General features: G+C 48.7%; 1 long non-coding RNA gene, 1 other non-coding gene and 1 pseudogene across 2 annotated transcripts; 1 reads left to right on the top strand and 2 right to left on the bottom strand.

Moving 5' to 3' along the window:
* The first annotated feature begins 49214 nt into the window (after window positions 1-49214).
* On the top strand, window positions 49215-49301 carry TRNAS-UGA (transfer RNA serine (anticodon UGA)). Its single transcript has one exon. It is a non-coding gene; the product is annotated as a tRNA-Ser (tRNA).
* Window positions 49302-51641: 2340 nt separating this feature from the next.
* Window positions 51642-53669, bottom strand: LOC109773773 (uncharacterized). Its single transcript, XR_002235410.4, has 3 exons — window positions 53047-53669; window positions 52802-52956; window positions 51642-51804 (listed from the first exon to the last, which is right to left on the bottom strand). It is a non-coding gene; the product is annotated as an uncharacterized lncRNA (long non-coding RNA).
* A 1972-nt stretch (window positions 53670-55641) lies between these two features.
* On the bottom strand, window positions 55642-57003 carry LOC141025934 (uncharacterized; annotated as a pseudogene).
* Between the last annotated feature and the right edge of the window lie 15086 nt (window positions 57004-72089).

Here is a 72089-nt window from a genome sequence, read left to right as displayed (position 1 = left end):
AGTTGCAGGTTCTTGCCGTGAACTTGGCTTCAACAAAGGATGAGAAGATTGCACGGCACAGCGATCCCTGGCAAGCCAAACAGATAAGTTTACCTCTTGTCCATTAGTGTTCTGTAAGGCTATAACTTTGCATTAGAAAACCTCGCCTCTCTTTTTGAAACTTAGGTGCTCCCATCCATGACTCGAACGTTGCTTGAGTCAGGATGGTCGCAGTAGCCTTTGATAAAAAGGAACTGGCGGGGGGCTGGCCCCTTTGTCTGTTCCCCGACAGATGTAGTTCTCCGACAGACAAAGAGGGTGCCGGCAGGATATCCTGCCGGGGAAAACTTGTTTATTTTTATTAAAGAGGCACTCCACCTCTCACTACAAAAAAAAGACACATCTGTGACATTTTGGGCCGAACGAATTTTTTCTGTCATACTTATGACACTTCTATGACAATAATTGTGACAAAACACGGTATCATCAAAGATGTGGTGGGGTCCTACTTCTATGACAAAAAATCATGATAGAAAATGGGCTTTTCATCCTGGGCGGGCCAGAGACGCAGCTGCATGACATTCTTTGGGCCGTCCATGACGGAAAAAACCGTGGTAGAAGTGAGGGCGAGGAAAATATCGAGGTGTTCCCGGTTACGGTGGGTGGCCGGGGCTGAGCGATGCGTGTTTCTCTCGTACACGCACGCGCGTGGGTGCGAGGCATTGGGCTCTAACTGAACCCGAGTGAGGCGTTGGGCTCTAATTGAACCCGAGCGATTGCACTGCAGGCTACGCGTTACTGAACCCGAGCGATCGATCGATGGCTGTTAACTGAACCCGATCGAGCGATTCCTTCGCTACTGCTGCTAACTGAAGCCAATCGATGCTGCCTCTGGGTGAACAGTGAGCGTTGCTGGGGGGGTTTGGATGAACAGTTCCCGGTGGGGGTGGATGAACAGGACCCCGTGGTGTTGCCTCTAGATGAACATGACCCCGATCGATCGAGCCGGTTGGGGCTGGATGAACAGGACCCCGTGGAGGGCTAGATGAACAGGACCACCCCGTGGAGGGCAGGATGAACAGTAGACAGTGGAGGGCTGGATGAACAGTAGCCCGTGGAGGGGTGGTTGAACAGGAGCCCGTGGAGAGGGCTGGTTGAACAGTAGCCGGTGGAGTAGTGCGCGGTGGAGGCTGGATGAACAGGAGCCCGTGGATGAACAGTCGCAGGTGGAGGCTGGAGGAGGTCGACGGTGGATGAACAGTAGCCCGTGGATGCTGGAGGGGGTCAACGGTGGAGATGAACAGTATCCCGTGGAGTCCCGTTTTGCGGTACGCCACACCCCTCCCGATGAATAGGACCCCCGTTTTGACCGTAGCGCTCCAACACAAGTCCGTTTCCTCCGTTTTGCGGTACGCCACACCCCTCCCGATCAACAGGACCCCCGTTTCGACCGTAGGAGGTCCGTTTCCTCCATTTTGCGGTACGCCAGACCCCTCCCGATGAACAGGATCCCGTTTCGAATGTGGCTGGTCGAACACAAGGCCGTTTCCTCCGTTCTGCGGTACGTCAGGCCTCGTTTCCATCGGTTGTTCCGTCCAAGCCCTCCCGATGAACACGACGATGCATTCCCTTCCGACCCAGCCGGTTGGCACCCCATGAACACGACGACGCCGCTGTTTCTCTGTTCCGACCCAGCCATGTACACGATCCCTGGCCATACATACGCGCGAGTAGGCATTCGAGACCCCGCCCGTATGTACGTATGTGGTCGTATTTACTTTCTTGCACCCTGGCCGCTGTACGTACGTGTACATGCTACGTGCGCGCCTCTACTACGACACGTGCGCGCCTCTACATCGACCAGTATGCACGTAGACGTTCGCGACCAGTACAAGAAGTTATATCTCAGGTGGGCGAGATGTTGCTTAGGCGGGCGGGCGGGATCTACCCACACGACGACAGCGAACAAGGGTGCGGAGGACCTTCGTCTGCGCCTGCGCCGGCTCCGAGAAGACGGTGCGCATCGGCTTCCTCCATCGCCGACGGCGACAACGTCAACGCTGCACCTCCTCACCTCCCGCAGCGGATGGGATTCGGCCGGATCAGTGACCACCGGTGAGGAGAGAGATAGTGTGGACACTGTCATCTTGTTTTGATATGGAGAGGGTGAGAGAGCGAGACGCGAGAAACTCTATCAACAAGAGGCTATAATGGAGTAAAACAATCTCTCCATAGCAGTGGTTTTAAATAGAATACGCGCGTTCCCAGAAAAAAGAAACGAAAACTGGCGGACAATTTTTTAACGTACCAAGAAAGAAAACTCGATCAAAAACACGCCCCCGCTTCCAGGTCGCGAGAGTCGTCGCGCACACACACATAGACATAGACATGCATATCCATGTTTACGTAAAATTCCATTTCCATCTCCATCTCCAATCATATTTGTCCAGCTGGCACATTATTACGTTGTTAATTATATATGCGGCAATATTAACGTATAGCATCTCTTGTTTGCGGGCGTCCGAACCGCTGCCACGGCCGCTCCTGACCAACCCGAACCCTCTTCATCACCCGCGCGTGCTTCCCGCCCAAAACGCTCAGTGCCGCATTCATGCTCGGCCAGAGCGGACGCGACCTCTCACTGGCGCCGGCATTGAAGCGGCGCACCGGCCAAGAGAGCGTCGCTCGCGCCGCTTCCTGGTGCACGCGACTGCTCTGCGTTCAAAGGTCGCAATAGCCGGCCACAACATGCATGTAAAAAGTTCTTGGGAGTCCGTGCTACAGCTAGCTGTCCTCCCCCAACTCGTCAATCTCTTCCAGTAGTACTAGTACTCCATGGCGCGATCCATCGACAAGCATGCGGGAAAGTTATCGTATACTCGGTTTGCGGTGAGTGGCATGCCGAGTGACCGTGTGGGGTCGAGCCATGGAGGAGGGTGAGACACGAACGCGACATACGTGATTTAAACGTTGGTTTGCTCGATGGCGCGATCCAACGAAACGAAATGTTGGTTTCTCTCCGTTTCCATTTTTTCTCCGGAAAAACGGAAACTTTCCACTCCATTTTCATTCCTACTCCAAGGTTGCCCCGTTACAACATTCCATCAAATACAAAGGAAAACTAACATGCATGCTGATGCATCTCAATGATTCACAGATCATAGCCAATATTTACTTCACAATTAAAGACAAAAGTTGTGAGAGCATGTACGAAAGAAAAACTACTGATGGGGTCACTACGACTTAAACCCTAACCCTAAACAGGATTTAATTTCCTGTCTAGGTAGAACCTGTCGAAGGAAAGACGGCTGGCACCCTCGGATCATACGATGCTTTTTTGCAGTTCCACTAAAATCGAGCTGAGCATCCCTAATGGCAAAGATATTGAAGAAGTCTGATTAGAATAATAGTACTGGCACTAGTTCATGAGACATAAACTCATCACAAGTAGAAGCCGGTAGAAGTAGAGAAAGATCGACATGGAGCTGGAGCTACGTGGGGAGCTGCGGCAGTGGAGCAAGCCGGCTCCAAAAGGAAAGATGGACTACCTGGGACGTCGGGCTGTAGCTAGAAGGGCGGTTGGGACGGGGCATCGGCCCATACCGCGGTGACCCCCGATTGGGACGCACCGACTGTGGATTATCTCCCTCGCCGATGTCGACCGCGTCTACGCAGAACAATGTTCCCTTCGCTCAGCTGCGGGATCAGGCCGGATATGTGACCAGCGGTGTGGCTACCGTCGTTCTATGCCTGTGAAGAGAGCAACCCAAGCAAGCAGGCTTGTAGCTTAGGCTGCTGCTAGTGTATATATAGTGGTTTTCTTTTTCTCTCCATATCAACCATTTTATATTGCGTACGAGTCATTGAAGAGTGAAATGATGGTTGCTTCTTCCGACTAACTTACTGTGTGATTTGCCTACTCCTTTAGTGGCCCCTACACGTACTCCCCCTACGTGTATGCAACAGTCACACGTACACATGGACGCAAAAACGCGTGCAATGCCCTAATGCATGCATGTCCGAGCACACGACGGAACACACACGGTCACGCTCAAGTGCTCACCTACACGTGCATGCACACACATACTAAGCCATGGTGAGCTAGTGACCGTATAAACACTGGAAAATGTATATATTGAGCGCAATGAGCGTATTATGAAGTCCACTGACTGTATTTTTACAAATATACAGTGACAGACAGTGTATTTATCTCATTTGAAATTAAGCCATATTAACCGAAGAGGAGGCAGTATGGACTAGCATTACTTTGCAGTGTCTCATCAACTTGCCGAACGAGGAGAAGCTTGCAGGACGGGAGAAGCTTGCGCGCGGTGGCTCGCAGGACAAGGAGAAACTTTTGACTAATGCAAGCTATCCTTCGCTCAGGCGGTGGACGTGCAATAATTAATTCGGTGTCAGATTGCTAGAAGCATACACTATACTATTAGTACTATTATTGTTGCACTTCCCGAAGAGGCAAACAGCCAAGCGCAAAGTTTACTTGTAACACCCCGCATGTAACTTGCCATATTTGTAACTCCGACTCTTGCCATTTCCGTCTATGTGTTATGATATTCCCTCCGTGGTCGGGTTTTGTCTTTCGTTTTGCATTTTGTCATGCCATGCATTTTCATATCATGTCATCATGTGCATTGCATTTGCATACGTGTTCGTCTCATGCATCCGAACATTTTCCCCGTTGTCCGTTTTGCAATCCGGCGCTCCTATCTCCTCCGGCGCATCCCTCTTGTTTTCTTTCGTGAGCGGGTGTCAAACTTTCTCGGAATGGACCGAGGCTTGTCAAGTGGCCTTATTATACCACCCGGAGACCACCGGTCAAGTTTCGTTTCATTTGGAAGTCGTTTAGTACTCCAACGGTTAACCGGGCATCCGTCATGTCCATTTGTGTGTCCAGCAAAAACCCCCTCTAAAACCAGCCCAAAACCCACCAAACTCTCTTCCATGCTCTAGGTCGTTCGATCACGATCGTGTGGGCGACAACCGCACCTCATTTGGAGCCTCCTAGCTCCCTCTACCTATTTATATGTGAGCATCCCGAAATAACATTCGCAGTCCCCGAAACCCTAAAAAAACTCCTCTCCGCGGGAGGACGCGTCCAGCGCCGCCAGACGAAATCGCCACCGCGCCTGCAGCCAATCCGGGGCCGCCACGTCGCCGCCGCCGTCCCCGCGCCGCCGCGGTCGCCGCCGCCGGCTGCCGTGCCCCGCTCGCCGCCGCCGTTCTCGTGCGCCGCCGCCGCCCGGGGCGCGCTGCCCGAGGAGCCGCCGCCGTCGACGTCCCCTTCCTCCTCCCTACGGCCGCCGCCCCGCCTCGCCTTCCTCTCCTTCGTCGCCGGTGGGCAGAGCCCGAGCTCTCTCCCAGATCCGATCGGCAAGTCACTGTAGCGTTGACTTTCTCGCCCCCCCCCCTAATTTCTCTCAAGTCCTTAATTTTCACAGCATATGCCTCTGTTCACAGCTCCATAACTCCTTGCATGTAGCTCCGATTTGCGCGTGTAATATGTCGAATTGTTTGCCTAGTGATGCTCTTCATTTTGTTCAATTGCACCATGTTCATTAGAGGTTATCTTGATGCCCAAATCTCTGTTGGAAGAGGGCTAGTTGCTGTTATTCGCTGGTTCTTATCAGAACTTGGATATTTGTCATTTTTGTATCATTTAATCTGTGCATCTTATGAGCATGAGCTCTACATGTGTTTTGAAGTATGCCATGCCATCTTTCCAGTGGTATAGTCCATGTAATTTTGTGATCTCTATGGTGACTAGCACAAGCATGCAAAGTAGGCTCCGTAATGTTTCTGATTTCAGGGACTTAGTGATTTCTCCAAGTCTTTGTCTGCTGTTATTTTGTTTCCATGTAAACTTGATGCTACAGAGAGATCCATACATATTTTGGAGATGTTCAGTAAGGATGTTTTGTAGCTATAGTTATAATTGATCCATTTCCTGCAATTGTTTGCAATTATGGAGTGACATAGAATGACTCAATATTGCTCTACTTTTGCTAGAAAATATTTCTGGCAGATTCTTAACATGATATGCAATTTTGCCAAGCTTGTTGTAGTTGATCCATGCTATGCTCTTGTTCTTGCCATGGATATTTTCATAAACATGCCATCTTGCTGTAGGTATGGTAGTTTTGTCATGCATTGCTCTGTAGTGAGTGCATCAAGCTCACAAAGAGGCCTACATATTATTATTTCTGCCATGCTCTGTTTTCTGCTAAGTCTGAAACCTGATAACGAAACTTGCTATGTTCACATGCTTGCCATCATATCTTCTGGTCCTTTTTGGCTTATGGTCAGTAAGAGACTTTTGTCTTGTGCATTTAGTAGAACACTACCATGCCTTGTTTTGCTATTTTAAGTTCCTGTAGCATGTTGATTTCGTGCTACCTGATGCTGTTTTCTGCCATGTCCAGTTTTTCACCAAGTCTGTGAACCTGTTATCTTTTGCACTTTTGCCATGCTTGTTTGGGCTTGATATGTTGTGATCTAAACGTAGCTCAGTGTTCATCTTTTGTCAAGCGTCTCCTGTAGATTACTGCCATATGCTTTTTTTGCTATGTTGGGGTGCTGTAGCATTGTTGTTTATTGCATTTTAAGTGCTATCATGCTGTTAATCGCAGATTCGTGTCATTCTTGTTTTGCTTGCCATTTGCAAACCGTGCATCCGTTTCCGGTGATCTTTATATCGATTTCGACCGAAATCATCCCATCTTTCCAGTGGCATGCTTGGTTTGCCAAGTTACTGCCATGTTCATCATTTTCCTTCCGGACCACGCATATGCATCGCATATCATATCTTGCATATCATACATGTTTTGCATCATGTTGCTTGCGCATTTCTCGTGGTTGATTGTGGTTCCGTTTGTTTGTGTTCTTGTCTTGGGTAGAGCCAGGAGACGAGTTCGTGAACGAGGAACCTGTTGAGTACGCTTACGAGGATCAAGCTTTCGGCAACTCTGGGAACCTTGCAAGCAAGATGACCACCCCTCGAAATCACTTCTATCTTTGCTTTGCTAGATGTTCGCTCTATTGCCATGCTCCGCTACCTATCACTTGCTATATCATGTCTCCCATTTTGCCATGCCAGCCTCTAACCATCCTATCCTAGCAAACCGTTGTTTGGCTATGTTACCGCTTTTGCTCAGCCCCTCTTATAGCGTTGCTAGTTGCAGGTGAAGTTGAAGTTTGTTCCATGTTGGAACATGGATATGTTGGGATATCACAATATCTCTTATTTAATTAATGCATCTATATATATTTGGTAAAGGGTGGAAGGCTCGGCCTTATGCCTGGTGTTTTGTTCCACTCTTGCCGCCCTAGTTACTGTTATACCGGGATTATGTTCCTTGAGTTTGCGTTCCTTACACGGTCGGGTGATTTATGGGACCCCCTTGACAGTTCGCCTTGAATAAAACTCCTCCAGCAAGGCCCAACCTTGGTTTTACCATTTGCGACCTATGCCTTTTTCCCCCGGTTTTCTAGAGCCCGAGAGTCATCTTTATTTTAAACCCCGGGCCAGTGCTCCTCTGAGTATTGGTCCAAACTGTCAGTCGCCGGTGGCCACCAGGGGCAACTCTGGGCTGGCCTATCAGAAGCTTGGACAATCCGGTGTGCCCTGAGAACGCGATATGTGCAGCTCCTATCGGGATTTGTCGGCACATTCGGGCGGCTTTGCTGGTCTTGTTTTACCATTGTCGAAATGTCTTATAAACCGGGATTCCGAGACTGATCGGGTCTTTCCGGGAGAAGGTTTATCCTTCGTTGACCGTGAGAGCTTATGATGGGCTAAGTTGGGACACCCCTGCAGGGTATTATCTTTCGAAAGCCATGCCCGCGGTTATGAGGCAGATGGGAATTTGTTAATGTCCGGTTGTAGATAACTTGTCACTTGACCCATTTAAAATACATCAACTGCGTGTGTAGCCGTGATGGTCTCTTCTCAGCGGAGTCCGGGAAGTGAACACGGTTTGAGTTATGTATGACGTAAGTAGGTGTTCAGGATCACTTCTTGGTCATTGCTAGATGACGACCGTTCCGTTGCTTCTCTTCTCGCTCTCTTTTGCGCAAGTTAGCCACCATATATGCTTATTGCCGCTGCAGCTCCACTTCATTACACCATCCTTTCCTATGAGCTTAAATAGTCTTGATCTCGCGGGTGTGAGATTGCTGAGTCCTCGTGACTCACAGATTCTACCAAAACAGTTGCAGGTGCCGACGATGCCAGTGCAGATGATGGCGTCAATCTCAAGTGGGAGGTCGACGAGGAACGTGGTCGTTACTATGTGTCTTTTCCTGATGATCAGTAGTGGAGCCCAGTTGGGACGATCGGGGATCTAGCATTTGGGGTTGTCTTATTTTCATCTGGATCTTGACCGTAGTCGGTCTATATGTTTGTATTTTGGATGATGTATGAATAATATTCATGTATTGTGTGAAGTGGCGATTGTAAGCCAACTCTTTATCCTATTCTTGTTCATTACATGGGATTGTGTGAAGATGACCCTTCTTGCGACAAAACCACTATGCGGTTATTCCTCTAAGTCATGCCTCGACACGGGGGAGATATAGCCGCATCGTGGTCGTTACAAGTTGGTAATCAGAGCCATCCCCGACTTAGGAGCCCCCTGCTTGATCGAATCACTGGCGTTGTTGAGTCTAGAACAAAAATGTTTTGAGTCTTAGGATTATATATATCGGAGAGTAGGATTCTTTTTACTCCTCAGTCCCTTCGTCGCTCTGGTGAGGTCTCCTGACGTAGAAGTTTTGACTATTCTCTCCTCAAATTTCACTAAAAAAAATTTACGATCACGCGGGTATCTTGGAATCGTTCCGATGGTTTTGTGACGAGAACATTGTTCTTGGTGCCTCCTGACATTTAGGGGTTGTGGCAGTGTCCCGGGGAGTTGAGCTCCGAGGTGTTGTCGTCACAATTTTATCGTTGCAGTTCTGGAATACCTGAGTTTTGCCGACATTGAAATCTCTTTTATGCAGTTGTTGGTGAGATCACCTCGACGCCACCCAGTACTGGGGCGGGAGTTCGGGAGTATTGCCATAACTTGTATAACGGATGTTTTTCGAAGGTTGAGGTAAACGATTTCCGAAGGTTTCTTGGTTATGTGTTGACGGATGGATACAGCTGGATCTAGGGATTGCTAGTTTGGGTGATATATTTTGTGTCCCCTGTATCCCCAACACCAGATTGCATAACCAGAAAGTTTCGGGAGTTTATAAGTGGGAATTCAAGTGGCCTTAGGATATCTTTCCGACAGACGCATGATATTAGATTGGGGTTCGACGTCTAGTGGTCCGCCTGTACACGGTTGATTTTACAGTGGTCTCGTAGTGTCTTAAAGAGTCCATGGCTATGCCCACTCGGGGACGCTTCGTATGTCATGTGCACAGCCTTGTACATGATGGTACTGTACGATTGAGCCCGTGTGGGCCCCACCACGAAAACTTCGGACGAAATATCTATCATATGTTTGTTCCGGCTTATTCTGCAAGCCAATACTTTGTTTTATTTTGTATTGTGGTATTCGAGTTGCTTCGAAGTCATATGTTGATTCCATATCTTTTTCAAGTGGCTTCTCAACTTATGGAACTGTGATGAATTACTATGGAATTCATTCGTTCATCTTCGTTCGAATGTTTATTGTGAATATATGTTGCAATTTCTATCCGTTGATTCTACTTATCTATTTGTCTATCAAGATGCTAACGGATGTCACCCTCTTCAGGATGGCTCCGCCAACGCGTCAGAATCCGGATCGCAATGAAGGGAGTCAAGCGAACCCTCCGCCACCACCTCCACCTCTGGAGGCATGGCAAGCTATCATGGCAGCCACCAACGCCAATGCTCAGATGATTCTGCAACTCTTGCAAGAATGTACTCAAGGGCAAGGCAATCAAGGCAATCAAGGTCAAGGCAACAATCAGTTTCACTTTGCTACTCTCAACCAGTTTCTCGCAAATCAGCCCAAGTCTTTCAGCTACTGTGCCGAGGCCACGGATGCCGATGATTGGCTCGTGGACATCAACAAGCATTTTGAATGTAGCAATGTCAGGCCTGAGGACTATGTCAAGTTCGCTTCTTTCCAGCTCAAGGACCAAGCTGCTGATTGGTATCAACAATACAAAGATTCCAGAGGAGGTCGTGTGATCACTTGGACTGACTTTTGTCGGGACTTCAAAGCGCACCACATTCCACAAAGTGTTGTTGAGAGCAAGCGTGAGGAGTTCCGCAATCTCAAGCAAGGCAACATGTCTGTGTATCAATACAACATCCAGTTTCAGAAACTTGCTCGCTTCGCTAAACAAGACGTTCCTGATGAGAGAAGCATGATCTATCACTTCAGAGGTGGCCTTAAAGAGGATCTGCAGTTAGCTCTCGTTTTTGTGGAGCCTACTCAGTTTGATCAATTCTACAATATGGCACTGAAGCAAGAGGCTGCTCAGCTCAAGTGTGAGGCTTCTAAGAAGAGAGTCAGAGACGTAGTTCAGTCTTCTTCTTCCTCACTTGTGACAGCTAAGCAACAGAAGTTCTGGTTGCCTCCTCCTCCTCCGTTTCGTCAGCCTTATCAGCAGAAGAACAAAGGTGGCCATGGTTCTTCCAACTCTTCCAACTCTGGCTATCAGAACAAGTCTCAAAATCAAGCTCCAAAGTCCAATGCTCCTTATCACCGTCCACTCTCAGAGGTGACTTGCAACAAGTGTCAGCAGAAAGGTCACTATGCTAACAAGTGCTTCAACCAAAGGTGTCGTGGAATTGTCACGGCAGATGTCCTCGAGCTAGGACTTAGTCGTGGAGCCATCGCAACCAGGAAGCTTGAAGGGGTTATGCGGGACAAGGAACACGAGGGTTTATACTGGTTCGGCCCCTTACGGTGAAGGTAAAAGCCTACGTCCAGTTTAAGGTGATATTGATTAGGGTTACGATCGCCAGGGAGCTAAGCAGCTATCCCGGCTCTCGATCAGGTTGTTCTCGCCCTCGAACCGCTGCCGGGTCGTCCCTTTATATAGGGAGGCTGACGCCCAGCAGCTCTTAGAGTCCCGGCCGGCTCATAAGAACGTCCGGCTCGGACTCTAAACTATACTTGCCTTATACTACAAGTCTACTATAATAATGATTGTAACTACAGGCCCTAAGCCATATCCGGGTCTCAGCCCATCTCTGGCCCATCGTCTTGAAACTTGGCTCCGGGCTTCTGGCAATGACCATCCGAAGAGTAACCCGGCCCCTCCTGGCGGGTGACTCTAAGGTCTATATCCTCAACATTAGGCCCAGATTGACTTGAGCCGGCTCGTGTCAATCTTCAACTCTGCCGACAGAGAAAATCTCCGGCTTACCATTCATGTGAAGGCCATAACCCGGACTGACGTCATCCTCTGGACTCCGGATAATCCGCCGTGACGTCATCTTCCATTAAGTCCGTTTTCTACTCCGCCAGATCCGCAACGGATCTTTGCTTTTACTGTCTTTCCGAAAATCGAGGCGTCGTGAGGGGGAGATAACCACGCCGTGGTCTCCTTGAATCTCGCGCCCACTTATGACTTCGCCTTATAAATAGTTCGGCCCAACGTGCTCTTCTTACGCTCCCTTTCTTCCTCCTCGCGCCGTCGCTCCTCTGCCCGAGCTCGTGCTCCACCGCCGTCGTCTCGCCTCCGACCTTCGTCAACCTTGGCCGCTGCATCACCCTGACCCGGACCAGACAAACGGCGGCGACTCCCGCACTTCTTCAGCTCCGGTAAGTTCTCACCACCCCGTAGAGTAGATCTACAGTAGGGTTCCTCCAGTTCTTCATAGTTCATTGCGGCCTGCGGTAGTTTTGTTTTTTACCACCCTTCTCTTGATCTTAACTCTGCATAGAACCACTGCGGTAGATGTTTGAGATCCATTTCACCTGCAAGAAGCCCTCCTTTTACTGCATAAGAACCATGTTCCACCTCAAGAACTTCTCCTGCCTCTGTTTTTTAGGTCTAGAAAATTTTCATTTCACCCGACTATTTTGATCCAAAAAAGTTACTGCAATATGTGAAACCTGTTTTACCACACTTAGCAAAAACTGCAGCCCTTGAATCTTGGCGGCTTATATTTCCGATTTAAAGAAAACACGCGCCGTAGAACTTTCCGGTTTAAAGAGAACCACGCTCTGTAGAATCCTCCGGCTTAACTGTGGTAAGCCGTAGATGACCAACTTATTCTGAATGCCCCTACGGCTTAGATAACCCACCGTATCTGAATATATATCATTAGTCCCCTTCATAAGCCGCCACCTTAGTTTGAACAATAGTTCTCCGGCTTATAATTAACCCGGATACTTTTCTCTTTATCATAGACCACCAACCTTCACCATGCCTCCCAAGGCTCCCATCACTTGCAACTGGATGAGATCCAACGTCACTGACGAGACCCTGGCCAACTTTGTTAAGTCCGGATATCTGCCCAAGAAGGAAGTGATGTCCTACCGTGCCCCTGATCCGTCAGAAGAAAGACCACAGCCGAGGGACGGGGAGGTAGTAATCTTTGCGGACCATATGAGCCGGGGCTTCGCACCGCCCGGCTCAAAATTCTTCCGGGACGTGCTCAACTTCTTTGACCTTCGGCCTCAGGATATAGGACCCAACTCCGTATCTAACATCTGCAACTTCCAAGTCTTTTGCGAAGTGTATCTTGGAGAAGAGCCGAGTCTGCTGCTCTTCAGAGAGCTGTTTTATTTAAACCGCCAAAATGAGTGTGCCAACGGGTCAAGTCTGGAATTAGGCGGCATCTCCATCCAGCGGCGTAGGGACTGTCTGTTCCCTTACGCAGAGCCACCGAGCCACCCTAAGGACTGGAATATGACTTGGTTCTACTGCCAAGATACGTCCCCGGCTGATGAGAATCCGCTGCCCGGCTTTCGCCCAACGCGCCTAGAGCCGACTCATCCGCTATCCGACAAACTGACTGCCGCGGAACGCCAGCCTCTGCTTCCAACGATCAATAAGATCAAGGCCCTGCTAGGCAACGGTCTGAACGGAATTGAACTGGTCCGGGTCTGGATCTCATGGCGGGTGATCCCATTAAGTCGCCGCCCCGGCTTAATGTGTGAGTACACCGGGCGAAAGGATGACCCGCAGAGGCACAGTCGCAATGATCTTCCCGAAGACATTGCCGAGGAAGAGACCAAGGCTCTTCTAAATGAGAGCTTGGCAGATTGCGGAAGAACCGGGCTAGCCCCCTTCTGCAAGATCAATCCAGCCCCAGCGGTAAGCCGCTGACTTTAACCTTTCAACTTCTTTTGCATGTCACCTCGATCTGAACCATTTTAAGAATTCCTTGCTGTATTTCTCAGGCTGATGATAAATTCTGGCGGGTCAAGTATGACCATGAGGCGGCCAAGAAGGCCAGGAAGGCGAAGAAAGCCGCCAAGAAAGCCGCCCCTCGCAAAAAGGGAAGCAGACCCACTCCTTCGGAGCTACTGCAATTAAGCGACAGCTCCGAGTCAGAGGTAACCCTTAAACCTTTAAACTCTTGCCATATTTGTTGTTTGTTGCTGTCCACCTTATCAACATTTGCTCACTGATAGGATGACACCGGCGCCAGTAACCCGGTGGTTGAAGAGGTAATGTCACTTTCCTCCGACTCGGAGCCTTTGCCACAGCTGAAAGTCCGAAGAGTAACCCGGAAAGTAAGCTTTTCACATCCATTAGCTCATCAAGACCCTCAATTTCTTTTGAAGCAGCAGGTTCACGAAAGTCGGCGTCACACCCGGGCCCGCAAAGACACCGACCTCTCCGCCGGGTTACCCGACGCAACCAGGAAGCGTCGTACTGAGGTTTTTTCCCACCTGTACCCTTTTCATCCGTTGGCGGGTGTCATCCGTCAGCCACTCAACTCTTCTGACTCCAATTATCAGGAGACCTCCCCCTCTTCGGGTGACTCCATGCAGTCAAGCCTGCCGGCCTTCAAGACTGCACCCGGGTAATAACAATCTCCTTACATTATCTGTCTGTACTTACTCTTTGTATGCCTATCTTCGGTAAGTCGCCTCACCGGCTTTCATCAAGTTTGTATATGTTTATAATTCATCCTTGTCACCGGCTTATCTGATCTTGTTAAACAGGTCCCAGGAGTGCCAACCTCAACCAGAGCGTGGTCACTAAGTTAAAGGCCGTGTACACCCTGGTGGAACAACTCTACACCGGGTCACAGCGCGCCTTAGCTGTGGTGGCCCTATCCAACGAGGTGCCAACCCATCTGGCCGAAGTCCTGCGCCGGCTCGCTGTTCTGTCGCAGCGGATCCAGGAGCTACGCCGAGCTTCCGCAAGAGCCGGAGCAATTGCCGCGCTGAGCCGGGCCAAAGCATTCCTGCCGGAGCTAGACCCGGCAGACATCGCCCTGGGTTACCCAAGCCTAAAAGAAGACGGCTCAGCCTTCGACCAGAAGGACTTCGCGGCATGTGTGAAGGCTGTACGCCCGGTGGCCACCATCATCGGGAATGACACCGACTTAACCAAGTATCAGCCGGGGTACAACGCGGAGAATCAGAGGATTCCAACCCCTCGCTATGAAGCTCTCAATCTGATTCCTCCGGCTCGTCAGCACACCTTCACCCCGGAGATTGACCCGGCCAGGTTAATTGATGAAGAAGCCCAGTTCGAAGCTCTCAGCGGCATCAACTGGAAGTCGTCAACCTTCGAGGTCCTGGGATCAGCCGGAGCAGAAGACAGGAACGAGCCGGGGACTTCAACTCAGCAGGCATCATAAAGCGGCTGGCGGCTCACCGAACTACGCTCCATCCTTAGGACTTGATGAATTTTGTAATGGAATAGGTGTAACAATTTATCTCTGCCGTGCCATCGTGCACGTAATGAATGCTAAAATCCCTTGAAGTTATCCTTTTGGTGTTCCTCCGGGTCATAATTATCCCTTTGTCCTTCTCAACCTTAAAAAGGTGCCTTTAAGTATCTGCATAAAAAGGCAAATCACAAGTCTCAAGGCGGCTGACCACCCTAAGAATCAGGTGTTTGAGATGGATAACCCGGAATATGAATCAAAAAAGACTGGTCCTTAGTTACACTCTGAACATAGCCGTGATAATACCCTTAACGGCCTGTAAGCATACTTCCGGATTAAATAACCCGGGTAGCACGGTTGGCATCTTAACTCTAATTTACTTGCCTTGATGACATCCATGATGTTCAACTAACAAGATAAACCCAAAATTAAGCCGGCAAGTGAGACCCGGCCATGCACACTGTCATAATCAGAGTAAACTTGTGATAAATCAGAACTTAGGGGCTTCCAGTTCGAATACGACCAGAGACCCGGCCCAAAAGGGGTTAAGCCAAGATTCGGATATGATCATATAGCCCCCAGTGGGTGTGGCGATGCCAATCAAGAGGGTACCGACAGCTATGTTCTCTTTGGTTCGAATACGACCCATGTTTGAATAGGAAGCCCCCAAATGATTTAAAATTGTTTAACGACGCCGATTCAAATACGATCCACGTCGGTTCTCAGAGGGGTTAAACTGTGATTCAAATATGATCAAAGTTAACTTCCCAATGAGCTCGGCACTTTGCCAATCAAGTGGGTATCGACAGCTATGTTCTCTTTGGTTCGGATACGACCCATGTTTGAATAGGAAGCCCCCAAGTGACCTTACTGCTTACGGCTAGACTCGAATACGATCATAAGCCGGATCCTCCTTTAAATCAGCATGTAAAAAATAACACCCGCATAATTGGAGGAGAAAAAAGGAGAGAGGTCCTGCTTTATTGCTTATCATAATATATACATGTCTGAGATAAATATGTACACCACGAGAGCCGGTAGCTCAAGTGTAGTAAGGCCGAAGCTGAGCTATATTCCACGGCCGACAGGTCTCCTCCTCAGATTTACGCGAATCTTTATGTTCCCGAATATCAATGAGATAATATGACCCGTTGTGCAAGTTCTTGCTGACCACAAAGGGCCCTTCCCAAGGTGGGGATAATTTGTGTGCATCTGTTTGATCCTGGATGAGCCGGAGCACAAGGTCGCCTTCCTGGAAGACCCGGGATTTGACCCGGCGGCTATGATAACGGCGCAGGTCTTGTTGGTAAATCGCCGAACGGGCTGCTGCCACATCACGCTGTTCGTCCAACAAGTCCAGAGCATCTTGGCGCGCCTGTTCATTATCCGTCTCAACATAAGCCGCCACACGAGATGAATCGTGACGGATGTCGCTGGGGAGGACTGCTTCTGCTCCATAAACCATGAAGAAAGGCGTGAAGCCTGTAGACCTGTTAGGAGTAGTGTTGATGCTCTATAAGACGGAGGGCAACTCCTCCACCCAACAACCCGGCGTCCGTTGCAAAGGGACCAAAAGCCGGGGCTTGATGCCCTTCAGAATCTCCTGGTTAGCTCTCTCAGCTTGACCATTGGATTGGGGATGAGCCACTGAGGAAACATCAAGTCGGATATGCTCTCGTTGACAAAACTCTTCCATAGCGCCCTTGGATAGATTGGTGCCATTGTCAGTTATGATGCTGTGCGGAAAGCCGAAGCGAAAAATCACCTTTTTCATGAATTGAACCGCCGTGGCTGCATCACACTTGCTAACTGGCTCAGCCTCCACCCACTTCGTGAATTTGTCAACGGCCACCAAGAGGTGGGTCTTCTTATCCTTGGACCGTTTAAAAGGCCCAACCATATCAAGCCCCCAGACCGCAAAGGGCCAAGTGATCGGGATCATCCTCAACTCCTGAGCCAGCATGTGAGCCCGTCGTGAGAACCTTTGGCAACCATCACACTTACTGACCAAGTCCTCTGCATCAGCGTGAGCCGTCAGCCAATAAAAACCATGATGGAAAGCCTTGGCCACAAGAGATTTTGAACCGGCATGATGGCCACAATCCCCTTCATGGATCTCGCGCAAGATCTCTTGACCTTCCTCGGGGGAGACACAACGCTGAAATGCCCCTGAAACACTGCGATGATGCAACTCGCCATCAATAACAATCATTGACTTAGCCCGCCGGGTTATTCGCCTGGCCAGAGTTTCATCCTCAGGCAACTCCCCCCGGGTTATATAAGCCAGATATGGCATTGTCCAGTCTGGTATGACATGAAGAGCCGCCACCAGTCGTGCCTCCGGGTCAGGGATAGCCAAGTCCTCTTCTCTAGGCAACTTAACCGAGGGGTTATACAGGACATCCAGGAAAGTGTTAGGCGGCACCGGCTTTCGCTGAGAGCCTAGCCGGCTTAAAGCATCAGCCGCCTCGTTCTTCCTGCGATCAATGTGCTCCACTTGGTATCCCTGGAAATGCCCAGCAATGGCATCAACCTCGCGGCGATAAGCCGCCATGAGAGGATCCTTAGAATCCCAAGTGCCTGATACTTGTTGAGCCACCAAGTCTGAGTCACCAAAGCACCTTACCCGGCTTAAGCTCATCTCCTTAGCCACCCGAAGACCGTGGAGCAAAGCCTCGTATTCCGCCGCATTGTTAGTGCAAGGAAACATCAACCGTAGCACATAATGGAACTTGTCACCTTTAGGGGAAGCCAATACAACACCAGCCCCCGAGCCCTCCAACTGTCTGGACCCATCGAAGTGGATAGTCCAATAAGTGTTATTCGGCTTTTGCTCAGGCACTTGAGACTCCGTCCAATCATTGATGAAATCCACCAAAGCCTGAGATTTAACAGCAGTGCGTGGCACATACTTGAGGCCATGAGGTCCAAGTTCTATAGCCCACTTAGCAATTCTCCCTGTAGCCTCTCTGTTCTGGATAATATCACCAAGAGGGGCAGAACTGACCACAGTGATGGGATGACCCTGAAAATAATGTTTGAGCTTCCGGCTCGCCATGAACACACCGTATACGAGCTTCTGCCAATGCGGGTACCGCTGCTTGGACTCAATGAGCACCTCGCTGACATAATAAACCGGCCGCAGAACCGGATGCTCCTTACCCGCCTCCTTGCGCTCCACTACAATAGCCACGCTGACGGCTCGTGCGTTTGCCGCCACATATAGTAGCAAGGGCTCCTTATCAACCGGAGCAGCAAGGACGGGGGGCTTTGCCAGTTGCTTTTTCAAATCCTCAAAATAGGTATTAGCTGCATCATTCCAGATAAAGTTATCAGTTTTCTTCATCAACTGATATAAGGGCATAGCTTTCTCACCCAAACGGCTTATAAACCGGCTTAAAGCAGCGATGCGACCCGCCAAACGCTGAACGTCATTTATACATGCCGGCTTAGCTAGGGAGGTGATAGCCTTGATCTTCTCCGGGTTAGCCTCAATGCCTCTGTCAGAAACCAAGAAGCCCAATAGTTTGCCTGCAGGAACACCAAAAACACACTTGGCCGGGTTAAGCATCATCTTGTAGACCCAGAGATTATCGAAGGTTTCCCTTAAGTCATCTATCAGGGTTTCCTCCTTGATGGATTTAACCACAATATCATCCACGTAAGCGTGAACATTGCGCCCGATCTTTTTATGAAGACAATTCTGTACACAACGCTGGTAAGTCGCCTGTGCACACTTGAGTCCAAAGGGCATAGACACATAGCAGAAGGCTCCAAAGGGAGTGATGAACGCCGTCTTCTCCTGGTCCTTAACTGCCATCTTAATCTGATGATACCCGGAATAGGCATCCAAGAAACTTAAGCGTGCACAACCTGCCGTAGCATCAATGATTTGATCAATACGGGGGAGAGCAAAAGGGTCAGCCGGACACGCCTTGTTCAAGTCCGTGTAGTCCACACACATCCGCCAGGTGCCGTTCTTCTTGAGTACGAGCACCGGGTTGGCCAACCACTCCGGGTGAAAAACCTCAACAATGAACCCGGCCGCCAAGAGCCGGGCCACTTCTTCACCAATAGCTTTCCGCCTCTCTTCGTTAAACCGTCGAAGGAACTGTCTGACCGGCTTAAATTTTGGATCAACATTGAGAGTGTGCTCAGCGAGTTCTCTAGGTACACCTGGCATGTCAGAAGGTTTCCACGCGAAGATGTCCCTATTCTCACGGATGAACTCGATGAGCGCGCTTTCCTATTTCGGGTCCAGATTTGCACTGATGCTAAACTGCTGAGACGAGTCACCTGGAACAAAATCAACAAGTTTAGTCTCATCAGCTGATTTAAATTTCATTGCTGGCTCATTCTCCGTGGTTGGCTTTTTCAGAGAGGTCATATCTGTTGGGTCATCATTGTCTTTGTAAAACTTCAACTCCTCTGTAGCACAAACAGACTCTGCATAAGCCGCGTCGCCTTCCTCGTACTCCAGAGCCACCTTTCGGCTGCCGTGAACCGTAATAGTCCCGTTGTGACCCGGCATTTTGAGCTGTAATTACACGTAGCACGGCCGTGCCATGAACTTGGCATAAGCCGGCCGTCCAAATATAGCATGGTATGGACTTCTTATCTTGACCACCTCAAAGGTCAGCTTCTCCACCCTGTAGTTGTTCTCATCACCAAAATCCACTTCCAATTCGATCTTGCCGACTGGATAAGCCGACTTACCGGGTGCTACACCATGGAAGATAGTGTTTGACTGGCTGAGGTTCTTATCGACTAGCCCCATACGACGGAAAGTCTCATAATAGAGGATATTGATGCTGCTGCCTCCATCCATGAGTACCTTTGTGAACTTATAGCCTCCCACCTGAGGAGCCACCACTAAGGCCAAGTGGCCCGGGTTATCCACCCGGGGAGGGTGATCCTCCCTACTCCACACTATAGGCTGCTCAGACCACCGCAAGTAACGTGGAACCGCCGGCTCAACAGCATTAACAGCCCTCTTGTGAAGCTTCTCGTCTCGTTTGCACAAACTAGTGGTGAACACATGATACTGTCCACCGCTAAGCTGCTTTGGGTTGGTCTGATAACCCCCCTGCTGCTGTTGATGGCCCTGACCAGACTGTTGATTAAAGCCCCCTTGACCGTTCTGAGGACCGGAATTTGAGCCGCCGCCCGGGCCATGAAAGCCGCCGGCGCCTGAGCCGCCGCCCGGGCCATTGTAACTCTTAAAGGCCTTCATGATCGCGCAATCCTTCCACAGGTGAGTCGCTGGCTTCTCTCTAGAGCCATGCCTTGGACAAGGTTCATTTAATAGCTGCTCCAGCGTTGGACCTGACCCGCCGCCTCGGGGTGCTTATTACCTTGGGAGTTGGCGTTGGCTACAAACTCTAGGCTGCCATCGGCCTTACGCTTGCCTCCTCCTTGGTTCCCCGGGTTAAACTGAGGACTCTTGCCGTTGCCATTCTTCTTTCCCTTCCCTGCCCTTTCATCGTCTGAAGGGGGATCCTTGGTACCATCGGAATCGGCGTACTTGACAAGAGCCGCCATTAGGGTACCCATATCGGTGCAGTCGCGCTTGAGCCGCCCAAGCTTCATCTTAAAGGGCACAAAGCGACAGTTCTGTTCCAACATTAAGACTGCAGAGCCGGCATCCATCTTATCTGATGAATGTATGATCTCCTTGACCCGGCGAACCCAATGGGTCGTGGACTCACCATCCTGCTGCTTACAGTTAGCCAAATCCACAATTGACATAGATTGCCTGCAGGTATCTTTGAAGTTTTGAATGAATCGGGCTTTCAGCTCAGCCCAAGACCCAATGGAGTTCGGAGGTAACCCTTTCAACCACGTGCAGGCAGTTCCATCTAACATCATGGTGAAATATTTGGCCATGGCCGCCTCACTGACCTCCAGCAATTCCATAGCCATCTCATAACTCTCAATCCAGGCTGCAGGTTGTAAGTCTGCTGTATAGTTAGGCACCTTCCTAGGGCCCTTGAAGTCCTTAGGTAGACGTTCATTACGGATGGCTGGTACCAAACAAGGGACACCCCCGGTCCTGGTAGAAATTCCCACATCAACGGACGTCGTTGGATAAGCCGGGGGGGTCTGATAAGCCGTCAATTGAGGCGCCTGCTCCGCCTCTTGCCGCGCTTGGTCTGTTGCGTAGAAGGCTCCATTATGAGCCGGGCCATGGCCAGGGGGCGGGTCATGGCGTCGTACATTACTTGAACCGGTTGCTGAGATCATGTGTCGGCTGTAACTCGGGCTCTGGCCTGGACGAGGGGTCGAGTGGATCCTGTCGCAGCTGTAGGAGTACGCCTCTTGCTGCGCTAGTGCCGTCTGCAGGAGTTCCCTGACCCGGCGGGTTTCGATGGCCGCCGGAGAATCGCCGTCAACGGGGAGAGCCGCCAGCCGTGCTGCCGCAGCTACCATGTTCTCCAGCGGGTTATCATAATGACCCGGGGGTATTGGCACATACTGAGGCGGGGCAGGGGGCACCTGGGGAGGCCCCATCACTCGTGGCTGAATAAGGGGTCCAGACCCGGGCGCAATGACCCCTGGCGGGTTACTAGACCCTGCACCCGGCGTGTTGAAGAGATTACGTGGATCGTAAACCGGCGGGAGTCGAGACTGGGCCTTCCGATGCCTCCTTCTCATGACCTCGTTGGCCGCGTTCTGATCCATCGTGAGTTGGAAGGACTGCGCCTGAATCAGCTGGGTCCGGGCGTCGAGAGCCGCCCGCTCCGCAGCCAGCCTGATTCCTTCTGCTGCCAGATCCTCTTTAGCTTTTACCAGATCCAATTTTAACTGTGCCACCTCCGCATCATGCTGAGCTTGATCCGCCGGGTCAACCGCGGCGGTTAACAGGGCCGTCATCTTGTCCGTGAGATCCATCAGCACCTGAGCCGGAGAAGGCACCGGGTTTCCCGATCCAGCAGCGGGGTTCTGAACAGGCTGTGCACCAGCCATAAAAACTCCGACCTGACTTGGCGGCTCAAAAAGGTCCGGAATGCTGTCGCCATCGGAACAACCCATGAGCCTGCCATCTTGAAGTTGGTACAACGAGTTTGACTCATCAGTGGCCGACTCGCCGTCAGAGCCGGCGGCCGCCTCATCACCCGACCCGGATGGATCAGAGGGCCCTCCATGGATGCATCCCACAAAAGCGCGCCTTAAGGCAGGCCGGGCCCGGGCGGGTTGTGCGCGCTGAGCCGTTTCGATGAGGTCGGCGCAGAGATCCGGCTCGGGGCCCGGCTCACCAATCTTGCCAATGAAGACATGAATTGCGCCAAAGGGGACCCGGTACCCGTACTCAATTGAGCCGGCGTCGGGGCCCCAGTCCGCATCGTCGATGTAGAGCTTGCCGCGACGACTCTTTGTCATCCGGCCCACAGCGTATCCCTTGAGCCCTTCGAAGCTGCCCTTCAAGAACTCAAATCCACCGTGCGCGAGCCCCGCGGTGGGTGCCAACTGTCGTGGAATTGTCACGGCAGATGTCCTCGAGCTAGGACTTAGTCGTGGAGCCATCGCAACCAGGAAGCTTGAAGGGGTTATGCGGGACAAGGAACACGAGGGTTTATACTGGTTCGGCCCCTTACGGTGAAGGTAAAAGCCTACGTCCAGTTTAAGGTGATATTGATTAGGGTTACGATCGCCAGGGAGCTAAGCAGCTATCCCGGCTCTCGATCAGGTTGTTCTCGCCCTCGAACCGCTGCCGGGTCGTCCCTTTATATAGGGAGGCTGACGCCCAGCAGCTCTTAGAGTCCCGGCCGGCTCATAAGAACGTCCGGCTCGGACTCTAAACTATACTTGCCTTATACTACAAGTCTACTATAATAATGATTGTAACTACAGGCCCTAAGCCATATCCGGGTCTCAGCTCATCTCTGACCCATCGTCTTGAAACTTGGCTCCGGGCTTCTGGAAATGACCATCCGAAGAGTAACCCTGCCCCTCCTGGCGGGTGACTCTAAGGTCTATATCCTCAACAAAAGGCGTCTTCCTCCTCCTCCTCCTGTCAGATCTTCCAGCAATGCAGTGGTCAAGCATAATCCAAAGTTTGCAAAGGTGAACATGATGAATGCAGCTCAAGCGGAGGAATCTACTGATGTGATAATGGGTAATCTTCCTGTTAATGATATTCCTGCAAAAGTTCTTTTTGATACTGGTGCATCGCTTTCTTTCATATCAAGACCTTTTGCATCCAAGCATGAATTGCATTTCCAAGGATTGCCTAGACCGTTAGCAGTTGTCTCTCCGGGCAAATGCATGAATGCAAGTTCCATGGTTCCGAATGTTACCATCAAGATGGGCGACTATAAATTTCAGTCTTCTCCAATTGTTCTTGGTGACTCGGATATTGATCTTATTCTCGGGATGGACTGGCTTTCTAAGCACAAAGCTCAACTTGATTGTGCTGCCAGGGAAATTCAGTTGACACACTCTTCTGAGGATGTGATTATTTATGCCGCTCGTGATGAAACCATTCGGTTCTTTTCTCTCAATGAGAAGGGCGAATTGAATGCCATCTCTCAAATTCCAGTCGTTTGTGAGTATCAAGATGTCTTTCCAGAAGAGCTTTCGGGGATGCCTCCTCATCGGCCAGTTGAGTTCGTTATCGAACTAGAGCCTGGTACTGAACCCGTTTGCAAGCGTCCATACAAGCTTGGACCCAACGAGTTGAAGGAATTGAAGAAACAGCTCGATGAACAAGAGCGTTTGGGTTTGATCAGACCGAGTTCTTCTCCATGGGGTTGTGGTGTTCTTTTTGTCAAGAAGAAGGATGGCACGGACCGACTTTGTGTCGACTACCGTCCATTGAACAAGAAGACAATCAAGAACAAGTATCCACTTCCCAACATCAATGAGCTATTTGAGCAACTCAAAGGTGCTAAAGTATTCTCGAAGCTTGACCTTCGTATGGGTTATCATCAGATTCGCATTCGTGAAGAAGATATTCCCAAGACAGCATTCAGAACAAGCTTTTGTTCTTATGAATATACTGTCGTGTCTTTCGGCCTTGTCAATGCTCCTCCAGTGTTCTCTCGGATGATGAATTTCATCTTCAACCCCTATACCAATGAATTCGTCCTGGTGTATCTCGATGATATCTTGGTCTTCTCCAAGAATAAGCAGGACCATGCCATACATTTGCGATTGGTGCTCAACAAGCTCAGAGAGTATCAATTCTATGCGAAGTTCTCCAAATGTGAGTTTTGGCTCGATGAAGTTCTTTTCCTTGGTCACATCATCTCTGCCAAGGGCATCGCTGTTAACCCCGAGAAGGTGTCCGCAATTGTGAATTGGGAACCTCCTCAGAATGTCAAGCAGCTCCGCAGTTTTCTTGGTCTTGCAAGCTATTGCCGAAGATTCGTTGAGAATTTCTCTAAGATTGCAAAGCATCTTTCCAACCTCCTCCAAAAGCATGTGAAGTATGTCTGGTCTCCTGAGTGTGACGTTGCTTTCAACACTCTCAAAGAGAAACTAGTCACAGCTCCTGTCTTGACTCCTCCTGATGAATCCAAGCCGTTTGAAGTTTTCTGTGATGCTTCTCTCCAAGGTCTCGGTGCTGTGTTAATGCAAGAGAAGAAAGTTGTGGCCTATACCTCTCATCAGTTGAAGCCCAACGAGAAGAACTACCCCACTCACGATCTTGAGTTGGCGGCAGTTGTCCATGCATTGATAACGTGGAGACATCTCTTGTTGGGAAGACAAGTGGACATTTTCACCGATCACAAGAGTCTAAAGTACATCTTCACTCAGCCCAACCTCAACCTCAGGCAGACTCGATGGGTCAAAATGATTCAAGAGTACAATCCGAGTATTGAATATACTCCAGGCAAGGCCAATGTCATTGCAGATGCTTTAAGCAGGAAGGCTTATTGCAACAGCTTAATCCTCAAGCCTTTCCAACCGGATCTTTGTGAAGCTTTCCGCAAGCTGAATCTCCAAGTTGTTCCTCAAGGCTTTCTCGCCAACCTCATAGTCTCTCCTACTTTGCAAGATCAAATTCGTGAGGCACAACTCCTTGATGCCATGGTGAAGAAGGTGAAACGTGGTATCGACAAGGGTCTTTCCAAATACAAGTGCTATCTCATTGATGACAGAGACACTTTGTTCTTTGAGGACCGGATTGTGGTTCCTAAAGGTGATCTAAGGAAAGTCATAATGAACGAGGCGCACAATTCTCTCCTGTCCATTCATCCTGGAAGTACGAAGATGTATCATGACCTCAAGCAGTCGTATTGGTGGACTCGAATGAAGCGAGAAATTGCTCAGTTCGTGAATGAATGTGATGTCTGCCGAAGAGTGAAAGCAGAACATCAACGACCAGCTGGTCTCCTTCAACCTCTCGCTATCCCAGAATGGAAGTTTGATCACATCGAAATGGACTTCGTGACTGGTTTTCCAAAGTCCAAGCGCAGAAATGATGCTATCTTCGTTGTCATCGACAAGCTTTCTAAAGTAGCTAATTTCCTTCCAATCAAACAATCCATCACAGCAGCTCAGCTGGCAGAGCTTTACACCTCCAGAATTGTCTCCTTGCACGACATTCCACAATTGATTTCTTCAGATCGAGGAAGCATATTCACCTCTATGTTCTGGGACTCCTTCCAGAAGGCCATGGGCACTAACATTCGTTTCAGCACAGCTTTTCATCCTCAAACTAGTGGCCAAGTCGAGCGAGTCAATCAAATTCTCGAAGATATGCTCAGGGCTTGTGTCATTTCTTTTGGCATGAGATGGGAAGATTGTCTTCCATATGCTGAATTCTCCTACAACAACAGTTTCCAAGCGAGTTCTGGCAAGGCCCCATTCGAGATTCTCTATGGCAGAAAGTGTCGTACTCCTCTCAATTGGTCAGAGAGTGGTGAACGCCAACTTCTTGGCAATGACTTAATCACTGAAGCTGAAGAAATGTGTAAAGTCATCCGTGATAATCTCAAAGCCGCGCAATCGCGCCAGAAGAGTTACTATGATAGTAAGCACCGTGATTTGGCTTTTGAGATAGGAGACCATGTCTACCTCCGCGTCTCTCCAATGAAAGGCACTAGTCGCTTCGGTATCAAAGCGAAGCTTGCCCCTAGATACGTGGGTCCTTTCAAGATCGTTGGCAAAAGAGGCGACCTCGCCTATCAACTTGAGCTTCCTTCCAACTTCGCGAACGTGCACGATGTGTTCCACGTGTCATAGCTCCGCAAGTGCTTCAAGTGCCTGAGCGCACTATCAACTTCGAAGAGATTGACCTCCAAGAAGATTTGTCTTATCATGAGCACCCCGTTGCTATTCTTGAAGAAACTGAGCGCAAGACTCGCAACAAGTCAATCAAATTCCTGAAAGTGAAGTGGTCGCACCATTCCGACCGGGAAGCCACCTGGGAACGCGAGGACCATCTCCGTTCCGAATATCCGGAGTTCTTTCAGTCCTAGATCTCGGGACGAGATCCTCTCGTAGTGGTGGAGTGTTGTAACACCCCGCATATAACTTGCCATATTTGTAACTCCGACTCTTGCCATTTCCGGCTATGTGTTATGATATTCCCTCCGTGGTCAGGTTTTGTCTTTCGTTTTGCATTTTGTCATGCCATGCATTTTCATATCATGTCATCATGTGCATTGCATTTGCATACGTGTACGTCTCATGCATCCGAACATTTTCCCCGTTGTCCGTTTTGCAATCCGGCGCTCCTATCTCCTCCGGCACATCCCTCTTGTTTTCTTTCGTGAGCGGGTGTCAAACTTTCTCGGAATGGACCGAGGCTTGTCAAGTGGCCTTATTATACCACCCGGAGACCACCGGTCAAGTTTCGTTCCATTTGGAAGTCGTTTGGTACTCCAATGGTTAACCGGGCATCCGTCATGTCCATTTGTGTGTCCAGCAAAAACCCCCTCTAAAACCAGCCCAAAACCCACCAAACTCTCTTCCATGCTCTAGGTCGTTCGATCACGATCGTGTGGGCGAAAACCGCACCTCATTTGGAGCCTCCTAGCTCCCTCTACCTATTTATATGTGAGCATCCCGAAATAACATTCGCAGTCCCCGAAACCCTAAAAAAACTCCTCTCCGCGGGCGGACGCGTCCAGCGCCGCCGGACGAAATCGCCACCGCGCCTGCAGCCAATCCGGGGCCGCCACGTCACCGCCGCCGTCCCCGCGCCGCCGCGGCCCGCCGGGCCCGAGGCCGGCCCGCCCGCGCCGCGACCGGGCCTCGAGCGCCCGCGCCTCCGCTGTCCTTCCCCGCCGCCTCCCGCGCCGCCCCGGTCGCCGCCGCCGGCCGCCGTGCCCCGCTCGCCGCCGCCGCCTGGGGCGCGCTGCCCGAGGAGCCGCCGCCGTCGACGTCCCCTTCCTCCTCCCTACAGCCGCCGCCCCGCCTCGCCTTCCTGTCCTTCGTCGCCGGCGGGCAGAGCCCGAGCTCTCTCCCTGATCCGATCGGCAAGTCAATGTAGCGTTGACTTTCTCGCCCCCCCCCCCCTAATTTCTTCAAGTCCTTAATTTTCACAGCATATGCCTCCGTTCACAGCTCCATAACTCCTTGCATGTAGTTCTGATTTGCGCGTGTAATATGTCGAATTTTTCGCCTCGTGATGCTCTTCATTTTATTCAATTGCACCATGTTCATTAGAGGTCATCTTGATGCCCAAATCTCTGTTGGAAGAGGGCTAGTTGCTGTTATTCTCTGGTTCTTATCAGAACTTGGAGATTTGTCATTTTTGTATCATTTAATCTGTGCATCTTATGAGCATGAGCTCTATATGTGTTTTGAAGTATGCCATGCCATCTTTCCAGTGGTGTAGTGCATGTATTTTTGTGATCTCTATGGTGACTAGCACAAGCATGCAAAGTAGGCTCCGTAATGTTTCTGATTTCAGGGACTTGGTGATTTCTCCAAGTCTTTGTCTGCTGTTATTTTGTTTCCATGTAAACTTGATGCTACAGAGAGATCCATGCATATTTTGGAGATGTCCAGTAAGGATGTTTTGTAGCTATAGTTGTAATTGCTCCATTCCTGCAATCGTTTGCAATTATGGAGTGCCATAGCATGACTCAATCTTGCTCTACTTTTGCTATAAAATATTTCTGGCAGATTCTTAACATGATATGCAATTTTGCCAAGTTTGTTCTAGTTGATCCATATATGCTATGTATTTGTTCTTGCCATGGTTAGCTTCATAAACTTGCCATCTTGCTGTAGGTTTTCTTTTTTTGTCATGCATTGCTCTGTAGTGAGTGAATCAAGCTCACAAAGAGGCCTACATATTATTATTTCTGCCATGCTCTGTTTTCTGCTAAGTCTGAAACCTGATAACGAAACGTGCTATGTTCACATGCTTGCCATCATATCTTCTGGTCCTTTTTGGCTTATGGTCAGTAAGAGACTTTTGTCATGTGCATTTAGTAGAACACTGCCATGCCTTGGTTTGCTATGTTAAGTTCTTGTAGCATGTTGGTTTCATGCTCTGAACATTGCTACCTGATGCTGTTTTCTGCCATGTCCAGTTTTTCACCAAGTCTGTGAACCTGTTATCTTTTGCACTTTTGCCATGCTTGTTTGAGCTTGATATGTTGTGATCTAGCCGTAGCTCAGTGTTCATCTTTTGTCAAGCATCTCCTATAGAATACTGCCATATGCTTTGTTGCTATGTTGGGGTGTTGTAGCATTGTTGTTTGTTGTATTTTAAGTGCTATCATGCTGTTAATCGCAGATTCGTGTCATTCTTGTTTTGCTTGCCATTTGCAAACCGTGCATCCGTTTCCGGTGATCTTTATATCGATTTCGACCGAAATCATCCCATCTTTCCAGTGGCATGCTTGGTTTGCCAAGTTACTGCCATGTTCATCATTTTCCTTCCGGAGCACGCATATGCATCGCATATCATATCTTGCATATCATACATGTTTTGCATCATGTTGCTTGCGCATTTCTCGTGGTTGATTGTGGTTCCGTTTGTTTGTGTTATTGTCTTGGGTAGATCCGGGAGACGAGTTCGTGAACGAGGAACCTGTTGAGTACGCTTACGAGGATCAAGCTTTCGACAACTCTGAGAACCTTGCAGGCAAGATGACCACCCCTTGAAATCACTTCTATCTTTGCTTTGCTAGATGTTCGCTATATTGCCATGCTCCGCTACCTATCACTTGCTATATCATGTCTCCCATTTTGCCATGCCAGCCTCTAACCATCCTATCCTAGCAAACCGTTGTTTGGCTATGTTACCGCTTTTGCTCAGCCCCTCTTATAGCGTTGCTAGTTGCAGGTGAAGTTGAAGTTTGTTCCATGTTGGAACATGGATATGTTGGGATATCACAATATCTCTTATTTAATTAATGCATCTATATATATTTGGTAAAGGGTGGAAGGCTCGGCCTTATGCCTGGTGTTTTGTTCCACTCTTGCCGCCCTAGTTACTGTTATACCGGGATTATGTTCCTTGAGTTTGCGTTCCTTGCACGGTCGGGTGATTTATGGGACCCCTTGATAGTTCGCCTTGAATAGAACTCCTCCAGCAAGGCCCAACCTTGGTTTTACCATTTGCGACCTATGCCTTTTTCCCCCGGGTTTTCTAGAGCCCGAGGGTCATCTTTATTTTAAACCCCCGGGCCAGTGCTCCTCTGAGTATTGGTCCAAACTGTCAGTCGCCGGTGGCCACCAGGGGCAACTCTGGGCTGGCCTATCGGAAGCTTGGACAATCCGGTGTGCCCTGAGAACGAGATATGTGCAGCTCCTATCGGGATTTGTCGGCACATTCGGGCGGCTTTGCTGGTCTTGTTTTACCATTGTCGAAATGTCTTGTAAACCGGGATTCCGAGACTGATCGGGTCTTTCCGGGAGAAGGTTTATCCTTCGTTGACCGTGAGAGCTTATGATGGGCTAAGTTGGGACACCCCTGCAGGGTATTATCTTTCGAAAGCCGTGCCCGCGGTTATGAGGCAGATGGGAATTTGTTAATGTCCGGTTGTAGATAACTTGTCACTTGACCCATTTAAAATACATCAACTGCGTGTGTAGCCGTGATGGTCTCTTCTCGGCGGAGTCCGGGAAGTGAACATGGTTTGCGTTATGTATGACGTAAGTAGGTGTTCAGGATCACTTCTTGGTCATTGCTAGATGACGACCGTTCCGTTGCTTCTCTTCTCGCTCTCTTTTGCGCAAGTTAGCCACCATATATGCTTATTGCCGCTGCAGCTCCACCTCATTACACCATCCTTTCCTATGAGCTTAAATAGTCTTGATCTCGCGGGTGTGAGATTGCTGAGTCCTCGTGACTCACAGATTCCTCTAAGTCATGCCTCGACACGGGGGAGATATAGCCGCATCGTGGGCGTTACAAGTTGGTAATCAGAGCCATCCCCGACTTAGGAGCCCCCTGCTTGATCGAATCGCTGGCGTTGTTGAGTCTAGAACAAAAATGTTTTGAGTCTTAGGATTATATATATCGGAGAGTAGGATTCTTTTTACTCCTCAGTCCCTTCGTCGCTCTGGTGAGGTCTCCTGACGTAAAAGTTTTGACTATTCTCTCCTCAAATTTCACTAAAAAAATTTAGGATCACGCGGGTATCTTGGAATCGTTCCGATGGTTTTGTGACGAGAACATTGTTCTTGGTGCCTCCTGACATTTAGGGGTTGTGGCATTGTCCCGGGGAGTTGAGCTCAGAGGTGTTGTCGTCACAATTTTATCGTTGCAGTTCTGGAATACCTGAGTTTCGCCGACATTGAAATCTCTTTTATGCAGTTGTTGGTGAGATCACCTCGACGCCACCCAGTACTGGGGCGGGAGTTCGGGAGTATTGCCATAACTTGTATAACGGATGTTTTTCGAAGGTTGAGGTAAACGATTTCCGAAGGTTTCTTGGTTATGTGTTGACGGATGGACACAGCTGGATCTAGGGATTGCTAGTTTGGGTGATATATTTTGTGTCCCCTGTATCCCCAACACCAGATTGCATAACCAGAAAGTTTCGGGAGTTTATAAGTGGGAATTCAAGTAGCCTTAGGATATCTTTTCGACAGACGCATGATATGAGATTGGGGTTCGACGTCTAGTGGTCCGCCTGTACACGGTTGATTTTATAGTGGTCTCGTAGTGTCTTAAAGAGTCCATGGCTATGCCGACTCGGGGACGCTTCGTATGTCATGTGCAGAGCCTTGTACATGATGGTACTGTACGATTGAGCCCGTGTGGGCCCCACCACGAAAACTTCGGACGAAATATCTATCATATGTTTGATCCGGCTTATTCTGCAAGCCAATACTTTGTTTTATTTTGTATTGTGGTATTCGAGTTGCTTCGGAGTCATATGTTGATTCCATATCTTTTTCAAGTGGCTTCTCAACTTATGGAACTGTGATGAATTACTATGGAATTCATTCGTTCATCTTCGTTCGAATGTTTATTGTGAAGACTATATGTTGCAATTTCTATCCGTTGATTCTACTTATCTATTTGTCTATCAAGATGCTAACGGATGTCATCCTCTTCAGGATGGCTCCGCCAACGCGTCAGAATCTGGATCGCAATAAAGGGAGTCAAGCGAACCCTCCGCCACCACCTCCACCTCCGGAGGCATGGCAAGCTATCATGGCAGCCAACAATGCCAATGCTCAGATGATTCTGCAACTCTTGCAAGAACGTACTCAAGGGCAAGGCAATCAAGGCAATCAAGGTCAAGGCAACAATCAGTTTCACTTTGCTACTCTCAACCAGTTTCTCGCAAATCAGCCCAAGTCTTTCAGCTACTGTGCCGAGGCCAGGGATGCCGATGATTGGCTCGTGGACATCAACAAGCATTTTGAATGTAGCAATGTCAGGCCTGAGGACTATGTCAAGTTCGCTTCTTTCCAGCTCAAGGACCAAGCTGCTGATTGGTATCAACAATACACATGGACGCAAAAACGCGTGCGATGCCCTAATGCATGCATGTCCGAGCACACGACGGAACACACACGGTCATGCTCAATTGCTCACCTACACGTGCATGCACACACATACTAAGCCAGGGTGAGCTAGTGACCGTATAAACACCGGAAAATGTATATATTGAGCGCAATGAGCGTATTATGAAGTCCACTGACCGTATTTTTACAAATATACAGTGACAGACAGTGTATTTATCTCATTTGAAATTAAGCCATATTAACCGAAGAGGAGGCAGTATGGACTAGCATTACTTTGCTGTGTCTCATCAACTTGCCGAACAAGGAGAAGTTTGCAGGACGGGAGAAGCTTGCGCGCGGTGGCTCGCAGGACAAGGAGAAACTTTTGACTAATGCAAGCTATCCTTCGCTCAGGCGGTGGATGTGCAACAGTTAATTCGGTGTCAGATTGCTAGAAGCATACACTATACTAGTAGTACTATTATTGTTGCACTTCCCGAAGAGGCGAACAGCCAAGCGCAAAGTTTACTAGTACTAGTACTACTACTATAGTCTATAGAGGTACGTACTACTATACTAGTACTAGGAACCGGATGGAGGAGCGTCTGCACTCTTATTATATTTTTAAAATGTGATAAAGCAATCTTCAACACATTTGGTTCTCTTCGAGGGTTCTCGCATCTGATAATGGAAGTTGATTGCATGGAACACTCGCCACAATTCTCGCTTAATTTTGGCTCATATCCTGTTACAAATAGGAGCACTTGATAATATTTCCTCTTTTTTTGTTATTCAGCATGTAAATAGGTCAGCAAACCTTGCGGCACATCTTTGTGCAAGCCGTGCTTGCTGCACTTTGAATGTGGCCGAGAGCTGGCTTGATGAAACACCTCGCTTCCTACTTCTTTTTTTGCGGGGTACCTCGCTTCCTAGTGACCAGTGTCTTGGCTGATCGTCCTAAGAATGCTTATGTATGAATAAAGCTCTCTCATTTACCCGCAAAAAAGATTAAGCCATATTAACCGGAAAGGAGGGAGTATGGACTAGCACTACTTGTTGGTGTGTCCCGTCAACTCGCAGAATGAGGAGAAGCTTCAGGACAAGGTGAAGCTCGCTTACGCATTTTGACTAATGCGACGTACCCTCGCCCAGGCGGTGGACATGCATCAGTTCATTCGGTGTCAGATTGCCAGAGGCATACACTGTAGTACCAAACATGCGGAGTACCATCATTGTTCGACTTCACGAAGAGGCGAAGAGCCAAGCGCAAGGTTTAGTAGTACGAGTAGTACTACTATTTGAACCGCATGGTGGAGCCTCTGTACTCTTATTTTTCTTAATCTCTGATAAAGTACACATTTATTCCGGAGAAGGGCAGAAAATGGCAGCCCAACATGTAATGATGATATCGATCAACCATGCTCGAATATATCTTGGCCTCCGTGCGAGCCCGTCTGTGTGTTCTCGCTCCTCGTCTCTCCCAAGGAACGGCGGGTTGGCCATTTTGCCGTCAATTGAGATCGGCTTGCTCACACTCCGGTCCCACATGTCAGTGATATGCCAAGAGGAGGTGCATTGATCGACTGGCCGTACGCGTACTTGGTTTTGCACCTTCATACTACTCCTCCCTCCATCACAGTTTACAGGGCGCGCTTCATTATGATGCATTTCTCTCAATGCATTTCCACCACCAGAGAGACTTTAGACGCGTTTGGTTTAATGCTCAATTAATTAGGGCGCGGTAACCACAATTTTCTCTCGATGTAGTACTACGGAGTGGAGTAAGTGCATGCATGTGTGTACGCATTATTTCCTCTAGTAATAGACGTCGTGATGTAACTACCAATGCTATTTTTCAGGCCGATCGCTAGTCGCCTTGGTCCCAGAGATTTTCTCTTTTTCTGAAGCGCGCTCTATAAACAGTGACAGATGGAGTAGTATGAGCGGATTCAAAGAAGAGTGTATTGATGGTGCTTCTCCCGAGCAACTTACAGTGGGAAAGGTGGGGCTTATGATTTGACTGCTCATTACTCACTATTAATGCGGCGCAACGACCGGTCTGTGTCTCCCATGCGGCTATGCACTACCCCCTCGGTTCTTAAATATACTCCGGAGTATTTGTCTTTCTAGAGATTTCAACGAGTGACTACTCAAATATTTGTCTTTTTAGAGATTCAAATGGACTACTACATACAGATGTATATAGACATATTTTAGAGTGTAGATTCACTCATTTTGCTCCGTATGTAGTCACTTGTTGAAATCTCTAGAAGGAAAAATATTTAGAACGGAGGGAGTACACATACGAAGAAAAATGAGTGAATCCACACTCTAAAATATGCCTATTTGAAATTTGTAAAAAGACAAATATTTAGGAACAAAGGAGTATAATTTTGTGCATGGCACATGGACCCGGATGCCGAAGAGGCTTCTGGCAATGCTATCAAGCTTCCAGCATTTGTTTACATAATTGACGTACTATACAAATAATTTTCCAGCGACATGAAATTGTACAATGGTGTGAGCTTTCAGCTTTTGTTTCGTGTGTCTTGCCATCGATGCTCTTTCGGAAACAATAAAAAACTAACTTCCTTGCTAATCAGAGCTAATATTTACATCACAACTGAAGACAAAGTTGTGAGAAGGTGTTAAATTAAAATTGATTCATGCTTTCATTGGCAGCAACGTCCCCCCAGCTCTGTCTAAATCAACAAGGCATGTTGGGAAAAAAGTAGCTGTCTGGAGCATGCAACATTCCGATCATTTTGTGCAGTTCCACTAAAATAGAGCTGAGCGTCCCTGTTCCAAAGATATTAACTGTGATTACGATAATAGAGGACTGCTGATGAAACAATAAACACACAAATAGAAGCCGATCACCTTTGCAGTCTCTCTTAAGACTAACTAGTTGGAGAAGATTAGGCTCGGAGTTGGATGAGGAGGATAGAGCAAAACCAATCTCCCTTTGTGCAGTCGCACTGAAATGTAGAGACGTTGCCCGTGTGACATTTTGGTAGAACTGCACAAAACACTCTTAAGAAAAAAGTGATTTGTGCAGTTCACCAAAAGGTCGCAATAGCAACGAGGTGAAATGGATAGCCCTATTTGCAAAAAAGAGGTAGAAAGGAAACAATTACTGGCCAATAACAGTTGATGACACATGCGACGACAAAAAAGAAGCATATTCCTTGTCCTAAGGGAAGATAACAACACGGTTGTGTTTGTCTAAAACGGTGTGAGGACGAGATTGCAATATGGAAAGTACGCCGGACGAGCTACGTTTTGGGCAAAGAACTATGGAAGATCCACATGCAGCGACGTGGGAAGACGGGCAGCGGAGCAAGGCCGGAGGGGATACCTGGAGGTCGTCGGGATGTAACTAGGTGAGCAGCGGCGGGTGGAATCTGCCCATACTGCGGCAGCGAGCAGGTGGCGTAGGCCCTACCACGCCGGAGCTTGGTGAGAGAGAACGGCGTGTACCGCAGGTCGGGACGTGCTGCCTCGGCGCCGTCGAACGGAGAAACGATGCACGTCCTCCCTTTCCGCCGGCGGACGGGATGCAGCCGGATCAGTGACCAACAGTGAGAGAGAGAGAGAGGCCACCGCAGCCTTGTGTGAGATACTCTGAAGAGAGACAAACCAGGCAGGCAGGCTCCATTGTATATAGTGGAGCGGACTACCTTTTTCTCCATAAAAATCATTTTATATTCTGTGTACGTGCCATTGAGCGATATAACTTTATTTAAAAGTAACGCGCCAACGCATCAAGTCGAACTTTGTGTTGTGCACGCGTGGTACACGACCTCCGTAGGTAAACAACCGCTACACGCGTTCAAATTAGCATGTGGGCTGCCATTTCGTACAGAAATGAGCTCCACCGTGTACCCGCGCGGGTGTGGCTGGGCACGAAGCGTGAGTACGTGCACCGTGCACCTATTCTCTTCTTGTATACGTACACCACCTACGTGGGGTTGTGTGAGAGAGAAAGAAACGTAGAGAGATATAGTGTGTGGGTTCGTGAGAGTTTTTGGGGGGGGGGTCAATCAAAAAATGTAACATATGCAATGTGTGTGAAATAGAGTCCTGGATATATCATATATATAGAGGGGGCGATCCACGAGAAGAGAGTGGAGGTATCATCGGCTTGAGGTGTCCATAAAATCGAAGAGAGGGATGATGTGTGTGTGTGCGTGCGCGATCGATAAAGAGTGCCATCGAATTTGTGTGTGCCCACGTCAAAGATATAGAGTGGCTGGCCTACTGGAACGTGAGAGGGGACAGGTGCAGTTTGTCTCTGTGGCATGGATACCTACCTACAACGCTCGACTATCGGTGTGTGGTGGGGGGGAGGGAGGCCTAATTAACTATAGAGGTACAATGGCTGGTATATGTGTGGAGGAGGAGAGAGGCCTACCTCATGTATTAAGGGAGATCGATCTACCTCATGTATTAAGGGAGATCGATCGACATCCATGCATATGTGCAAGAGAGGAATAAGGTTGGCAGAGAGACAGAGCTAGAGTGTTGGAGGGGTGGTAGTGGAGTTGCTTCTAACAAATGGTGGGATAGGCTTGCTAGACAACTGGAGGGCACGCCTGCAATATCAATAAGAGAGGGGATGGCTGCCTGTCTGTGCATGTGCGTGTGAGAGACGGGTCAGGAGGCAGGCATGAATGATGAGGGGGGCGATATGGCTGTGGTAAGCAGACATAACTACATAGGAAGATCAATCGTCCTTTGTCAGAGAAAGGAGAGACATAACTTGTGAGGTACATCGATCGATGGGGGGAATAGTTAAAGACGACCTAGGTATATGTTGGGAGATCGATCGGTATACATGCATGTGTGTGTTAGAAGAAAATGAGGCACGGGGAGAAGGATAGAGAGAGGGATGCATCTAGGAGGTGGTGCGAGAGTCATACTATATCAAGGGGGGAGGAGTGTGTGAGTACGAGATCGATGAAAAGAGTGGTGGGAGTGAGGCATGGACGGTGATAAGAGAGAGGGGAAGCTTGTGTTTTGTGCTAGGCACACCTGGCTAGAGAGGCATATCGATCGATGTGTTCCGTAAAGAAGGAGCTGGGGGGCCTACACACACCATGGGTGAATGGCCTAAAGTGAAAAGACGAATTTGCGCGATGGAGCTAGAGAATGCTGAGGGAGGGTGAGAGGGATGCGGGCGTGTGCATGCACGAGAGAAAGTTAGCGCTAGCTAGCTACAAAGATAAGAGGATTGTGTGGGTGTAAAAGACGAATAGAGATCATACTTCATTATAAAAAGCGAATTCGGATATTTGAAGAATTTATCATAGTGTTTTAAACCGACGCATGTGTGAATATATATAACGGTGATACACATGGTGTGGTTATGAACATGTTATACTACATATAATATATTTTATCTCTACTCTTATAAAAAAACAGAGTTGTTGATGTTGGCGTGCCTGCCATCCTGCAATATAGGCCGTCCGATTTATATCTGACGGATAGGAAGGAAACTATGGCAATTTTGAAAAAAGATACCCACACCCCTCTCCATATTTGCAAATTAGGCCTCCCCTTGATCATGTTGATGTTCTGTGGAATGCATGGGCATCTTGCTAGTACTACGTATAATATATAGAACATTGATCATAATTTGGGCTAATGTGTGGCTTTTGCAGCTCAGGTCTAAATACTTGTCATAATGTAGGGGGCGGGGCACTATACTATGTGTGATAAACACGGTGTACACGTATGGAACATGGTTTAGATTATGAATATATAGTTAGTACATCAAATGTACTATTATTTGGAATCAACATCAAGTGTATTCAAAAAATAGAATTCGAGTTCATGTAGTACACATAGTTCATATCTATCTCTATAGTAATCATGTGGTGTGTTATTAAGGTAATACACGAATGATGGTTGAAGTTGGCAACAATCATGATTGTAGATTCTTATTGAAATAGAGAAACGAATTCAAATTCAGTTCGAATTGCAGCGGTAGTATAGACATTTGGAATGCACTAAAATGTTGGTATGAGTAGGTTACATGCATTATACAGCAAGCGAAAAAATTTAGTTGGACATAACATGGATTCATACTCCCTCCTTCCATCTATATAGGGCGTAATGCGTTTTTTAAGACCGCCTTTGACTATTGACAAGATTAATAGTACATGACATGCACAATGTGAAAATTATATCATTGAAAGAACCTTTCACAAACGAATTTAACGGTGTGCTTTGTGTAAGTTGCATGTCATATATTATTGCTCTAATATTTGGTCAAAGTTAGCATCGAAAAACGCATTAGGCCCTATATAGATGGAAGGAGGGAGTAGCTTTGAATAGCATTTTTATAGTAAAACGGGGCAAGACTCTCTCTTTGCATGGTGTGAATATTTTTATTTTTTCGTTTTCTTTTTGGTTGAGGGAAGTGCAAATTGATTTGGTACGTACAAGTACAATATTACACGTTAGGCTTGTCCCTAAAATTCAACCCGCGCCTTGTTATATCCCGAAAATTCAGATATCGTGCTCCCAAAACTGGCGCCTTCACAACCCGCGCCTTGCTATCCCGAAATTACAACGCGCGCGAAAACTCCCTCCAGCTGCCAAATCCCGACACACGAAATCCCCCTTATACCCCTGAGCTGAAAGGGCCGCTAGTTCAAATCGGTGGGGGGTACTTTTGTAACACACCCTACATTTTGGACAAGCGCGTCCCTAAGTCATGGTTCACCCCCTCCCATCGCCTCCTTTTTGCCATTCGAAATCCCAGGCCGCCATAACCTCTCCGCTCCAGCCGCGAAACCCCACCTTCCTCCGTCCGCCACCTCACCGCTGCCCAGCCGGAGCCTCTTCCCCGACGACGTCGTCCACTGCAACAGCTCGACGTCCCTCCTCCACCTCCCCGGATGAGGATCCGTCATCCATCTCGTCGTCCCGCCGGTTCAGCCGCCCCATCCTCCACCTCCAAGGAGCTACTCCGACGATCGCCTCATCTATCGCGGCTGCTCCATCCCCACAGCGCCGCCTTAACCTGCTCCACCGGAACCGCAGCATCCTCACCGACTCCTCGGGCGAAGTCGAGGCCTACTCGGCGCCACCAAAGAGGTCGTACACTCATTGCATCGCACCTTCTCCTTAGCTCGACCTCCCGGCGCCGACGGTGCTCCATCCTGCACCCCCATGGAGCGGCTACCTTGAAGCCGGCGCCGCGGGCGACATCTCCACAGCGGCTCTCCCCCAGTGCGAGGCCCCTTCGGCGGCGGCGTCCATACCAGCTGGATCTGCTGCTGCTCCGGCTCTCGCTCGCTCGCCCTGCTGCTGCTGCTGCTCCGGCTCTCGCTCGATCGCTCGCTCGCCTAGGTGCTGCTGCTACTCTCCCCCTCACTCGTGCTGCTGCTCTGCTCCGATTTAGCTACACTTCAGTCGACTGAATCAACTTTTGGGTCAATCGATTTTCAGGGGGTATGGGGGCTCGCTGGAGTTAAGTAAGAACCACCTACATCGGGGACGGGGGCTCGCCGGAGTTAAGTAAGAACCACCTGCAGCGGGGACGGGGGCTCGCCGGAGAGGTACCCCACTATCTATCTTAGGGTTCAGGGTGGGGGTGGGGGCCTATAGGGCTGGCCGGGGCGGCGGCGGACCGGCGGTGGGGAGTTGTTTCGGGACGGCGAGGCGGCGCTGGGGCCGGCGGTTCGGCCGATGGTGGCTGGTGGCTCAGGGGGTGCAGCTTGAAGATGAACTGCAGGCCCTCCCTAAACTACATGTCAAGTGCCTCTCTGCTACCATTGCGTTCAGTTTCGACAGTAACATTCAGATTCCACAGTAAATTTCAGTTTCGACAGTTAAGTTCAGAGTCAACAATTTTTACCTCATCTGTTGTAGTCAGGTGGTTTTTGGTGATGTAAATTTTACATCTATTTTACATCATCTATTGGAGATGCTATTAGAATCCCACTTGAGATTGACGATGTCTATCTTGTGCTGCTTCAGCCTTGACGTCTTACGGCTCACCGGGGCTGCTCCAACGATAGAACGATCCATCACAACAGAGCAGTGCCCTGGACACCGTCTACAGATTCCTCAGATCTTCCTCCACACCTCCGACAGCCACCTTTGCCTCAACTGCTTCAGCGACCAACCCAATGACGCTGAGGTCGACACGGCTACGGCAAAGAGGTTGTACACTTGTTGCATCACTTATTACTATACATTCATGTCGATCCATTAGGGTTGTTTTGGTTCGACGAAAAAACATAGCAATAGGGAATTTTCCAATGGCACTCTACTATTCAATTATGCATGCATTTTGTTGAAAGGAATGAAGTAAAACATCCACCTGGACCTACTTTTCAAAATCCTATGCATGAAAACAAGACCAAGTGCATTAGTGGCAGAATAACATTCTAACTGTACACGCTTTCATATGGTTTCACTTTATTTTGGCCATGTTTCTTTGCATTCCTCTGCTCTTCCAATTCTTGTAAACCAAACACCCAAGTTGACAGAAATCATGTGTTTACAAATGCTCTGTTTACCATGTGCATTCCTATCCTATTCCGGTGTTTTTCCTATCCCTGCGTTTTTAGAATCATGCAAGCCAAATGAGCCATTACAGAATTACTTCAGTTACACGTAGGTGTCGAAGGGAACTTTGTGTGGTTTGTCCTGCTCCTGCCGCGACGTCGTCCACCTCACCTCAGCTGCTCCATCGACAGAAACATCCACCAAACCAGACATCATGACTCATGACCGTCTTTCGCCGCCTCAGATCTCCTTACCTGCCGCCGGCACCCACCGCAACAGCATCACCATAATCGACTCAGCAGATGAACCTGAGGAGTACACGGGTCCACAAGAGAGGTCGCACTCTTTTGATTCTGCTTATGTTATGCATTGCTTAAAATTACCTGCTACTTTATCGTCCTGTTCACCTCTTGGACTCCAAGTCAGGTCCAAATTAATGTTCAAACTTGAGTTCTAAATTAGTTGTGGGGCACATATCGAGGAAGCAATGAATAGTATCTCTGTCTAATATCTGGTTCACCTAGGGTATGCCTATGTTGTTCATCTTGGGTGGGAAACAAATAGTAAAGCAATCATCATTTGTCTTTTTATTAAATTAAAGCAATCATCAGCCTGCTATCATTATTTTTGGATTCATCCACTGGTTGTTACCATCACTCTAAATTTCTGCATGCTCTCCTTACATAATCTCACCATATTTTTTCGTATGCATGTCAAATATTGTACACAGTCATGCTGAACATGTAGAGAAAAAGAGAAGAGTTTTGTGCGGCAATACAATGTCATGCAGACATCGCTCCATGGTGGGTTCAATGGAAAACCCTCCCCACCCCTCTCCAGATTGTAATCCAGAGGAAGATATCTGTTCTGAGGCGGATTCAGATGCCGCTGACCACTCCTATTTACCCCCCAAGGTGTTTGCTCTACCTTGGCATGATGATGTTAGTTATATCATGCATATGTTGCCTTGCAGTGCCTACTTTTGACATCATATATGTCATCTGCTTAGTTTAGACATGTTCTGTAATGCCACCTGTTTAGTTTCTATATAATTTATGGGAATTATGCAGTCTCATGTCTTTTAGCCAGCCATAATATACGTGAAATGTGCAATGCCATCCTGTTTAACCAGGCATCATATATTTGAATGATATCTTGCCCATCCTTTTCTTCATTACATTTCCATTTGTTGACAATGTTTGTACATTAAACTACTCTTCCTGTGAATCAGCCATTTGGGTGGGAGATTGAAAAATCTGGAGTGAAAACAAGGCCTTCAGAGCAGACAGTGCTACCTGTCAAACCAGATCTCTTGTTGGGTCCCGATAGCTCCTCAGAGATGGATTCAGAGACAGATGACCAGTCATATTCCCCCACCGAGGTGTATGCTCTAACTTGGCACGGTTATACTGCTCATATCATGCATATGGTGTCTTGCATTGCATAGTTTAGACATCATATACAGAATATTCAACACCATGTTCTTAGTTCAGACATCATATCTAATGCCCTCTGTTTAGCATATAAATCACATATGTGAATTAAATGATGCGATCCTGATTACTTAGATAACATGTAGGTGAATTATGTCATGCGATCCTGTTTAGTTATTCATCATATCTTTGAATTATGTTATGCTATGCTATCCAGTTTAGATAGACATCATATATGTGAAATTATGTCATGCTATCCGTTTTAGTTAAACAATATACATGTCAACTATTTCATGCCCTCTTTTTTCCACACTATCTATTGCATCTGTCTCTCATACAATGTCTGTACATTCAACTATGTTTCCTGTTTATCAGCCATTTGAATTGGAGCGGGTGATGCCAGCATCTAGCGGACTAAAAACACGGTCTTCAAATAAAACAGTGCTACCTCTTGGTGGAGATAGCACCCCGGTTGTACATGAACGAGATCCAGCCCTACCACACATAACCCAAACTCTCACAGATTGTACCCCTACTGCGATGGACAGAGAACCAGCTTCACCCAATCTAACCGCAACCCCAGCAGATAGTAACCCAGTTCCTGTTGACACAGCACCATCTCCACCACAGAGCTCCCAAACAAGAGCAGTTAGTAAGGCAGCTCCAGTGCCCAAAGGGCCAGTACTACCCCGGCGAACCCCAACTCCACCAGTTAGTACGCCTATTCCTGTGGAGGAAGCACAACCAGCTAGTCATAGTTTAGCATCTATCGCATTTGATGTTGTTAATATTATACTGAAGATGAAGGAAAATGCCAGTTGCAGGTGTTTGTCCAGGAGTTATGTGTAAGTAATGTTATTCATGGAAATTACTTTGCTTTGTCCCATACATCCTACCTCCATGATGGTTATAATACAGCAAATTTTCCCATTTTTCTCTATAGAGAAGGATCGATTTGGAAACTCAGGATGAGGTAACCTGTGCTATCTTCAAGAGTGCTTGGTGGCAGTATCAGAATTACCTGAAGAAAACGTACTTCACCGGCAAAGAAACTCATCAAATTCCCTTATGTTCTCGTGAGACACATTTACTGGACGATGACTGGGAACGCCTTGTTCTGTACTGGTCCTGAACCAAGAATGTGGTAAGGTCTATGAGCTCATTTTCTATTTTAAGTACTATATTCTTGCGTCTTACTGTACTCTGTTCATGTAGAACAAGTGCCTAAACCTGAAGAACAACTGTTCTAATTTAAGATTCCATTGCTATCATAGTTCAAAAAGCGCTAGGCGTTAATTGTGCGTTTTGCCATCGCCTTGCGCTTTACTGACCAAAGCGCATGCTTATGCGCAGTTATGCACAGATTAAGCGTAGTTATGCGCAATGCGTTTCGCCAACGCCTAGAGCCTAGGCGCGCTTAAGCGCTCGCTTAGGCGCGCCTTTTTTAACTATGATTGCTATCGTGCATGCTGATTTGCTCTTGTATCACTGTATTTACTCATACAATTATTTTTAAATTAAAGGATCCAATCGAAACTCCAATGGCACAGCAGGTATGTTCACGCATGTTTCTTTAACAGGCTTGCTCTTATCAATAGCTCTGTTGATTTCAATTTCAATTGTGTATACAGTTGACTTCTCATATCATGCACATTACAACATCACAACAGAGCCAATAGTGTTGTTGTACATGTAGACCCGTGGCACTCATCTAAAATCTTGTTGTGCCGTGTAGTTTCCCATGCTTTGTATTGTTTCACTGCTGCTTTGTCTTGAACTGATATGATTTGAACCGTGTATCTATTTTGATTTGGCAAGACAATGCAATGACCATAGGACATAGATATATGTTTGTTTGATGCTTTTATTATGGACTAGTACTTGGCAATAGAAGACTTGGTAGTTTAATCCTGTCCACCTTACTAATGAACTGGTTCACCGAAATGAGTTTCATATACTAGTACATGCTAAACCTATTATGTGTCTGCTTGTTTCTTATTTTAGAATGCTGACAGAATATTGGGGAAGAGTGCCTCATTAAGCAATGGTAAAGGAAGTAATGTAGATAAGGTTCAGGATAGTGACACATCCTTGTTGGTCTCCAACAAAGCTGATAAAACAGCTAAGGAAGACTATCTCGAAGACAGTGAGACAACCCCAAAGTCCTGTCTTGGTTTAGTGTTTGAGTTACTGGCCACTACCGCTTGCACAAGCTATTCAAACTCACTGTCTGAATCAGTTCGGTTTCTTGAGTCTCAACTACAAGCTGAAAGACATCGATAAGCTGTGCTGCGACAAGAAGTGGAAGGACTACGGAAGTCCCAAGAGCATTCAGATGCATACTTTCTGGTGCAACAGCAAGCGTTGGAGGATTTTAGCACCAAACAGGACAAAGCTAATAAGCTTGCTAAGCTTATTGCCAGCATGGTGGATACCATATTTCTTGAGCTCTTCTGAAGTTGGTTCAGTTATGCTCTTGTTTTGCTGTCGCGTTTATTTGCACTGGTGGCCAATTCTGACGGCCAGTGTATGTAATATGCTGCTTTGTTCCCTATATTTGCACTGGTGGCGAACTTTGATGCCCAGTGGATGTAATATGTGTCATAGCGGTAATAGGCTAGCGTTAATTGCTTGCTTATTTATTTCCTTATTGTCTTGTTTAGTTGTTTGCTTGTAGTCACTGCAGTTCTTTTTCTGTGTTTTTCTAGTGGCCACAATAACCTATTTTTGGAAACTAGGCCAAAATAATCATGGCAACACACGGACTGTTGTAACCATGGGCCTCTTGCGGGCCGTATGATCCATGGGCCTTCTACGGGCCGTAGGATCCATTGGCCTTCTATACGGGCCGTAGGATACATGGGCCTTTTATGGGCCGTACGATCCATGGGCCTTTTACGGGCCGTAGGATCCATGGGCCTTCTATGGGGCGTATCATCATTTCGCCAATCATGGGGCGTACTATTCGTGGACAATAACGGGCCGTTTATAGGCCGTATTTGATAACTCTATGAAAACAGCCCAACGGGTTTTTTCGACATGAAAACGGCCCAACGTATTAACGGGCCACAAACAGGCCGACTGTAACCACGGGCTGAATTTGGCCCACAAGCAGAAAATGACAGTAACTGGCCGTAAGTAACCGAATGCTGGAAATGAGCCCAAGAATAAATGGGCCCTGAAAAGGCCGAAAGATAACATGGGTTGGAAACGGCCCAACGGAATAATGGGTCGTTAATGGGTATAAAGTGATACACTATTCATTATGGGCCAGTTTTACCACGGGCCGTTAAGGGGCCGAGGGTTACTAAGGGCCTCATATGGGCCGAAAGACGTCATGGGCCATACATGGGCCGGAAGTTAAAACGGGCTGGAATTATATTGGACGGCCCAGATGACGCTACTGGGCCTAATTCGGATAGGCCGTAAACGGGCCCTGGGATAGCGAGTTGTAAATGGGCTATATGCGAACAGGCCGTTAACAAGCTTGCCGTGGGCCGGCCCGCCACTTTTTGACCAAGTCAAATGGGCCGGCCTTTTCACAGGAATGGGCCTCTGTTGGGCCGTGCCACGTGTCGATGCATCATAGGCGCTTTGGGTCCAATGAGTGGATGACATCTACCCCAACGGTGAGCCAACACGTGTTTCCTCCAGCCAATGATGATTTTACACGTGGAAAATCCCCATTGGTCGGGGCTGTTAACGGGTTATCGAATCCAAAACCGGACCCGATAGCTTAATGGCACGGTGGATGCCACGTGTCGGTCACCCTTGACGAAAGCACTTCTGTGACGCGCGATTTATCGTCATGGAAGTGGACACTTCCATGATGATAATTTTGGTAATGTCATGGAACACTTCTACGACAGCACAGGTATGACTATCTTGATTCTGTCATAAATTTGTCATGGATGTACATGCATGACAGAAAACGTGACCTACTGTGACAAACACGTATCATCACGGAAGTGTATTTTTTTTGTAGTGTCTGCATGTACATACACATGCATGGGTTCCCGGCAAGGTTCATCTTTTTCATTCATATGCTGATACAAGTACAAGCATTACAGAACACAAAGATGGACTTGAGAGATTACAGTAATTGAATTAAAATTTGGCAATTGCCTACAAGTATAAGATTGAAAAAGATAAGTACCTGATGTCGCTTGAAGCTACGTCGGTATTTCCCCAAAGAGGAAGGGATGATGCAGCACAGCGGCGGTAGGAATTTCCCTCAGAAGTGAAACCAAGGTTATCGAACCAGTAGGGGAACCAAGCAACACAAAGTAAACAGCCCCTGCACACAAATAACGACACCTCGCGACCCGACGTGTTAAAGGGGTTGTCAATCCCTTTCGGGATACGGCGCCAGAAATTGCGTGTTGACGGGAGAAAGTTGTAATAGATTGAAATAATAGATCGCAAATAAAATAAAGTGCAGCAAAGTATTTTTGTATTTTTGGTTTAATAGATCTGAATAAAAAGAGCAAATAAAATAGATCGCAAAGCAAATATATGAGAAAGAAGATCCGGGGGGCCGTAGATTTCACTAGTGGCTTCTCTCGAGAAAGATAGCAAACAGTGGGTAAACAAATTACTGTTGGGCAATTGATAGAACTTCAAATAATTATGAAGATATCAAGGCAATGATCATTACATAGGCATCACGTCCAAGATTAGTAGACCGACTCCTGCCTACATCTACTACTATTACTCCACACATTAACCGCTATCCAGCATGCATCTAGTGTATTAAGTTCATGGAAAATTGGAGTAATGCAATAAGAACGATGACATGATGTAGACAAGATCCGTTTATCTATGGCGGTAGATATAGATCCCATCTTTTTATCCTTAGTAGCAACGATACATACTTGTCGGTTCCCTTTCTGTCACTGGGATCAAGCACCGTAAGATCGAACCCACTACCGGGCACCTCTTCCCATTGCAAGACAAATAGATCAAGTTGGCCAAACAAAACCCAAATATCGGAGACGAAAGACGAGGCTATAAGAGATCATGCATATAAGAGATCAAAGAAACTCAAATAACTTTCATGGATAGAAAAAGATATGACTGATCATAAACTCGAAGTTCATCAGATCCCAACAAACACACGCAAAAGAGTTACATCATATGGATCTCCAAGAGACCATTGTATTGAGAATTCAGCGAGAGAGAGAGAGAGAAAGCCGTCTAGCTACTAACTACGGACCCGAAGGTCTACAAAGAACTACTCACGCATCATCGGAGAGGCACCAGTGGAAGTGGTGAACCCCTCTGTGATGGTGTGTAGATTGGATCTGGTGTTTCTGGACTCTGCGGCGGTTGGATGAATATTTCGTCGACGCTTCTAGGGTTCTGTGATTTTTGGGGTATTTATAGAGCAAAGAGGATGTCCGGGGGGCACCCGAGGTGGGCACAACCCACCAGGGCGCGTCAGGTTTTAGAATGGAACTTCACACTCAACAATTAGAAACCTAACTAGATCAACATCGCAATTCTCGAATGTTTGACATATCTTCCAAAACCAATCTTAAGGATCGGATCATTTAAATGATCGAGATCACGAATCACTCCTTTCTGCTAAGCTCCGGCTAAAGCGATTGTAGCAGCACCGGCACCTATTGATTTAGCTCCTTCTAACATGTCGAGTCATGACAAGAACATTCTTTCACGAACTTCCATGACAAAATGTTAGTTGCCTCGTAACGCATACACTGGAGCGTTTATCCCATCGACGAAGACTACTTACTATACGCGTTTTTTGAAGAGCAACATTATCCTTTCTTTTCCTCTCACTACTAAGATGTTTCAGTTCACCAGGTTGTCTCTTGCCTGCTCATGGATTCAGCAGGCAGTTCAAAAGGTTGACCTATTTGGGAATCTCCGGATCTATGCTTATTTTCAACTCCACGAAGCATTTCGTCGCTTGCTACGCCCTTCCTCCTGCATTTTCGTGCACATAAGCATAGCTCCAACCACTTTTCATGCTTAGCAAATGTTGTAATGAGGGTGCTGAATGTATACGGATCTGGCGCAAGATCTATGTCTGCCTTTTCTTTCAGCTAATCCTCTACCTAATGGTTCAGACCCTGGCAGACACCGGTGCGAGAATAGAGGCAAGTCAAGTATACCAGCATTTCTGAAGATAGGCAACTCTTTATTTCTGAAGATAGGAATTCCAGATAAATAGATCCGCATTCAAGTTTTAGGCTTGTGTACTTTCATCTAGAATGGCTGCTGCTTGGTCTTCAGTGAGCGAAGTCATTTCCTCAATAGAGTTCTTTGCCCGACAAACGTGAATCTTGATCTTTCTTCTTGATAGTTTGTGATCGAGCCAATCTCACAATTTCTATCTTGCTACTACCACTATAGCCCTGAGTGACTATGGCTACCTGAACTGAAGGAGTTCCCACAAGACCTGTGAATGTCAACTTCACTCTAAGGGTAAAGCATGCTCGCTCCTTCGCTCGTACGAACAATCAGTCGTTGCTGGGAGCTCTATCCTCCTCGCACTACTAAAAACAGGGTGAAAGAATCTCCCGCGTTCAGTCTGTGGAGGCCAACCATCATAGTCGTCTCTACACCAAGTTGGTCTTAAAGTCTACCCGGGCCAGCTTCTTCATTCTTCGATCAGGGGCGGGCTTCTTCCCTTATATACGATGACTTAGATAGATAAACTTCTTTGATCCATTCATTGATAAAGTCTTCGGGGGCTGATTACCTTTTGAATCGACAGTAGAGTAGGTTTGATCTTGCTTTCTCAATCTTTCTCTGATCCTAGCCGTGTAGTAGATCTGGCTTTATTCGGCTATAAAGAAGTGTGTGTGGCTGTCGTATCTTCTCGCCCCCTTCTTCATTCATCCATTTAGGTAAGAATGGATCCAGGGAACCTGGCTCGGGAATAGCCCTGAAAAAACACAGTAAGAGAGTCCAATCTCTGAAATATAGCATTTGATCTCCTAAGTAGTAGTAGTAGTAGTAGAAGGCTTAGTATCTGACTTGATCCAATAGAGTCAGAACACACAGTAGATCCAGATTCCACACCTTGCTGTGCACTAGGGAGAGAGCAGCTCTTCGAAGCTAGGCGTTCTGTGTGATTATGGAGGAACTATAGTACTCGCCGCAAAATGCAAGCCGGGATAGATACTTAAAGAAAGGGGGAGCGGTGGGCCTTCAGAAAGGAGCGAGGGAGTGATGGGAAACCTTTTTCTATATGTTGCTCGTGAGCCGCCAAGTACCAGACTCGCAATAGTACTGGCGTTAAAGGATCGGTCCTTCACTTGCGGATCGTTCGCGAGTCGAACTCGCTCTCTTGCCATGCCTTTGACTCACGAACTCAAGTTGGACTCATTCACTGCTGACTTTTTTGATGATCGTTTGTTCTTCACTGTCTTGCTATTACCCGCAGGGAGCGCAGCAACCGACGGTGCATATTATCATATAGAAAGAAGCGAAGCATAGCGATTCGTACTACCGGAAAAGTGTCGCTAACTGCTAGGCAATAGAGTCAGCTTACAGGGTGGGGCGCAAGCAAGCGTAGCGAATCACATAGAGTTGCCCCTACCTGCCAACGCGCAGATAGATAGGGCGGGCGAGCGTAGGGATGGATGTCTGAGTGGTTGAAAGAGTCGGTCTTGAAAACCGAAGTATTGATAGGAATACCGGGGGTTCGAATCCCTCTCCATCCGCGAGGTCATAAGTTCTCTCTTGCCTTATCAATAGATAAGAACGAATTTCCTCGACTCGACTGATATGATGGATGGAATGGGTAGAAGGTTGAGGTCATTGTGTGTTGATTCAGTTAGGACTTTGTCTCCCTTTTGTTATCTTCCGCCACGGGTGGATGACCTGTGGGAGCTAAGTCGAAGATCTCGGTGTCGTCGTGAGTGGTTGATAAACAACGATTGCAGTTTGATTTAGGGAGTCCCAACCCTGTGAAGCTTAATAGACAAAGAAAACGATAGAGACTTTCGGGTATAGGGTGACGACCTTAGTGAATGAAGTATTCAGGTGGCAGAGTTTTTAGCTACATAAGCGCTCAGATTCCTGAATACTTATTGCCCAAAAAATATGATCAACCCCAGATACATTTATTAGGTTTTGATCTGAGGCTATCCTGGTCTACAGGACCCAACACAAGTATTCATCCTTTCCAATCTGAAAAAGGTGTTGCCGAAAGCTTACCCTCTTCCACACGGATGCTACAGCCGCTATCACTTTTGCAGGAGGGGAATTACAGAGTTTGCCTCTCGACATCTTGTTTGGTAAACGGAATTTTGACCCAGGCGCCCGAGTGTTGCCTAACCGTTCAGCAGGAGATGTCGGATGCGAGATCTTTAGCTACTTGTATCAATTTGCCGCAGTGTGCTTAGATATAGTGGGCTAGCAGCTGAGGCTTGGCAGGATGGGGGAGTTAATTAAGGTCGAGGGAGCAGGAAAGAGTTTGTTATTCACTATTGGCTTAGTACGGCCTATACATATATAACACCCACGATGTGGCTATATCTCCCACGTGTCGAGGCACGACTTAGAGGCATAACCGCATTATGGTTTTGTCGCAAGAAGGGTCATCTTCACACAATCCCATGTAATGAACAAGAATGGGATAAAGAATTGGCTTACAATCGCCACTTCACACAATACATAATAAAATCATACATCAATCAGAGTACACACATAGGTCCGACTACGGAACCAAAATAAAAGAAGACAACCCCAAATGCTAGATCCCCGATCGTCCCAACTGGGCTCCACTACTGATCAACAAGAACAGAAACAACACAATGAACAAGATCTGCATCGAGCTCCCACTTGAGCTCAGTTGCGCCACCTGCACTGGTATCCTCGGCACCTGCAACTGTTTTGGAAGTATCTGTGAGTCACGAGGACTCAGAAATCTCACACCCGCGAGATCAAGACTATTTAAGCTTACGGGTAGGCAAGGGTAAGGTGGTGAGGTTGCAGCAGCGACTAAGCATATATGGTGGCTAACATACGCAAATAAGAGCGAGAAGAGAAGCAACGGAACGGTCGTGAAGCTAGCAATGATCAAGAAGTGATCCTGAACTCCTACTTACGTCAAACATAACCCAGAAACCGTGTTCACTTCCCGGACTCCGCCGAGAAGAGACCATCACAGCTACACACGCGGTTGATGCGTTTTAATTAAGGTCAAGTGTCAAGTTCTCTACAACCGGACATTAACAAATTCCCATCTGCCACATAACCGCGGGCACGGCTTTCGAAAGATAATACCCTGCAGGGGTGTCCCAACTTAGCCCATTATAAGCTCTCACGGTCAACGAAGGATAAACCTTCTCCCAGGAAGACCCGATCAGTCTCGGAATCCAGTTTACAAGACATTTCGACAATGGTAAAACAAGACCAGCAAAGCCGCCCGATGTGCCGACAAATCCCGATAGGAGTTGCACATATCTCGTTCTCAAGGCACACCGGATAAGTCAAGCTACGAGTAAAACCAGACCTCGAGTTACCCCGAGGTGGCCCCGCAGGCTGCTCGGTTCGGACCAACACTCGAAGGAGCACTGGCCCATGGGGGTCTAAAATAAAGATGACCCTTGAGTCTGCAGAACCCAAGGGAAAAGGGGATAGGTGGTAGCAAATGGTAAAACCAAGGTTGGGCCTTGCTGGAGGAGTTTTATTCAAAGCGAACTGTCAAGGGGGTCCCATAAATCACCCAACCGCGTAAGGAACGCAAAATCAAGGAACATAACACCGGTATGACGGAAACTAGGGCGGCAAGAGTGGAACAAAACACCAGGCATAAGGCCGAGCCTTCCACCCTTTACCAAGTATATAGATGCATTAATAATATAAGAGATATTGTGATATCCCAACATAAACATAATCCAACATGGAGCAATCTTCATCTTCTCCTGCAACTAGCAACGCTATAAGAGGGGCTGAGCAAAAGCGGTAACATAGCCAAACAATGGTTTGCTAGGAAGGGTGACAACAGTTAGAGGTTCATGGCAATTTGGGAGGCTTGATATGGCAAGTGGTAGGTAGCGCGGCAAGGAAATAGAGCGAACAACTAGCAAGCAAAGATAGAAGTGATTTCGAGGGTATGGTCATCTTGCTTGAGATCCTGCAAGGAAGAAGAACGAGTCCATGAAGAAGACAAACGGACGTAGTCGAACGAATCCTCACAACTCCGGAAAGAAACCGAAGCTAACGTGAGAAGCAACCCGAAAAGAAACAAACAACATCGTAAACACACAATCATAAACATGGCATGATGCACAGTCAAGTATGATGCATGTCCGGTTTAAAGAGGCATGGCATGGCAAAGTGCACAAACGAAACTACAAGTTAAGTGGAGCTCAATATGCAACGAGTTGCATATTGACGAAACACCACATCAATTGTTTAGTTCTCTCGGTTATGTACCCAACAATGTTAAATGTTGTTAACCATGGCAAGAGGTGAAGCAAAAGGAAACTACCTATTTTAGGCAATTTAAATGCGGCCGGAACAACAAACAACAATTTCCGGAAAATCCTCATGTCCATAATTTAGATTTGGTACTGTTCTGCCCTAAACACAATTTTAATGTTGCTAAACAGCAAAATAAAGTGAACCATGTTAAACTAGACATTTTCCTACCCCATTTACATATAAAGTTTAATAAAATCCGAGCTACGGTTATTTAGTTATGAAATAAATCATTTTAACATATTATTCGAGCAAAATTAATCAAACAACATTTTAAACAATTTTAACATGGGTGAAAGTGGCATATAATTAAACTAGATGAAATTCTAGACATTTTTCATATATAAATTATTTTAATCCGATGCACGGCTGTGAAGTTATTATATGCATGATGTATGAGGGGTTTTCTGCAAAACTGCACTCTCTGGATAATATCAAATTCGCAGCACGCCAAAAAAAATAGCAACGGGCCGAATGCAACGCACTATGCAAGCCCAGCAGCAGATCTGGTCCGAAGCAGAAGTGGGAGTGCAAAATAACAGGAAAAACTAAGCATAAAAAGGGGCGGCTGGGACTCGAACCCCAGACCCCTCGAATGGATAGAGGCTGCGCTAGCCACTGGGCTAGCTGACATGCTTGCGGTGGAAACATAGTGGCAAACTTAAATAACCTCTACATGCCAGAACGGATCTAGGAAAGGATCGAAGCTTCGTTCATGGAGGTAGTTGCTCACAGCGGGGAAAACGGAGGCCGGCGGCCATGGCGATGCAGGGAGGTTCAGGCGGCGAAACTTGGCGAGGCGGCGGAGGCAGGGCTTGTCGCCGGCGTGGCCGGATGCGGAGGAAGGATGTCCGGCGGGGGCGCGGGTCTCCAGGGCGTCGGAGCTCCCTGTATGAGTAGACAGAGAGAGAGATGTGAGGGAGAGATAGAAGGTGAAGGGGAAGGAAGAAACAGGGGCACGGGCGCGGCTTGGCTCACCGGAGCTTCGCCATAGGCGTGCGGGCACGGCGGCGTTGCCGAAGGAGATGCAGGCGACGGGGAGGGGCTGGACGAGGAGGAGGGCGCAGCCTCAGACGCTCGCGGGTACAGGGGCGCGCGAAGCAGTTCCTACTGGAGCTCGACGTCGAGGTTGCCGGGGCGGACGGCGCTGGTGTCGGAGACGAGCGGGACGAGGGACTGGCGAAGAACCTGGCAAGGCGGACGAGGCGCATGGCGTCGGGGACGGCTGGAGGCGGAGGGAGGCAGACACGGCAGCGGCGGCGCGGGCGTGCGCTCGATGCAGCGCTGCTGCATCCAACTTCAGAAGAACTACAGCGGCGCCATGGCGGTCTCCTGTGAGCGAAAACAGAGAGAGGGAGGGGAAGATCGTGAGACAGAGAGGTAGAGAAGCAGGAGGGGAAAACGAGCGGGGCTGTCGGGGCACTCATCTCCGGCGTTGTTCCGGTCGCCGTTGTCGACCGGCCGACGAGGCGGGGTCGAGGGTGATGGGGAGCTGCGGTAGGAGCTCGGGCAGAGGCAGATGCTCGAGGAGGGATTGAGCGAGAGGAGCTCGGGCCTCGGTTGCGGGATTGGGTGGATCGAGGGAAGGAGGTGGTTGGCCCGATCAGGAAATCGAGGGAGAGAGGGTGGATCTGGAGGGATCCCGAGGTGGGAGATGCTGGCGGCGGCGGGATGGGACTGATGGGGAAAGGCTCCTAATTTCTAGGGTTGGACTAATATATATCTCATGGGATTAGATTAGAGACTATTTGGGCCCTCCGATTTAAATCGGACGATCGAGAAAAATAGGCTAGGAGAGTCCAACAAAGAAAACGGTGATGTTTTATAGATGTTTGGGGATGATCCGAATCCAACGGTGACAACAACCCGGGTCGGGTTCGGGACAATTTTCGGACGCGCGCGAGAGGGTCAAACGGTCAGACAAGAGAGAATCGAAAAACCGGTTAGACTCAGAATGGTCAACGAACGCAAGGGGGGACGCGGCAACTACGAGCGGATGCAAGTTTTATGAAAACAAATGCGGATGATGCAATGATGAATGCAATAAATAAACGAAACACATGACAACAACGAAAAACATGGAAGCCTTCTAGAGCGTCGGTCTCGGGGCGTTACAACATAATAGGGCCATGACGGTTTTGGCAAGGCCATGAACTTCATATATCCCTTTTTTACTCAATCCAGAATACCGATAAAGTTATATTGAATCATTTTGTTGACCTTTCCTTTGGATTTATTGTCATAGGTAGTGTTCGAGATCGCCTCTGTGCGGTGAACGCTCGAATGTAGCTAACATCAGTTTTGTCCTCGCGTGGTTGAAGGAGATGCTGCTGCTGGATGGAATGCTTCTGGGGCGCCATGATCCTTCTATCAGGAATAGAATAATCGAGGGCACTGACTGACTGCATCAATCATCGCTTAGTGAGCTATTAATTGCCGCCAATAGCGCTTCGCTTGCATGCAAGGCGGCTAATAAAAGCGCCAGGTACACGTGCGGAGATGCATTTTGAGTACTGGTGGTACTGGACAAGCTCTAGGGGAATAATCTCTTTCTTATTTCTTTCCCATGACGACTAGGAACGGGCGAATCAAGAATTTCACTTTGAATTCCGGACCTCAACATCCTGCTGCTCATGGTGTTTCACGATCAGTATTGGAAATGAACGGAGAAGTGGTGGAACGTGCGGAACCACATATTGGATCACTCCAGTGCAGCACGAAACCGCTGACGCTGAGTAGGCTCCTATGCCGCTAGCACGGTGGAGGTTCGGTAGCGCGTCATGAGCACCGGGCAAAGGGACGGTTGAGCAACTCAAGCGAACCACCCTACCTGACTTTGGATAAAGATAGAAGGGAGAAGGTTGTGAAGGTGGCCTCGTTATCCACACATCTGGTCGGAGGACCGACCTGGGTTTTCACGAGCGTAGGCGGGTCCTCGAGTGCCCGTCAAGGGCGCTAGCGCATACCCTGGGGTGATCATCACCACCTGCACCTCACATCTCGGCACAGTGGAATGTGTAGCCCGCCTGCTGTCCAAGTCAACCACTAAATTTCCTGTAATTCATAGCGCCTAACAGAACGTAGCAGCAAGGGACAACCCACCCATACAGACAGCCTGCAGGGAGGATGGCACTACCGGCAAAGACCGTCTGGCAAAAATGCCGCAGGCGCAAAGCGTGGTGGGCCTGCGCCGGGGGAGCATAGGGAGGAAAGGGAGCCCGGACGATGGAAGAGCCAGGGGAAGCCGGGTCATTTGACGGAAATGGAAGGTCCGAGCGGCTCATTCATTCTTGAAAAAATAGGGGGGAAGCGAGCCAATGTATTAATGAATAGAGACAGTCAACGGTATTAAGACAGCACTGCCTACACGCGAATTAGCTTTCGAGGTCGAGCAGTCTCAATTTCACTACAGGATTTGCGAATGAATGCTGGGCTGGGCCACCTCAAATGGCGTGAGCCGCATGCGGGGAGACCCGCACGTACAGTTTTCAGGGAGATCCGGCCGGCCGGGGCCCACCCGACTAGATGGATTGAGAAATTAATCGAGTACAAAACTTATCTTCAAGCTTTACCTTATTTTGATCGTTTAGAGGGCAATCGCGGAGTCACTGAATGAAGTCCTCCCTCCCTTTCTTTCGGAGGTGCTGACCCGCTGCGAGGCAGATATGACTAAGTGACATATTGAATATGGCGACGACTACAGCATGTCGTAGAAGGAGATAAGAGGTGGAGCCAACGACCCACTAAGACTCACGTATCTACAACTACATTCCCGAGCGGTAGTCAAACGGAGGCGTGAATGCAAGATGCCAGCGGAATGATCGATCGGACAGAGGCTAGGGCAGCTTTCTTCCCACCGCGTCCTTCCTTGTGTGTCAGAGATACAAAGCGGGTGCACTAGAAAAGAAGGGGAACTTAATCGATCTATTCCATGGTGAAGCATCCGAAGCATAACTGCACACTCACACGGTCTTTGCCGAGAGATGGGAGCATTCGGTGGAACCGGTGAACTACACTTGCTTCTTGATAGATGTGTGGGACAGAGGGCTCGTGGTACCTGCTGCCCGCCCTTCCTCCGCTTTGATAACCATGTGAACGGAGAGTGGGCAGAGCAAAAGGGAAGGAGGTCCTCATACGGAGACGCACACTTGAGCAGTGCGGGAGACTGGAGAATGGGTTGAGTAAACTCCCTTAGGGCCGATTAAATCACAGACGAGGAACTTTTCTTCCTTTTTTTCTTTTTGATTTGAAGGGTATGTTCTCAAAAAAGAAAGGCAGAGGTAAATACTTCGAAGAGGCGGCTCGGTAGGGATGGAATGGTCAATAGTCAAGCCAATGATGACTTCTTTGTTGACGAAACGATGGGGGAGAGAAAGCACGCCAATGATTCTCTGAGCCGGTCTTCATTTCCAACGCCTCGGGAAACAGGTCGAGATAGATGACATCACCTTTTTATCCTCTTCCTTACCGAGAAGGCACACTTCTCTTCTTCTTCTGGCCTTCACCTCCTGCCCGGCCCGGAAATAGAACCCAGCCCCCTTTCTGATCCATTCATTTCTGCAAGCAGGCGGGATCCAGAGCTAAGCCCCCTCCTATTCGAAGCTGGGTGTGGCCTCGCCCTTTTGCTCTTCCTTCGGTTTGGCTCCACGAAGGCGCCGCATAGACTAGTAGCCCCACTCATATTCAAAAGGCGCCCAACTTTCAAGACGATGATAATAATTAGTCAACTTTTTCCAATATCATGTAATAGCATGGCCCGGGGCTAAGGTAACTCCAGTGGGAGAGCCGTGTTATGGGTGACCTTATTGCATGGTTCAGAGAGCACTTGTGTATGTGATGCAAGTGAACGCGTACGAAAAAGCTGTCATAAAGTTTCGTTGTTCGTTCCATCATTGACCCTATCTATGTTTCATGATGGCCCAAGAACACGCTCATTCTTCAGCCATAGAGAGACTTTTGAATTGTGAGGTACCATTACGAGCTCAATATATAAGAGCGTTATTCTGTGAAATAACTCGAATTTCAAATCATTCACTTGCTTCAACTACTCATGCTATGGATGTGGGAGCATCAACTCCGTTCCTTTGGGCTTTTGAGGAGTGGGAGAAATTGTTGGAATTCTATGAAAGAGTCCCGGGAGCCAGGATGCATGCCAGTTTCATACGACCTGGTGGAGTGGCACAAGAATCCGCCTCTTGGCTTATGTCGAGATATTGATTCCTCCACACAACACTTTGCTTCTCGTATCGAAGAGATGTCAACCAGCAACCGTATCTGGAAACAACGATTAGTGGATATTGGTACTGTCACTGCACAGCAAGCAAATGATTGGGGATTCAGTGGTGTAATGTTGCGAGGTCATGCGACATGAAGACATTGATAGCAATATGGGGGAAGTTCCCATCAGGCAACAACGGTTCTGCCTGACCCTACAAAAGCATGCATATGTTGTCAGTGAAGATTTTGTGTGAAGCCTTGGAGACGACGTACCCGGGGCTAGGGTGAGCTGAGGGGGACAACGTAAGTGAGCGAATGTGTGTAAGCCCAATCAAAGATTCCTATTCTAGGTGGGGCGGGCCATCAACCTTCGAATGGTGTTGGTCCTACGGACCGTGAACGGATTCGCCTCTGGCCTCTGGGCACGTCGGAACCGCATGAGTTCACCGGGGCGGAGCACGGTCCGCCAAAATCGGCATAGGTTAGGTGATATTGATGGAACATGGTAAGCCCATCTTTCTCCATATGAAAGTGATGCGGGCACATAGAGATGTGGGTAGAGGAAGTCTCAAAAAGCGAAGGCCGAGCTATAGGTCACGTGACCTGCACCGAAAAGGTGGCTGACTAGGCTTTTCTCCTGGATCAAAGCGGATCAGCTCGCCAAATTCGTCGATCGAATCGGGCGCCCCGGAATGTCGAATGAAAGTGGTCTTTCTACAACCCTATTTATATGATTTTTAGGACCCCTTTCCCCCTATCCCTCCCTTATGTTTAGGAGTGGGATCTACCCAAGAACGACCTGTGGTGGTACGGAAGGCACGGACTCCGCAAGCGTCCCGCACCCTCTGAGAAAGAAACTCCTCAACCATCACAAGATAAAGAAGTATGATGCTCTGTGTCTGACTCTATTGGTCATAGTTCCTTGCTGTTGCGGCCGGTGCTCGTTTGTGTGCGTGTGAACCACCAGATCATAAGGAAAGATGCCTCTCGGGGCATCTGAGAATGATACGAGCCGTATGAAGGGAAACTCCCACATATAGTTTGTTTGGGGGGGGAGGAGCCCGACAGGGTCCCCCCACTGACTTGGCCCGGGCCTAAGTGAAAGTGCAAAAGTGAATTGGTGGGCCTACCCATCCCAACCTGGGGTATGCTGGGATTCGCGAAGAGCAGAACCTTACGATGTTCATGACCAATCGGATCTTGACGTACCAGTAGGTACCAAAGGAGATCGCTATGATCGTTACTGTATCCGTATTGAAGAGATGCGACAAAGTGTTCGGATCATTGTGATGTCCTAATCAAATGCCTAATGGCATGATCAAAGTCGATGATCGTAAGCTATGTCCTCCATCACGATCTCGAATGAAACTATCCATGGAATCGTGCGCCGTGTGAAACGTAGATCATCGCCGTTCTTAACCGAGACTCAGGTTCAGCTCTGTCTTGGAACCACCGTGGGTTAGGAGTAAAGCATCCTAAGGTTGGCGCATCTCGTTGGGCGTGGAGAAGCATTGGGAACCCCAATATCTTTCTTCGGAGCAGTTTCTTTTCCCGTCCCCTTGCCCCGGCATAGCGCTTCGCTTCCGGTTCTTCAGAGGAATCAACTGACTTCTCCCTTCTTCATTGATCCGGGGGAAAGGGAACCGTCTACCAGTTGGGAAGCTAGACATCAAGGTTGTGGCTTGATGAGGATAAATAAGTTGACACGCTGGAGTTGGCTGCTGGCACAACAGGGTGGTGCCTTACCGACCGCAGGCGCACGTGCGGTAGCGTTCGTGGTGATGCTTCAGGATTCCAATGTACTGTGTCCAGGATCAGAACGAGCTTGCCGGTGGACCACTGTCGTCCCATTCTTTAGTGAGCTAGAGCGCTGCCATCTTATCCATGGAAAACGCGTCAAGCTATCATTTCGTGTCGAAGCACTAAAAGAAAAGGACCGGGAAACGCGGCGGCATAGGAACCACGGGAACCCAGGAGGGAGAAAGACAATGTACGGGATACGGGATCCTCGCAGTAGGCTGGACCAAAATCCACCCGAAAGAGGGCAGCCTTTAGAAGCAATAGGTTGGGAAACCAAGAGAAGGCTTCATTGCGAGCCAAAACTTGTCGGCGTTCTGGGAACGGGGGTCCCCAGACTTGCCTGCCTGCGGCCCACAGCATGGCCAAGCAGCAGGTCGTACGGCCCATCTTCGTCAACAAGGCACCCAAGACCCTCGCGAGGGTCCAAGCCTCGCGAGGTGGACAACGCAAGACTTCCTCTGGAGTGGCCTAGCCAGGCAGGCTCACGAGGAGCGGAGATATCAAGGCAAGGCAAACCTCATGAGGCTCTCGTGACGTGAGCCATGACGAACGGTGCCAGGCGGGTGCCAGGCGGGCGCCGGTGCGCGCAGCGTCCTTATTTCCTCTTTGGTGCTAAGGAGGCCAGCGCAGGCGAAGAGTACCGAGGCATCAGGCAAAGATTACCATATTGGTGCAACGAGACCAAGACCAGGAGGACAGTAAGGCAGAGGTCATCGTGGAGCCCAAGACGGCGTCACCCCAGGGCTTTTCGCAGGCGAAGACCGCTTTTGTCAGGATAGCTCGTACTAGCTGTCCCCCTTTAAATTTTCCCGCCGTTGTTGGCCCCCTTCCCGCTCAATATTTGGGAAGAGGAATAGGGCCTCTATAAATAGGACTAGCCACCACAGTAGGAGGCAACAGATCCCGAACTGGTTCAGATCATCCTGAACTACACAAGCACAAGAACACCTCAACCTCAGGAGGCTGTTCTTCCCTTGTACTGTTCATCATCAGCCCAAGAGGCAATCCACCACCACCACACTGGAGTAGGGTATTACACCACAACGGTGGCCCGAACCAGTATAAACCCCGTGTCTTTGTGTGTTGCAAGTTCGTCGAGTTCATCCGCGAGATCTTAGCGAGCTAGAGCGTAGATCGGTAGGAGGGAGAGACTTCGCGCGCACCCCAGTGTTCGAACCTTAAGGGTTTGCCGGAACCCCACATCCGACATTTCGCGCGCCAGGTAGGGGTGCGCCGTAGTTTCCCTTCCATCAGTTCGTTGCTCCATCGCTTCGTTGTTTCCATGGCGGACGCTCACCATGCTCGAGCTGAGCGTCGGGCTGCCCTCTCCGCCCGCGTCGCTTAGAGGGATCCCATAGGCGGGCCACCTCGTCGTTCTCCGTCTCCCGCCACCAATTCTGCCACCGCCCCGTGGGGAACGAGCAGCAGGCGTCCTCGCTGCATCCTTCGGTGCGGCAAGACGGCCGCACCGCTACTCCATCACTTACCCCTGTCGGTTATTCGTCTCACGCGCACCACGCTCCCATGGAGGCACGGGCCGCACTCCCATGGAGGCACGGGCCGCGCTCATCGCGGCGAACGAGCTCCTGCATTACCGCCCCGTCGATGACCTCTATGAGGAGTGGCTTGACCGCGCCGCCGAGCTCGTCCGCGCCGCAGGGGGCTCTCCGGCGCCGTCCCACTCTCTGCCTCCCCCTCAACCAGCCGCGGGCGACGGGGCTCATGGCATGCCTCCACCACCTCAACCCCAAGACGGTGCCTTGGCACCAAGGCGCGCGCCTCCGCGGCGTGATCCATCGCGCCCGGCGCCCGCGCGTGAAGAAAGAAGCTGCCAAGAAATCCCGCGGCTGTGAGAAGCTGCACCGGCGCTCCCTGCACCACCTCCTCAAGACCGCGTGCCGCCTGCAGTGGCACAGCGCGGACCTCGCCAAGGCCAAGCACCACCTCAGAAGCGGGCCCTGGCGACCACGGCCGGCTGCCGCGCCGTCACCCCCGAACTGTGTAGCGTCGCCTGGCCAGGCAAGTTCAAGCCAGATCTGCCTCCTCGCTATGACGGCACCGCCGACCCCGCGGAGTTCCTGCAGCTCTACGAGCTGTCCATCGAAGCGGCCAACGGCGACGAAAAAGTCATGGCAAACTGGTTTCCCATGGCTCTCAAGGATGGGGCCTGCTCCTGGCTCCTGAACCTGCAGCATGGCTCGATCTCCTTCTGGGACGAGATGTGTGACTGCTTCGTCGCCAACTTCCAGGGCACTCGCGACCGCCCACCGGCCGCGGGTGATCTACGCCGCATCAAGCAACAACCGGGAGAGACCCTCCAGAAGTACATTCAGCGCTTCAACAACACCCGCCTCAAGATCCCCAAGGTCACGGACGAAGCCATCATCTCCGCGTTCTCGGACGGCGTCCATGACGTCAAGATGAAGGAAGAGCTCGCTATCCACGAGGAGCTTTGCACATCTCAGGAGCTGTTCAACCTGGCGACCAAGTGCACAAGAGCTGAGGAGGGGCGCCTCTCTCTCCTTGAGCTGCCAGCTGCAGGAGCGGAGGAGAAGAAGGCCCAGGCCAAGGACGTGAAGCGCAAAGAGGCAGTAGTGCTCGCAGTGGAGCCCGACACCAAGCGAGGCAGAGATCAGCCCGAGTCATCCAAGAACGGCCGACCGTTCTGCGCCTTCCACAACCTGAACACCCACGACACCAGCGACTGTCAAGAGCTCAGAGCCATATGGGAAGGACGCTACGGTCGACGCCCCGAGCGCAACGACCGGGGCTACAACCGCGGAGGAGGACGCTGGGACGACCATGGCCCGCGCCAGGAGTGGCGCGACCGGCCTCGTGAGGACCGCTGGCAGGACCAACCTCGCGAGGGCGCCTGGAGGGACCCGCCTCGTGAGGATCGCCCCCAGGGCAACGCCGGTCTTCCCCTGCTGCCGCCACCAAGAAGGAACGACGACCACCACCAGGACGAGGGGGCTGGGGGCTTCCAGGAGCCGCGTGCGATCGCTTGCATTTTGGGCGGTGCCCAGGCCCCAGCCTCTCAGCGCATCTTCAAACAGTTCGCTCGCGAGGTGAACGCGGTGCTCCCCAAGCTCGAGGCCACGCGCCCGCTCAGGTGGTCCCAATGTGCCATCACCTTCAACTCGGCAGACCAGCTCAAATGCGCAGCCACCACTGGCGCCCTCCCTATGTTGTGCTCCCCAGTCATCAGCAATGTGCAAGTCACCAAGACTCTCATCGACGGCGGCGCAGGGCTCAACGTCCTGTCCGTCGACACGTTCGACAACCTCCAGGTGCCATATGAGCAGCTCCAGCCAACCAAGCCTTTCTCAGGGGTGACTGATGGTTCCACCACACCGATAGGGCAGGTCCGCCTGCCTGTCACCTTCGGGGAGCGCAAGAACTATCGCACCGAGCTCATCGACTTCAACATCGCGCACATCTGCCTGCCGTACAATGCCATCCTCGGGTATCCAGCCCTGGCCAAGTTCATGGCAGTCACTCATCACGGCTACAACGTTCTCAAGATGCCAGGAAGCGGAGGAATCATCATGGTCCCGTGTGAAGAGAGGGATGTGGTGTGCTCCCTTGAGCGCGCCTTTCAAGCCGCAGCAATCGACAACCCCGACAGCAGAAGTGAAGGCCCTCCGGAGACCATCCCCAAGAAGAAGCTGCCGCGCCGCACAGGACCCCAAGAAGATGGCGTCGCGGCAGGAGCCTTGTCAGGATCAGCGCCCCCTCCAGGGGCGCCTCCCTCCATCGCATAGGAAAGCGCGCCCAGCGCCCTCCTCAGGAAGGGCTCGGGGGCTCTCTTCTGGAGAGCCTCAGACCTTGCCAACCTCACGAGGGAAGCGCTTGGGCACCACTTGGAAGCGTGCCTCACGGCACACTTTCCTCAGGAGAGCACAGGGCAAGGAGTGCCCACCACCCAGGAACTGCAAGAAGCAAGAGCCATGCGCGGCCACAGCCGCTCACAAGGCGCAGCTCCCCATCCAGGCGAGGATGCCGGGCTGCGTGTCTGCGTCGACGTCCCAGGGCTCAAGAGGGCCGCATCTTAGGGGCACTTCTGGCCATTGCGTGTGGGCCACTGCGAGGGCCCACCACTCAGCTACGTTCGCATGCCCTTCGGCTTGCCAAGCGTGGCGTCGGCCTATCAGCGCAACGTGCGGCAAGTCCTGGCGGCTCAGGAGGCCAGGTTCCACGCCGTCCTGGAGGAGATGGAGACGGTCTTCAGGGAACCTCCTGAACCCCCAGAGCCTCCCGAGGCTCAGGGTCCTGGTGGCTCATGAGGAGCCATTCCTTCAACGCGCGGCTTCAGCTGCACCAACTCTACTTTGTCTATAGAACCAGGTGACATCTTCCAAGTTCGTTTAAGCTGGGAGCGCCCCTCGGGCCGCATTATTCCCAGGCCACATGGGTCCGTCCCTGTGGCATGTATCCCTTTTGCTGAAGTCATTAGCTTACCTTGCTGGGGGCGCCCCTCGGGCTGCATCATCCCTAAGCCGCTCGGGCCAGACCCGGTGGCGTGTATCTTCCTGCATTTATCCAAGTCGATCTGCTCTTCATGCTTAACCTGCCAGCGGCTATCGCCTGCTCGATTGCCGCCCGCCACGGGCATGTTCGTCCTATGCAATTCGCTTGCACGTTAAAAGGGGGGCTCCTGAGCATCGCGACTCAGGAGCTCTTACTGGCTCTCCAGCCCTCACCCCCTGGCCTTGACCACGGCATCGCGACCTGGCATACCAGCGGCGGCTGAGCTCGCTCGGGGGCCGGGACCTGAGGACGTAGAGTGTTTGCATCTAACTGCCTTGCAGGAACACACAGTCACCAAGACTCAAGACCAGGCGCAACCCGCCTTGAGGTAGGGCCTCGTGAGTCCTGCGCTGGCTCATGAGTGCCCAGATAATCCTCGCAGCCCTGCCGTGCAAGCCACATGTCAGGGTGGGGCTGTACACGCCCCGGGGGCTCCTCCCAGAGGGGCCCCCCATCCCATGCCCAAGTGGAAGCACCATGCTCTGCGCTGGCTGTCAACACTGCCGAGGAGCGGCTATGCCCGTGCACAAGCGGAAGCACTATGCTCCGCGCTGGTGATAAACAACTGAGGGCGACCCCACGGTCATGCCAACCTCAGGGAGCCCAGAGCTCAGCGCCCAGCCTTACCGCAACGCCTCCCCTCGGGAAAGCCACGCATGGGGTCTAGGCACGGGGGCTGCGCTCGGGTCACGCCCAAGCGCACGCCACCTAACTAGGTCCCCCGGACCTGGGCATGGTGCGCCCCTCCCGAGGCCTCAGCGAGGGCAGGTATGGGAATTGTTTGCACGTCAAGGGGAACTCCTGAGCATCGCGACTCAGGAGCCTAACTGGTCACGTAGCCCCTCACTCCTTGGTCCGTCCTGGTCTCCGGTCGGCCCAATGGCGGTTGAGGTATGCGCGGGGCCGGGCCCTGCTGACGTAGAACATTAATCTACTCCCATGAACTCTCCCTATATGTTTGTAAGTGCATCTAGTGCCCCTTAGTGATTTTGGTGTATTGAAGACTTATAGGTTAAGGGAATAATATGTTTATGAGTGTACACAGGTCTATAAGTCTATGAGGAGTTTGATATTGACAGAGAAAGTCGACCCCTAAAAATGAAGTTCTTCGACTGAAGAGTTTGGATTTCTGAAGACTTTCTGAAGACTTTGAAAGTGAAGAAATTGGTGTAGCCTTGAAGACTTGGTATTCATTTGAGGAACATGAAGCGTGAAGACTTTTGTTTTCGTAGTTTCATTTTCTCTTTCTTGAGTCATAGGAAACACCGTACTGTTAAAGGGGGTCGAGGAAATACTAAGGAAAATTTTCCATGTGATGCTCAACTCAAAATCCTACACCTACCAATCCCTTCGAGTGAAGCCATTGGAAATCTCATACAGTTCAGTCACATTCTTCAGTGACAGAGATGAAGTTCTTCTGGTCTCTGAGGAATTTGTTCTGACTGAGGAGTTAGGAATTCGCCAGTGCGGATTGCCTACACAGTGAGGAACATGATAGCCCTGAGGAATTTGATACTCAAATTTCCGACCGTGGCTGTGCTATGCGCTAGCTGTCCCAAAATATCTACCCACCTAACGGTCATATCATTGAAGGGCATTTATGTCTTATCATGACGGCTGCTCCCTAGGCTATAAATAGCCGCCCCCTACAACCACTAGCTGGTTGGCTGCTCCGAGAGAAACTGACACTTGTCATTTGAGAGCATCCCATCCTCCGAGGACTTTGAGCGAAAATCATCAAGTGAGGAAAACCCAAACCCAAACACCTACAAACCCCAAGAGATTGAGCATCACTGAAGAGATTGATCCTGCGTGGATCCAACGCTTGTTACCTTTGAAGACTGTGCTTCTTCCAGACGGTTAGGCGTCATGGTCTAGAGCATCTAAGAGGAAATTGTGGATCGCCGAGTGACCGAGTTTGTGAAGGTTCGGAAGTCACCTGAAGACTTACCACGAGGGATTGGGCGAGGTCTGTGTGACCTTAGCTCAAGGGGAATACGGTGAGGACTAGGTGTCCTGGACTGTGTGCTCAGGACTGGGTGTCCAGGACTGTGTGTCCTCAGGTTTAAATACCTAGCCGCCCTAACCAGATGTACAACTGAGACAGCAGTTGGAACTGGTCTACCAAATCATTGTCTTCAACAAGCCAACTGGTTCTATTTCCTTAACTCTTTCATTTCCTCATTGCTGTGTTGTGTGCTTGTCATATCTGTGTTTGAAGACTTTGACTGAAGACTTTCTCAATTTCCTCAGTTCAATTTCTTCAGTCTGTTTGTCTTCATCCTGTGTTATCCTGTGTTTATGCTTTTCTGTACTCTGTGCTTGTCTTCATTTCATCATGATGACTATGCTTGTGTTCTGCTATGCATACTTTTGAGTACTTATTCCGCTGCAAGTAGTTCTTCGCTAAGGAATTTCCTCACCCACAAATTCCTCAGTGAAGAATTCATAAAAATCGCCTATTCACCCCCCCTCTAGTCGATATAACGCACTTTCAATTGGTATCAGAGCAAGGTATTCCCTTGTTCTGTGTGATTTTGGTTTAACCGCCTGGAGTTTTAGTTATGTCGACCGCAGGTATGATCAAGGTCTCTGCTGGGTGTCCTACCTTCGATGGGACGGACTACCCCTACTGGAAGAATAAGATGCGAATGCATCTTGAGGCAATTGATAATGATCTCTCGTATGTTGTGGAAAATGGTGTTCCCTCTGTCTCACCCTCACTAAATGCTACCGATGTGAAGAGATTCAAGCAACTCGATTCTCAAGCGAAGAATATCATATGTGGCCATCTGAGCAAAGGACAATATGGAAGAGTGAGTGCTTTGGAAACTGCTAGCGTGACTCTCGAGTTGACGTTCTTCGCAATCTCTTCAACCGCTTCAAAAGACTCGACAATGAAAATGTTCAACAAACCTTCGATCGCCTCACTGACATCTCAAATGAGCTTCAAGCGCTTGGTGCCACTGACATCACCGACCATGAGGTGGTGAAGAAATTGTTGAGATCGCTTGATTCCTCATTTGATACTCTGGCATTGATGATACAAGAACGTGCTGATTACAAGTCACTTGATCCCGCTGATATCCTTGAGAGGCTAAATACTCATGAGTTCCAGCTTGCTGAAAAGAGAGATCTCTATGGTTCGAGCTATGGCAAATCACGTGCACTGAAGGCCAAGGCAGTTTCTGAGTCTGAAGATGAAGACTCTGACAGCAGCCTTGGTGATCCTGAAGAACTGAGCCATGATCTAGCACTGCTCGTGAAGAAATTCCAGAAGTTCTCAAGACGTGGCCACTTTGGAAGACCCTCAAGGAGCAATGATTCCTCGCCCAGTGACTACAAGAAGAGGCTTTGTCACAAATGCAAGAAACACGAACACTACATTCAAGATTGTCCTCAGTGGGAAAAGGAATCAAAGAAGAAGAAATACAAGGAGTACAGTTCTGATGATGCGAAGAAAAAGAAGAAATCCTCAAAATCTTCATCATCAAAATCCTCAAAGTCTTCATCTCACAAGAAGAGCAGCTCGAAGAAGGCTCGGGCACTCATTGGCAAGGAAATGGACTCTGAGGCTGAATCTAAAGAAAATGAGGAAGAGGAGGCATCTGAGGATTCCGAAATTAGTGTGGCGAGCCTAGCCCCCGCTACTGCATTCGTCAGCAAGTCTATCTTCAATACTCAAGAAAATGACCTCATCGACAAGGCTGATGGAGGCAATGATGACTACGCTCCCACCTATTGCTTCGTGGCAAAGGGTGCCAAGGTACTCAAATATACCTCCTCTGAATCAAGTGAAAATGAATCTGATGAAAACCTTAAGCCTAGCTATTCTAAACTTGCTAAGATTGCTGTGAAACAACAAAGGGCCCTTGAAAAGGTTCAAAAGATGCTAGACAAAAGTGATGATATGTTGGGTGAAGAAATGGATCGCACTAAAACCTTGACTGAAAATCTTCAGAGACTTCAGACTAGGTTTGACAACCTTCAAGGTCATCATAACACTCTCTTGTCTGATCATGAGAAGCTTTCTTATGAATTTCTTCAAAGAAAGCAAGATCTTGAGAAGCTAAGAGTGAGTTATGAAGATCTTCAGAAGGAGCGCGATTCATTACTTGCTCAACAAATCAGTGCTGCTCAGGAAGAATTTGTTCCTCCATGTTTGAAATGCATTGAACGTGAAATCTGCTAATTCTTCACCTGAATGTTCAAATGCTTCAAATGCTACAAATTCCTCAACTGTCTCTACTATCTCTAATTCCTCAACTGAGGACATTGCTAGTATCACTGACGATGTAGGGCTGAAGGAATTGTACATGACAGGCATGTACAAAAGCCTCAAAGGGCATCAGACTCTTTGCGATGTGCTTAAAAAGAAGATCCTCAACAGGAACACTAGGAAAGAGGGTATTGCCTTTGAGAGGAAACTCAATGCTGATGGTACATATTGGAAGCCTGAGCAGTACCCCAAAACCTCATGGGTTGCTGCAAAGGGACCTCTAGTTGATCCATCTAATTTATCTGGCTTTACATGTGAATCTTCTCATTCTTCTGATGAGTCATTTGACTCCAACTATAAACTGTTTAAAAATCAGAATGGTGAAGTATTTGCTAGATATGTTGACACTAACTGCAGGAACAGTTCTCCTATGAAGAAAATCTGGGTTCCCAAAAGGTGCCTTGAAAGTCTTCAGGTGAATGTCCTCATGACACCACCTGTGAAGAATAGGAACCCCAGATCAAATTCTTCATATGGATCCAAGTCCTCATACGGACCAAATTCCTCACATGGATCAAATTCCTCAAAAGAATCAAAGTTCTCATATGAACATCATCGTGTTAACAACTCTGTTTCGCAAGGAAGAGCCAAGGGTTATGAATATGAGCATTATTCTTCTAATCATTATGTTCATAAGTCCTCGAAGAATTTCTCTGCTTATTCATATGCTTACCCTAACTCCTCTTATGTGAAACGAAATGGATTGGCTTCTATGCCACCTTTCTCGTATGGAGCTCGCAGAGTGATGAACTCTTTGCCACCTCTTCAGATGTGGGTGGTGAAGAAAAAGAACTAATCTTTTATGCAGGGTCAGGTCTCCAGACGTACTTAAACATCTGAAGAATTTGCTGGAGACCTGAAAAGTGCCTAAAAGGATGCAGGCTAATCATGAAGAAATGAACTTTCATTTCTCACGTCCTCATACTGTTTTAACTGTTGCATTGCTTGATGAAATTGGTCTGATGAATTGTGATGTCATATTCTTCATTGATGAAGTATATGAAGTTCGTAAGCTGCACTAATTCATCTGCAGGATGATCAACCCAAAGCCACTGAGTGGGTCCTCGATAGTGGATGTACAAATCATATGACTGGTGACAAGAATCTATTGATGGATGGTCCCTTATCACCATCGCATCTGAAGCATATCATCTTCGCTGACAAAGGCAAAAGTCAGGTATTGGGTCTAGGTAAGGTTGTGATCACAAAGGATCGACACATGGACAAAGTCATGCTTGTCGAGTCCTTAGGATACAATCTTATGTCTGTCTCAATGCTTTGTGATCTTGATATGGTTGTTGTCTTTGGCAAGTATCGTTGTGTTGTGGTTATGGAAGCTAACAATTCCAAAGTCTTCGAAGGCTTTAGGAGAGGAGACTTGTATATTGTTGATTTCTCTATAGGACCGCAACCAGCCGTGTGCCTACTTGCAAAAGCTTCAGAAGGTTGGCTATGGCATCGAAGACTTGGTCATGCAGGCATGAGGAATTTGCACACGCTTGCGAAGAAGAAGCATTTCATTGGCATTGAGAATGTCAAATTCCTCAAGGATCACTTGTGTGGAGCTTGTGAAGCTGGAAAGATGACCAAGGCTAAGCATCCAGCGAAGACTATCATGACCACTACTTGACCATTCGAATTGCTTCACATGGACCTCTTTGGTCCTAACCATTACTCCGCTGTCACAAATGACGCATCTCTCTATGGGCTTGTTATTGTTGATGATTACTCTCATTACACATGGGTACACATTGTTACTTACAAACATGAAGTGCAGGAAGTCTTCAAACGATTTTCCTCGAGGGCTTCAACCAACTTTGGTGTAAAGATCAAGCACATCAGAAGTGACGATGGAACTGAGTTCAAGAATTCTGGTCTTGATGACTATCTTGATGAACTTGGTATTACTCATGAGTTATCTTCTCCTTATACTCCTCAGCAGAATGGCGTCATGGAGCGCAAGAATAGAACTCTTGTTGAGATGGCTCGCACTATGCTTGATGAGTACAAGACGCCTCGTCACTTCTAGATTGAGGCAATCTATATTGCGTGCCACATCATCAACAGGGTATATCTTCACAAATTCTTCAAGAAGACTGCCTATGAACTCCTCACTGACAAGAAACCCAATGTGAGTTATTTCAAAGTCTTCGGTGCTAAATGTTGGATTAGAGATCCTCATCACAATGCTAAATTTGCACCGAAAGCACATGAAGGTTTTATGCTTGGATACGGAAAGGACTCGCACACCTACAGAGTCTTCAACAACGTTCTTCACAAGGTTGTTGAAACTGTAGATGTACGGTTCGATGAAACTAATGGCTCGCAAAGAGAGCACCTACCCTCTGTGATAGATGAACCAGCACCTGAGGAAACTATCAAGTTCAAGGCTACTGAGGATGTCATTCCTACCGAATAATCTGCTGAAGAATTCATTCCAGAACGTGAAGAACGTCGAGCTAATGCACCTGAAGAAAATGCTGAAGAAAATGGTGCTGAAGAAAATGCTGATAAAATTCCTCGATGACAACCAACTCATCCTCGCGTTGCAAAAGAAGTGCAAGTTGAAAAGATCATCGATGACATTGAAGCACCAGGTCCTCTCACACACTCAAAAGCTTCACATTTATCTAATTTTTGTGGGCACTATGCTTTTGTCTCTATCACAGAGCCCACTAAGCTAGATGAAGCATTTCTGGAGCCTGAGTGGAGTCAGGCCATGCAAGAAGAATTACATCAGTTCGAGCTCAACAACGTTTGGGAACTGGTCAATCGTCCAGATCCTCGCAAACAGAATATCATTGGCACAAAGTGGATCTACCGCAACAAGCAAGATGAAAATGGCCTTGTGGTGATGAATAAGGCACAGCTTGTAGCTCAAGGCTACACACAGGTTGAAGGAATTGATTTCGATGAAACTTTTGCACGTATTGCTAGACTTGAAGCTATTCGCATATTACTTGCTTATGCTAACCATCATGATATCACTTTATATCAAATGGATGTGAAAAGTGCATTCCTCAATGGTAAGCTTGAGGAAGAAGTATATGTTGCTCAACCCCCAGGTTTTGAAGATACTAAGCATCCTGACAAAGTCTTCAGACTAAATAAGGCCCTCTATGGCCTCAAGCAGGCCCCTCGGGCGTGGTATGATACTTTGAAGGAATTACTCATGAAGAAAGGCTTCAAACCCGGTTCACTCGACCCTACACTTTTCACTAAATCATATGATGATGAATTGTTTGTGTGCCAAATATATGTTGATGATATCATCTTTGGATGTACTGACCAACGTTATAGTGATGAATTTGCCTATATGATGAATGAAGAATATCAAATGTCTATGATGGGAGAGTTGAAATTCTTCTTAGGTCTTCAAATTTGTCAACAGCGCAATGGCATATTCATATCTCAGGAGAAATACCTCAAGGATGTACTGAGGAAATTCGGCATGCAAGATTGCAAAGGCGTCAAAATTCCGATGCCCACAAATGGCCATATGTGCACTGATGAAAATGGTATTGACTTTGATCAAAAGGTATACCGCTCCATGATTGGTTCTTTATTGTATTTATGTGCATCTAGGCCAGATATTATGCTTAGTGTTTGCATGTGTGCCCAATTTCAAGCTACACCGAAGGAATCACACCATAAGGCTGTGAAACATATTCTTTGATATCTAGCTCACACACCAACACTAGGATTATGGTACCCCAAGGGCTCGGCTTTTGATCTCATTGGATATTCTGACTCTGCCTATGCTGGTGATCGTGTGGACCGCAAGTCAACATCTAGTACATGTCATTTCCTTGTACGATCTTTGGTCTGTTGGTCCTCGAAGAAACAGAACTGCGTATCACTGTCTACTGCTGAAGCTGAGTACATTGCTGCTGGCTCTTGCTGTGCTCAATTGCTGTGGATGAAGCAAACTCTCAAGGACTACGGCGTCAACGTGAAGAATGTGCCTCTCTTCTGTGACAATGAGAGTGCCATCAAGATCGCTCACAACCCAGTTCAACACTCGAAGACAAAGCACATTCAGATTCGTCATCATTTTCTTCGCGATCATGTGTTGAAGGGCGACATTTCTATTGAGCATGTGAAGACTGAAGAATAGCTAGCCGATATCTTCACAAAGCCCTTGGATGAGAAGAGATTTAGCAAGTTGCGGTGTGAGCTAAATATCCTAGAATCT

The sequence above is a fragment of the Aegilops tauschii genome, chromosome 6 (genome assembly GCF_002575655.3).
Source record: "Aegilops tauschii subsp. strangulata cultivar AL8/78 chromosome 6, Aet v6.0, whole genome shotgun sequence".
NCBI lineage: Eukaryota > Viridiplantae > Streptophyta > Magnoliopsida > Poales > Poaceae > Aegilops > Aegilops tauschii.
This window is presented reverse-complemented; position numbering and strand designations above follow the sequence as displayed.